This window comes from Acanthopagrus latus, chromosome 12 (assembly GCF_904848185.1).
Source record: "Acanthopagrus latus isolate v.2019 chromosome 12, fAcaLat1.1, whole genome shotgun sequence".
Lineage (NCBI taxonomy): Eukaryota > Metazoa > Chordata > Actinopteri > Spariformes > Sparidae > Acanthopagrus > Acanthopagrus latus.
The window spans coordinates 22,050,968-22,123,056 of record NC_051050.1 but is presented as its reverse complement, the minus strand read 5'-3'; the positions used below and the strand labels follow the sequence as shown (position 1 = coordinate 22,123,056).

Sequence of the window (72,089 nt, the reverse complement as noted above, 5' to 3'; positions counted from 1 at the left end):
CCAAGATTCTTGTTTTTTTTGTTTTTTTTTTTAAATTTCCCCACACATCTAAGGTGACGTGATGTAAAAGGTGCTTCATGTTAATTACCGAGCATGTGGCTTTAAAGGTTGGCCAAGAAGAGGGAGACCTCTATCCTCAAAGCCAGCTGGAACGTTGGAGTCAGATCAAACGCCGACTGGTTGCAGACGGTGGAGACATGGCCTCAGTTGCCAGCTTTAAGTCATTCCCAAACACATGAACACATGCAGAAATGTGATAGTGTGTATTATGTGCATCCATATTTGTGTACTCCCCTCAGCAGAAATGCGAGCATTCGACAGCTCGGAGAATATCCTAGAGTGATTTGGAGATATAAAATTCACTTTCATCAGAGATGGGGTGTTGTGCTCGCGATCTTGGAGACGTCGGTGTGTTTGCAGACACATGTGTAATGTTGTTTTGGTGGGTTTGTGAGCTGGAGGGCTGCAGCCTTGTTTCCACAGTCTACAGCTTTTGATCTAGATCCAAGGTTGTGTGTGTGTGTCTCACTGTTGGCCATGAGGATGAAGGTCTCTTATGGCCCCGAACCCTTTAATTCATGGACACACACACACACACACACACACACACACACACACACACACACACACACACACACCCCGCACTTGCTTGCTAACAGATTCTACACTGAGCTGTTGATTGAAACTTTTACATTTTAGCTTTGCCATACAGTACGTGACTAGTGCGAGCTGGATGATAGCAGCCAAGTCAGACAGAGAATAAATCATGCGGGTTCAGCAGCAAGTTCTATCTGAATACTTTTGAATTAAGTTCCAGGTCCTCAGAACCTCGTGACAATCGATATTTCTCGCCCTTGCTGAAGGAGCAAAAGTAGAAATGGGAAAAGCGATACGTGGGAGTTGTGTGGCGTCAGGGGACAGACTTAGAAAAGACAAAGAGATCCTGAAATCTGAAGAGGATGGAGCTGGATAAAAAGAAAAAAAAACACTTCTGGATTGTGTAAAGTGTTTCATTCAACTGTTCTTGGAACTTGGAAAAAGGACCTCGGTAGAGGAAAAGTGCAGTAACAGTCATCCAAGTCAGAAAACTGGGGATAGATCCAATCAAACTGGCAACTAATGTTTTGGTATTTGGTGACCAGAATTCAATGTCAAAACACTGGTGACATCTGATACTTTAGTTTGACATCATGGTGGTAAACAACCAAAATTCAAAATCTCTCCAATGTTGGAGGTTTATGTCAACTGAGCGATGGGTTTTCATGGATATCTGATTTAGAATTCCAACCAAATTCTAATCCAGTGCTGGACATTGATGTCAAGCAGATGTTCAGTTTTGACATCAACTGTCAGCTGTGCTTCATTAAATGATTCCTTGCGTATCTAATCCATGTTTGTTCGCTCACTACCTTTCAGTTCCTCTCTTTCGCGTCTCATGTCTCGTTGCTGCGTCGGGTCCTTGTGTCATCCCTGTTTGTACTTTTTACTTTTGAGTTCTTGATTTAATTTCCAACCTTTTTGTTTTTGAAGCTCGCTGTTTGTTACTTCGGTCTGCCAGCCTGGGTTGTTCCATTTGTGCTAATCTGTTAAATCAGCTGCTGCTTGTGAAGTTCACAGACTTTGCCTCGCATGCATCCGTTTGCTGTGGGCGTCCATGTTTTCCCGAACAGATGCAATGAGAGTGGAAGTCAGGAATATCGACTTGAAACTATCGACCTCCGTTTTGCAATGGTTTGCAGCGTTAGTCTCACCCTCCTCCTCCTCCTCCTCATCCTCCTGGTGAACTGGACGGAGTAGATGTGCTCATGATGATGATGATGATGATGATGATGATGATGATGAGGTACATCCATATACAACACATCCATCATCTGTTTACACCACAAGCATTCATGGATTACAGCTTCAATAATACAACACTGGATTCCAGTACACTCACTTCCTTGTAATGATGGTATCACAACAAAAACACAAAGTATTACAAGGAAGCGCTGAATAATACATTACATTTTCCTTCTGAAGAAAATACGACCCAGAGTGACGAGGCGACAAGAGCCCTCCACAAGAGCTGATTAAAGATTACAGACTTGAAGTTCAAAAATAAGAATGAGTACGTTCTAGGAGTTTTATGTGATATTTCTCCACAAATCTCAAGCAAAGGTCAAAACTAGAGTTGAATCAATTCTTCCACGTACAAGTACATGCTCGTGTTACCAAAGCCTGATAAATCCTCTGTTGTTTTCCCAGAGCACATCAGCGAGGCTCAAAGGGCGACGTGTTCTTTTGTAACAGGGAACATTAAATTACAACAACAGTTGATTTTGAGTCGATCCTACAAACATCGTCTGCTGATGCTGTAAAACCACTGAGGTAAAAGATTTAAGACTGCTTTGAGCACACGCAAGAATTATTTCTGTCTGATTCTGAGCATGCCGAGGCGTCCATCCAACTGACAGGTGAGGCATAACAAGACGCCGGCTAAACAGCATGATCGTTGCACTTCAGTCCACATTCCTCCAAACCTGCTGGTGCTGACGGGGATATGAAGTCAACTTTTGGACGAGGCTGCAACTCTGCCAGTCGAAGTTCACCGATATTGAGCTCCGCACGAAGCCAAGATACGAATTCTCTTTCTCACAGCACACAAATGTTTTATTTGCCCCTTCGCTCGCTCAAGATTGGAGGTTGGCTGGCTCTCTAAAATGTCCTTAGCTTCTGACATCAGAGCCCTGCAGCTTCTCTAAACTCGGGGAACTGTCTGTAATACACCGACTGTGGACAAGAACCTCATACAACCCTTCTACAAAAAACATGACTTACCCCTTAAAGCAGCGGTCTCCAACCCTTTTTGCACCTCCGACCGTCATTTGCAGTCTCCAGCAGTTCTCCACTCGCCGTCACCACAGCTGCAGTTCAGCCACTGTATCAGCTAACTTGATGACAGATGTCCATCTCCCTACATGTAGCTTCCTTTTTCTTGGCAGTCGTACGCTCTTCTTCTGTCTCATCATTGGGCCTTCTCCCTAGCTCTCCGAAGACGTTTGCTTTCCACTCATTTCAGCTAGCTTGAAGGATCTTTTGGGGTAGAACGTGACTGAAACAGGTACGTCTCAAGTGCTCCAAGATGAACAGACAGATGTTAATAAAAGAGGATCAGTTTTTCAAAAAATAAAACAAACTTTCAGAGTGTGATTGTCAATACAATGGTCCGTTGGTTGGGGACCACTGCCTTTAAGGACAATTTTCCATGCAGGATGAAATACATCGCACACTTCTTTCAGCCCAGCCGCCCCGGGGTCTCGTCTAAAAACACACATTTTTGTAGTATAAAAGTCAGGTAATAAACATGTAACATAAATACGATATGATGCATTTTGCCGATGCGGTTAGTAGCCTATGACGTGCGCAATTTGAACATATTTGTGGTCGCTGCCAACTTTTTTCTCCTGGCAGCTGCTTCTTCCACCAGTGCCAGGCCTCTAATTGCTACCTGGACTCTTCGCACTGTAACACAGCTTGTTTATCGGCGGCTGATACGGAGCGGACAACAAGGTGACCCTGCCGAGACAGCTCTTTACCTCCCCGTCTTCGGGGACTTCATGGCCGTAATGCCACAGAGCAGGCCTAATGTAACGACCAGAGAAAGAGAGGGATGGTGTTACCTCACAATTTCCAGCAGCTCTTATTTGTTGCGAATTGAACCAAGGCCAGCTGCGAGAGGGAGGAGGTAATTTAAGCACCTGTGGTGGATTGAAGACCTCTTGTTTCTCCTCCATCACCCCCTCGTCTTATTGCTCTCTTTCCCCTGCAGCGGTTGTTCCCGCCTGCCTTCCTCCTGCAACAATTCCCCGTCTGTCTCATGAGCTGAAATGATATGTACCCTCATATACAGCGGAGCATAAGTAAATAGAAACTCAGTCTCGATGTGGGGAAACGCCGGAGCGTGCACCAGACAAATCTTGCCGTCGTCGTCCGCGGGGAGAAAGGGGGAATAGGAAATGTTTGAGATAACATCCTTAGCCTTTCGCTGACTGGATTTAATCTGGAGCCCAAAACTTTGCTTTCTGCCTCACCGTCTGCGTGTCAGACGCGAGAGAGAGAGAGAGAGAGAGAGGAGGAAAGTGCGAGCGGCTGTGAGAGGCTTAAGTGACTGACACGGGCAGAGTGCTGCAGAGTGCTCACACTTTGAGGGTGATATTGAGAATGTGGGAGTATGAAAGCAAGATTAAAAAAAGGCGATGGGACTACGAGAGAGGGAAGCTGACCGAGGAAGAAAGAGCGAGAAATAATTAGGCCGAGTCTTTTTGTGTATGAGCCCTCCTCGCTGTGTCCGCGTTGTGTGCATGTACGTTCGTGCTCGAGCATGTACGGCATATATTTGAGTGCTCGGGTCTGCATCTGTGAGTTAATGTCCCCGCATGCCTAAGTGAGCCTGCCCATGATTAATGATGAAAGCAATTCTGCATTTACGGAGCATCTTCTTTTAGAATATAATATCCCAGAAGATGGAGGAGGTGTTCTCTCTCCCGCTGTGCATGAATCCTGTTAAAGAAAAAAAAGGAGCCTTAAAACACGGATTACAGCTTTAAACAGCTTTATGGGCCCGTACACAAAAGAAAAAGGGAGGTAATGGAGATTATATTGCGCCAACACGCGCCAGAAAATAAGAGTTTTATTGCATTTCATAAGCATGTGCTCTAAAAAGCCCCCCCGCCCCTTTTGTGCATGCATTATTCAGATTTGTCCATGAGTTAGAGAAATAAATGATTAGGTCCATGCGTCATCTCATGCCAGACAGCACCCATCTGTGCCTCGACGGGTAATGTTAGCGAGTGTAGGCCGGAGTGTCTGTGCTGTATTTGTGCAGGAGGGGAAGAAAGGAAGAGCAAAAAGAAAGAAAAAAAAGGGGGGGGAAGGCAACAGGGAGCATACTGCCAGCGAGCGTGCACAGCTTGAGTGTATTTTTACAGGCTTCCCGTAACAGTGAAGACAGTCTAGATGCTGCTGGGTGCAAGGCGTGTCATTAAAAGTTTCGCAGCCGCAGTGGATGGCTGTCAGAGCCCATGCCAATTAGTGCCACTTTAGGTGTCAGTCTGGTAGGCAGGAGAGACGAGAAGGCGAGGAGGCTGAGAGGAGCACCAGGAGCACCCTGCTGACTGAGGCTTCCTGCTCGGCTGAGCGTCCTACAAAACATCGGCTCGGCTTGATACAAACAGAAGCAGGAGGCTCGGTCTCGTCCATGATTTTTATGAATAAACGCTGCATCCATACATCCGAGCCGGAGGGGGGGAGAGAGCACCCCCGTGACGTCACCCCTAAACAATCCATTGCCCTGCAGCGATGAATCGCAGCTGTTTTCCCTCCTTTTAAGCGTTCAGTAAAAAGCATTACTAACAAGAACGACATCGAGAGTCAAGACAAACACACAAGTGCTGCGCTTCTGATCTACTGGCCCATATTACTGCAGCTTTGACAGCCTTTTTCAATTTCCTTGCCCCGTTAAAGGCACCCTGTGGAGTTTTTGACCTCTAGTTGTGCCGCACAGTGGTGTTCAGATGAGCCGGTGCCGTTATTATCTGCAGTGTGCACAAGGACGCGTGCACACACACACGTCACGAGAGTGGTGGTGATGCACTGTAAAAACCCATTTCTGCAGTAAACTGTTGTTGGTTATGTGCCGTAAAAAAAGGCAGCAATACACCCATAAAAGAAGAGAGGGAGAGCACACAGAGTGGGTTTTAAAATATTCAGGAGAAGGCTTTGGTAATGTTTTATTACACCTTCAGGGTGAGGTAAATGTGTTGGAACTGAGAAACAAGTGTAATCAAAACTTTCTTTGTTTACAATAAAACTCCTAACGGTACATTTGAATCTGTCTCAACCCGTTAAAAGGATGGATGAGTGTCACACACAGGATTATACCAGTAATAAAAGCAAAAGGGTAATAACTCAGCTTTTTACTATGTGTCGTATACTTAGCTACCAGTGTGGACCCAACCGGGGAAATTGTGCCGACAAACTAAAACGCCAAACCATCGATCCAAAAACCAACACGTCTGCTTTTTAGTCAAAACACAACTAAACACCAAATAAGTGAATCATTTGCAACCAAACGGACCCGGCACAGTTAACCCTCATCGCCCCAACATATTAAAATACATGGACTTCTGACTGTTGACCTGTAAAAACAGGCCGTTATAATTATTCTATGCATGCACGTTACAGTTTATATGCATGTTTTTGTAAAATATCCACATTTAGAAGTGTTTCAGTGTTGCATCCCTCCTCTGATGACATGTGACGACCAAATGAAACCAAAGTCCAGCAGTGAAGTCGCTGCAGCTCCTCTAATATCGGAAGACCAATATGGCGTCCACAGAAGACGTCATGTGATAAGGTACGAGGGTTGAAGGTCCTATTTCATTTCCTTGTAACTGTTCTGAAAGGCAAACGGAGTAAAGGGTAAAACTTGGAAATGGAATTGGGCCAAATGTTTTTTTGCTGTCGTTTCATTCTGGTAATTTTCTGCCGGTTTGAGGGTGATTGTGAGTTTATTTCAATTAATTTTATGTTGGGGTCATTCAACACTTTTTAATTTGGCCTTTCAGTACAAAAAAGAAGACAGAGACCCTGTTCTCAGTGTGATCCCCTGTCAAAATAAAAAGGGTGAAGATATGTAATTGAAATTTGTACATAATGTAAAAGGAATGGCGCTTACATAGAGATGTGAACGCCACACGCCATAGAGAGTTAAATAATATAACTTGGCTCACACTGCGCTTAATGGCATGTGACAGGAGGAGCAAAAATGTGCCACCTTCCTGTCTGCGTTTCGTGGGCGAAGGACACATTTACGAAGTCGAATTTCCAGCGTTGGCCAGTTTTCCTCAGTCCCATGATGCTCGTTGCTGCTCACTGCAAGACACGTGAGCAGTTAGGGTCATTGAGAGAGCAGATAAGGAAATCTGTGTCTGTCTGCCTCAAAAATGACTGACAGGATACCCCAGGAGCCCGACACACTGCTGTTTAAAAAAAAAAAAAAAAAAAAAAATCACGGATCAGAAAACAATGATGTGAAGTTATTAAGAGCAAATTGATTGCCAGAGGCAGAAAATATTGGATGACAGAATAAAGCGCTTGTGAGATATGACAAAAGTTTCCCTCAGACGTCGAAAAATGCAATTTGTTAGGCTATTAAAAAAAACAAAATAACAAAGTATAACACAGAATATAATAAAAAAAAAAAAGGGCTGATTGAAAAGCTGGTTTATACTGCAGTTCAGCATAATAACTCGGTATGTGGGTTCGACGGCTAAAGTGCCAAATAGTGCAACAAACTCAGGTTTCATGGTGTTTTTCTTTTCTTTTTTTTTTTTCTTCCTTGTGGAAACTGTGCAGAACTAAAGTTTGACTGGGGTCAGAGAGACTTGAGGGGCAAACAGTGTCGAACAGTGCAGGCAGACAACAGAACGAGCTGGAGGGCATTTCAGAGTCAAGCCACAATATTGACACTAGTCGAGAGCTAACTGTGTGCTGACATCCATTATGTATGCCTTACCTATTCATATTCTGGGGTTGGGTGGGGGGGGGTGGCACTTATTCCACTCGGCACTGAGCTAAAGGAAAGAAAACACCACACAGACTATGACAGTTTTCTTAATCTTTCAAGGGTCTGAAACTGATAATATGTTTTGTTTCTGTATTCCTGAAACATTAACAAGAACAGGTATAGGCTTTGTTGTACTCAAAAGAATCTCAAGCTTGTGTCCAAGTAGTAAAATCAATATGTTTTAATCAGCAGCCAAGGGTCAGAACCCCGTTAATCAGCCAATAAAGCGAGCTCAACCAGGCGGGGTGCGGGCCAAAGCAGTGAACACGGCAGTCGACAGAATGAATATTAAGAACTGCCCGAGGTCGCAACACGCTGTGCCTGAATCCAGCTTCACAGAGCCGCTACTGTGGCTGTAAACGAGTTGATCGAGCATTTAAAAGTTTTGTTTTTGTTTTGTTGTGTCAGAGATGTATCATTTCAGACAATGGGAATGATTTCTAACAAACGACATATTTAAAATCTCACATCTTACATACGAAAAGGAGAAGACAGCGGAGGTGGTTTTTGTTGCAGCGGCACAATAACAACATGTGAGAAAATCTTTTAAAAAGCTGTAGCTAGTGTGTGTGATTGTATCTACCGCATCGATAATCTTGGCTGGAGTATTTTAGAGGAGTGTTTGGGAAAAAACAAATTCACTGAAACTCGCAAAGATCATGCATCCACAGACGCCATCACAGAACAATGAATCAATTATAACCAGGTTTCTCCGAGGCTATTGACGGAGGACTGATGAAAGGTTACAAAACCCAAAGACACTACTGGAATCAATGTGGCGTTGTTTTTGTTCCAATTATGCCGAGCCTTCTGGAGGTGTCACGCAGATTTGTCCACAGGCTGTGATAGTTAATTTGTCCCGTACACTTTGTGATATGAGAAGAGACACACTGAAACTGCGAGTGGTCCCATTAATTAAACTGCTTTCCAGCTGTCGTAAGAAAAGTTTATTTCTTCAATATTCGGCGAGAGTGGAGCAAAGCTGAAAACGAAAAGGTGCCCTTCTGTTACTTTGTATTTCATCTTTTTGTCAATTATGTCATTCGCACCTCCACAGATTTTGATTTGTAATGTGGTTTTCATACATTTCCTCAGTGACACATCTGCTGTCAAAGTCAGTACGATTCATCCTCTGAGGAGCATGACGTTTATTACAAATCTTCAAGGCAATCCATCATATAACTTGAGATATTTCGGGCTGGATCGAGGTGGTAGACAGACTGACAGAGCAGCGTTCTTATGCATGGCTGAAGGTTGTGGTCCCCAGATGATGAACCATACAGCTCCTCGGGCGAGTGCTCCACCATGAGGTTCACATTTGTGGTTTGAAATGTAGGAAGCGCTGGCTCTGATGACCCCCTCAGTTTCCCTCTAGCAACATCTAGAAGACACATTGGTGCAAAATTGTGTATTCATGGTTCCCAGATGATAAATCCTACAGACAGGTGAGTCTGAATTTTCACGAGATTCACATTTATTGTTCTGAGTGAAGTATCTCAACAAAGATTGAATAGATTGCTATGAACTGTTGTACTACACGTCCTGGTCCCCAGAGGATGAATCAAACTGACTTATGTGAAACTCTGCCAACAGGTGCAGCCCTGATGTTCACATTTACTGTTTTAGCCATGAAATCCTTACATACACTCAGGTCCCTGTCAGGATGTAATGAAGTGTAATAACTTTATTTATGTCTAAATGTCTGCAAAACTGACAACGTTCTTGTCAAACTTGAATGATGAACAACGCTTCATATTTACCAGATGATGAATCAAACAGACCTTGCCGATCAAATCAGTGGGACAGCCTCAGCTTTTATCGTGCTAATTAGCTAAATTTAACATGCAGAATGTGAACGTGGTTAATAGTTTTCCTGCTTATCGACAGCCAGTAGCATCGTAATTGCGAGTTAAAGTGCAGCCTCACAGAGCCGTAGCGGGGCTGCAGACCCTCAGTGCTGCTCATTCATTCTGAAGATCTTTTAAAAACTTCTGCAGCTGCTCAAAGTTTAGTTGTGAGAAGCGCATGAGTTTTGAACTTTTGAAGATTTAAGGTCAAGTTGCCTGAGGAACATTACCTCACTGTTAGTTTCACCTGTTTTTTTTTTCCTTTTTTTTGGACATAATATGAAGTTGAACAGCTACTTCTGCCTGTGCAGCAGCAGCCCTGCAAAACTTGCAGCATGTAAGCAGACGGTATATCGATTTCAAACATTAACACTTGTGATGACTTACAGTCAAGAAAAAACATCTTGTACAATTTCAGCGCGTCTGATTTTCACGATCTGTCCTAATTCTGCATTAATACTGGTTACACTTCAGAAACTAAATTACATATATTTGTATATAGATAACAACCTTGTGATGAATAATAAATATATCTTCCGAGCAATCATCATTAGAAGCTCTTTTCTCGTTTAATAAAGCAATTACTTTATGTCAGCAGAGTCACTCAGGGAAACCCTTGGACCTCTATTTAAAAACTAAATGACACTGAATTATACATTACCACAAGTTCATTACCATAAATATTGCCGAAAGTAATTATCTCCCGGCTGCTCAAGATGGAATTTAGTTTTTCAAAACGTTCTTTTTTTTTTTTTTTTTTTTTCTCCATATAAGCTCCGTTCATTATTTGTAAATTTGAAAATTACCAGGGTGTAAACATGAAGTGGAAATTGACAACATCTTTCATCCGACCACAGTGAACCAGCTTCTTATATCCATCTTCGTAAATCCGACATCAGTACATGAGCTCTGATGCATGTATCCCCTGTGAGTGCTCGTGTAGAAGACTTTTAGATGCCAAATGAAATCAGCTATGCAGAGTTTAGAGTGAGTACAATATATTGGACGCACTGTCGATGCTGTGCATAAGATGTGCTTGCAGATGACGCTGATTTACTGAGCGTTGTGCATAAATCAGTGGGATCGCCCCCTCATTTGCTTTAAAGGCGATAAAGTTCAAGTGTTGAATATGCAAGAATGATTTAATGACTATGAAATCATTTTTAATGACGATGAAAAGGGAGTCTCTGAAGTTTGTCATTTTATTTTAATGGGTTTTTTTTTTTTTTTAGCTTTGTTAGCTTGTTGGCTACATGGCCTCAATTAGGAAAAGACTGAATCACTTCCAGACGTTGTGCAAAGCTAATATACAGAAAAAATTATTGGATTAAGTAGTTTATTATATTATTCACTTTGTTTTCAGGAGTTACCCTGTGTGACGCCACCAGTTGGGTTTTGGCATCACGTCCTTCACCAGCTTGGATTTTTGAGGCTGAACTGATCATTTTTGGACAAAAAGGGTGTCGCCGGGGAAGATGTCCTGATTGTATCTGCTGGTTGCAATTTGTCAGTCACAAGGAATCTGGTGTCTGCTTTATCGCCTGCGACTATAATTCACAAATAAACATCAAGCTGCGTTGAAGAATACTTGATACTATAAAATGAGACCATAAACTCATCAAGAAACTGTTTACTGTGGTTATAAATCCAGTGAAAAGTGGTGTAATATTCTCATAAGCTTATATACACAATTAGATTTAGTCGCCCCCTGCTGGTCGTTAAAAAAGGATACAGGCACTTTTACGCGTCTACACTCTGTCCATATGTTTTACACTAAATGGTCTGTATGGTAAATAGCAAGTAGGATGTTAGCTTAGCTTAGCATTAATAGTCATCTTACCCTGCAGCATGTCTTCAACTTAAATGCACACTAGTTTAATCCACAAAAAACAAATGGAGGTTATGTGTTGGACTCTTCCTGGAGGTCTCGTGGTGACAGCAGATCCCTGCTAATGAACAATAGTTGAGGAAAAGCTAAGTCGAGGTAACTGTCCTCTGGCTCTAGCTTCACATTTAGCACACAAGAGTGATATTGATTTCTCTATGCAACCCTCAGCAAGAAAACTAAAATTTATAAAACATATTTCACAAAAGAAGAAGAACAAGGCACTTTTAAAGTTAGCAGGAGTCTTGAGATTGTGTAGTGCCATTTAGACATATTGGCACTGGAGACATGAAAACCAATTATATCAAAACTAGTTCACAGTGTTATTGAGGCAGTTTGCTGAAGGCTATGATAGGCGAGGGTGCCACTTCTATTGGAGTGAACTTTATTACAGGGCAAGAATATCTGCAGCTGGAGGGAACGACGATGAAACAAGAGCTGAGAGGGCGTCAGGGTCAAGTTTGACATTTTCCACTTCAAAACCAAACGTTTTCTGGCCGATGATCAAACTCATCATCGGGGATTGACGAACATATTTACTTTTGCATATGTTACGGCGGAGCAGATTGTAATGAGTGCCATTTGTACGCACCGTTATTTCCCCTTTGTCAATGTCACAGCGATGAATAACACCTGTTAATGCAGACAAACGTGGCATCTGCTTCGATAGAAAATAGATCTCAGGGTTGATGTTTAAAACCCACAACTTCTCTCTCTCTCGAGTCCTGACTCCATGCAGAAATAGTTTAATTACTGCTTTTATTGTTGCGGCTGACTTTGCAGACATGGGAGGCAAACTCAGCTTGCACCATCTATTGTCAGATAAAGAAATGAAATGATTAAAAAAAAAAAAAAAAAAAGATAAAAAAACAAAACAAAAATCATGCATTTGATTCACTGTGACGGAATGAAATGTGCACCAGGAGGAGGGATTAAGCTGATCCCTACCAACAAGAAAATGTAATGATCACAGGCATGAAAATCAAACACAGAACAGAAATCCCTGCTTTTCCCTAAGGCAAATAACACACACACACACACACACACACTACAGGCTGCAACCACTACGGCCCATAATGCACCTGAAGTGAGATGTGCTGCACTGTAAGAGGAACAGCGCCCTGTCAAAAGAGGCCATTTTGCTGCTGCCTTCTGGTCGTCTTTGCAGTTTCAGCTCATCCTCCCCCAGACACAGTAGCCTTAATAACCTCTTAGATGCTATGTAACAGCTCCTCCCCTGAGAAATGGCTGCCAGTCCGACAGTCCGTGTGTGTGTGTGTGTGTGTGTGTGTGTGTGTGTGTGTGAGAGAGAGGGGAAAGGCCAGGGAATGTGTTTAGAGCAGAGATGCACATATCAGTACAGTGTTTTTTATTTCCACTGGATTACTTTCTTCAATTTATATATTCTACAGCATCCATCCAGATATCCGTCCATCCACACTCACGGTATCCAATTCACTGCAACATGCAAAAAAACAAAAATCTAATTACCAAATGATAGTTATTGTAAGTCGTTCCCCATCTTTAGATACACATTGATCATAATGATACAAAGATGCCGTACTCCAACTAATGCATGTACTTCACCACCGCTTCAAAGAGAGGCGCTTCACACCTCCTGCAGCCTCTCAATAATGGACCAGGGCCCCTTAAGTGATCTCTAATGGAAGCTCTTATGGGAGGAGGCACTCATTCATATTCCATATTTCATCCTGCAATACCACCACTGCTGCAAATGGGTCAAAGGAAAATGCCATCGCACACGGGCTTTTTGACTCTCCAGGGAATTGCCGTGGCCCAGAGGGGATGAGGCTGCTGGTAATCCAGATTATATTGGGTCCCCTTCTAACCTCTCCCCCCCCAACTTTTTTTTTTTTCCCTTCCCCTAATCTGTATTAATCCAAAACAAGCGGCGTGTGGCGTAAAGAACATGCCAGGGCATATGTGATAGTGTTGACAAATATAGTTTTACGCATCATGCCCAGACAGGCTGAGGGAGGGAAAAAAAAAAAAAAAAAATCTGAATAGTTTGACATTTGGAAATATGTTTCAATCGTACCTCATGTTCATTCATAGCCGGTCGCTCTGCCAACTCGAATCCATTCATCTGGGTGACTCAAAAAGCGCTCTACAATTTGTGTATTATGCAAATGCCTCTCCGCGCAACCTCCACTGTAATTTCTGATGAAATTAATCAACACTGTTAGGGTGTAGTTAGGAAAAGGGGAGCTCATTGAGAATTATGACACGCTGGAATGAGGGATCAGGCAGAGGAGAAGGAGAGAGAGAGCATGCCTTGCTAATTAGCCACCTGCAAACAGGCACACAACCCGCGAACGCTCGCACGATGTTGTGACTTGTTTTCCTCCATTAGCCGGCGAGCGGAACACGGCTCAAAACCTAATGCTCCGTAATAGACAAAACCACAGTGGCTGTTAGGCCAACATGAACGCCGTCGCCGATGTCACCGGAATACAAAAATATCAGAAAAGGGGAGACAGAGAGTGCATCAAATATTGATGCGCTTTACAACAACATCTGCTGTGCGCCATTTATGAAATATTGAGGGGCACACGCAGAGATCGGGGAGACACGCGGTGGTTTGTCATGATCTGGGAGCTCCGTATTCTTACAGTATATGTGCTGAGCTGTGGAGCCGAGCATGAAGGCAGAGTCACTGGAAGAAGGGAGGAAGAAAAAAGGTGGAGGGAGGTGAGGGTGCAGAAAAAAAAGAAAAAAGAAATCCTCTTATAAATGTCTGGTGTGAGAGAGGAGCGGCCACAGACACATTAACAGTGAACTCTCAGGGGTAATTTAGGCCAAGAGTGGTGGCATTTCATCTGCACTTTTTATGTGGACTTGGCTAATGACAGCGCGACAACAGCGAAGGCCGGTACACCGAACAATCCCCAGATATTTCTGTTGTTTTACAGCCTGCCAAAAAAGCCTGCTAAATGGTTGTGCTACAAGAGACGAGAGAGGATCATGGGATAGCACTTCCAGTGAAAGCTTTTCTCACCCCCCCAACGACAACAACAACCCCTCATCTGATTCAAATGAGCATTTACTGGCATGAGTGTTTCAGCTAAGATAATGCCAAAGCTAAATTACATATAACTGAATGATGAGATTTTAAATCCATCCGTCCTGCTTTTCTTCAATGGGGACAAAAAAAAAAAGGTGCTGCTGATATTAATTTCAGGGTTTAAATGTCTCTGCAGTAGTCGCGGCTGTTTACCGACTCTGGTGCCGACTGGCAGCGGTACGAACATGATCCCCAGATGCAAATTGGACGTTGGCGCGTGAATAGTTCTTCCATCTGTCTCAGGTGAGCAGCACTCAAATATCATTCAGTCAGCATCAAATGTGATGAGAGACTGAAGTCAAAGATTTAATACTCCCTGTAACTTTGTCACCGACCTCCACGTGATCTCGATCTGCGCTGCCTCTTCGATTTCGACCTCTTCGTTTAATGTTTCTATTGTTCCCTGCTGTCCGGCCAGTCGTGGCATCAAACATGAAAAATCTGTCCTCAAGTAAAAGTACTGAAGTAAAAGAGAAAACTATCATTTGAGAAACCTTCTCAAGTAACTTTAAATTAAAAATGAATTGGTTTAAAATGTATTGAAAGTACAAAAACTTGCTTGTCATACTTCTATGTAAAGCCTGCCAGTTTAAAAGCCCTTCAGACTACTAGCTAATGTCGTTAGCAAACATAGCTAACTTTATCTGACTGAAAAAAAAAAAGGGTGCCCGGATTTGGCCAAGGACAGTCGCTGCAAGCTGCCTTTTATTCTGGGTCCTCATCGCGTATTGTGGTCAGGATATAGTTGTAAGGAAGGTATTAAAGGCAAATGTAGCGAGGTATAAAAATGATTGATAAGACTGAAGATTTGGCCGGGGACGGTTGCTGGGAAGCTGCCTAATGTTCTGGGTTTTGCTCGGTCATCGTTGCATCGTTGAACAGAGACAGCTGGTGGAGGTTCTCCTCCCAGCCTACGCTCAGTCGGTACATTCAGAGCAGGATGGTTGTGATGAAGGTATGATTACTATCCTCAGACTCCATCCTTCTGTTTTCATTCACCTGTCCCCCCCCTCCTGCACAACCACCCTCCGCTCCCATCGTTCCATCTCTCTCCTCTGTCCGTTTTCTAGGGCCCGCTAATTCAAAAGACCAAGCGGCACCTCATATCTGCGATCAGTCGGGTTTAACCAAACTCCCTTAGCCCTGTCGACACATCCCAAGTTCAAAGAAGACAAAAGGAAGAGTGGCTGTGGGAAGAGTCGCCCCCCCCCCCCCCCCCCCCTTCCCCTCAACTCCCATAAATCTTTTAATCACGACACTGACAGATTTTTTTTCTCTCTTCTATCTCCCTTGATATGCCAGTATTTTCTGTTCTTCTTCTCTTTCTTCTCATGTATTTAACATCCCCCCCTCACTCCCTCGTTCTCCCTTCCTCCCCTCTCCTCACGGCAGTCTCACCAAATAGCCGATTCTTCTTCTCCTCTCTCTCTTTTTGACAGCACTCTCCCTTTCCTCTCCCTCCCCCTTTCCCTCCCCCACCCCGTTGTCTGCCTACTGTAGAGCCTTAATGAGTACACTGGCAAGGTCTGTAAATTATTCAATAACTGGGAGAAGAATCTCTGATTCCCCCCTCCCCTCGCCCCCCCTTGTTATTCCAAAAATAGACTCTTGTGTTGGGAGTGAATCATTCACAGCTATTAGAAATAGAGATGCTCATTGTTCCGCCCTGATCCAGAGGTGCGCAGCAGATTTGACACAGCAATGTGAAATATTGGGATAATTATGATCCTATTGCTTTCCATTTGCTGACACTCCTGTGCAATGTGACAATGTACTGTGCCAATAAACCCTAAAAATACCATCGCATAGGAAACCATAAAAATGACGACTGTATATGCCTTTCGTACCAAAATCTCAACATCAGGATTGCCTGATCAGTGGTGAAGGTCAGTTTCCACGTCAAAAGCGCTCTACAGCTAATGATTTACACAAAACGCTTTTCCATGTGACCTTTAACGGCACTTTTAATGCAATTTTTGCCCTCTGGCAGCATCGATCCAGATCATATTTTCAGCTTCAGGCATGGCAGTGTCAGTCAAGCCGTCATCCCAGACTCATATCTCAACAATCATTAAACGGACTGTAATCACATTTGTCACAGACATTCATGGTCCCCAGAGGATGAATCCCATTAACTTTGGTAGTCACCTTACTTCTTCCTGTAGCACCACCAGCGCATCGACATTTTGCTTTTCATTGAAATGTCTCAACAACTACTACAACACCTGGTGCAGATGGTGTCCAGAGGAGGACGCATAAGGACTCTGGTGATCCCCTGACAGAATATTGAAAAGAACAAAAAAACACTTTAGCTAATTAGCCAAATTAATCAGAAAATGTAAGCCTAACAGCACTGAAGACTGAAGGTCCCCCATCACTTCGCCCTGCCCCTCTGTTTTGGGTAATACAATTAGTTTTAGGGCCCTTTGAAATGGAGGGATTTCAGAGGCACACAAGGAAAAGTAGATTTTTGAGTCTCGTTTCCAGCTCATCAAGAACTGATGCTTTGGGATGGCGGCCAACCCGTCCTACCACCCCAAAGTGTCGGAGTCAATCAACATTTCTTTGTTGATGACACTGCTTTTTGAATATCAGTGCAGGCCGGCAGGGTCGAGGAGCCTGGACTGCTATCGTTAGCCTAAAAAGCACCACTAGTTACCAGGTAATGAACGAGGGCACCGCCTTGATGACTTGATTGACTGAAATTGGGTGAAACTGACTGAAATGTCTTTATAATAATATGGGATTTGCCAGTAATGCAAGAGAAATCCTCACAGCTGAAGACAACACATTGGAAATACCTGGTTGTATCTGTTCTCCACCGCTACCCCTCATCACTCTGCTGTGAAGGGGGCACCTGAGACCAGGGTGGAGGGTTTAAAATTGGATATTGGGCCTTAGACTTTTAAAGTTTAATGTCCTATAATGAGAGTTTATTTGTGGTAGAGCAAAAGCACAGACGCATTAAAAGCACATCAAATAAACAATGTTCCAAGCTCTTACGTAGCCGCCATAATAAATGTCAGGCAGCCAGTTCAAGGTGCATCAATAACCGTATACTTGTATAATTGTCATAAAATCAATAGGATGTATACGGCATATCCTTAATGCCTCCATGTGTTCTGCTTAAGTACAGCCGCACAGAGCTGCTAGCAGGACTGTAGACTCTTTAAAGACTCTTTGTTTAAAAAACAGAAAGCCAGCCTGGCAAGAAGACTCTGGTGCAAGACGGTGTTGAGTTGCATCATGGGAAATTTAAGACATCAAGGGTTTTGGAGCTCCACTCAAGGAAAACAGTGTCAGGACATTTTGTCCTCTGCCACATCGATTTGAACCGCACACTGTGTATTTTGAAAATAAGGAAAGTACAGGCAGACAATGTGAAAGTGCCCCAAATCTGTATTCTCTTAGTGGGGCTGCTTTACTGGTTACAAACAGAAGTCTGATTGTACGTAAGCTTATGAAAAAATGACCCTACTTCCCGCTTGATTTGCCACCTCATTTGTCAGTTTTCCAATGGGTTTATGGTCTCAAATGCTAGTTTGATGTCTCCTTTAATACAATTTGATGTCCATATTGTAAGGAACAGTCCCATTTAAAGTGAAATAGATGAGGAAACAGTGTACGCATTAGGATGTAGCTAACTTGCAATTTACAAGTTGTTACCACCGCGGGTGCTTAATTAAATCAGGATATATTTCCCCAGATTCACTTGATTGTGACTTTTTGCAATATGATTCTTTAATTCAACTTAACAACAAGAAACAAACCTGCCTTAAGCGGTTTAATAATCATATTTCAAAATGTTTTTGTTTTTTTTTCCTGGATGATCATTGTTTGACAAGTGGGAACAGGATACATATATATTTTTTTTCCCGGAGATGTAAGATACATGTCTCCCTACATAATGAGTTACAAGCTCTCTTAAAAGCTCTGTAACATAAGCTGGGCTGAATCTATTTATTACTCTGAAGGTAATCAATAAAAACGCTTTAAACCCGATGGGCAGCCAGAGTGAAGCAGAGAAACGTGGGAGAGATCCAATCCCTTCATTTAGTTATAGATAAAAGCTGCTGCAGAAAGTTGCGATGAGCCTCGCGGTCTAATCAAGGAGGCAAAAATAATTACCAGAGGATGCAACAAACATGTGACAGACTTCGCCGTCCTCTAATCTGCATATATGATAATGCCTGTATATATAATAAATAAGATAAATGCCTGTTTTAACATTGAAAATACACCGTTTATAGTAAGAAGCCTGCAGCTATAAACACCTGGACTTGATTTATGCCCCACTGCATCGGCTAATTAACTGTTATTCCAATTTAAAAACGTTTAAAGATGCATCAAACTGTGTCAGACCATCCTGCAAAACTACACCTTTGAATGCCTCTGGAGGACGGGAGGAGGAAGGAGGACAGTGGTTTACTGTGATTTTAAAGACTTTTGGCTTTTGGTGCATACCTCTTGAAAAAAACATCTTGGTGAACTCGACTCACTGACCGTGTTTAGCAGATAAAACAGATTTAAACAAAGAGGCTGAATCACATTTACATGTAAACACTGCAGCTGCTGTCCTGTGAAGGTAATAGAGGTGAAACCCGAAGGCCTAATCCTCAACGGTGCGGCACAGTCCACCAGTCCAGGTCCACCTGCAATTTGGACACGGATAATTGGACTCTTTGGAGGGTTCCCGTCTTGTAGTGCTTTAAAAATTGCATTCACATAACAAAGTCAGAATTATTTTGTGGCTGTCCAAGTCTGCTAATTGGGATTCTACCTGAAGCTTGTCTCGTTTCCGACTATATTCATCCATCACTCCACTCCGGACCGGCAAATCCTATTATCTTTTCGTTTCTCTACACAATTCCACGGCCACAACATATTTGATTATCTTTATATATTTTCAATTTCATGCTCAATGAAACCGTAGTGGGTTCACGTTCGTAGCTCAAACTACACGTAATTCACCGTAAAGCCAGGAGGTGTCGGAATAATCAAAAAAAAAACAAAAAACACGTGTCCAACTGGGAAAATTTGATGTGCCCTGAAGATTGAGAAATTACGGTACACGAGTTGCTGAGTTGACACCATATGAAGCTGAAGCATGGTGGATGAGAGTCAACACTGGGTGAAGGGCAACATTCATATTTGTGGAATATATTTGTATTAATTTCCAAGATCCGTTTCCTTTGCGTGAATGCTCGAAGTGATTAAAAAGCCAGATAACATTTTGGCATACATGTTGCAACCACATTTCGACCTGATAAACATAAACGCACCAAAGTCGGAAGAGCAGCTTCCAAACGTGGGAAGTGGGATCATCCGAGGAGCACGTGAATGCAGCATGATGTCACTGACGAACACTAACATTCCTGTCACCATCTCAGAATAACAGTCAACAAAAAGTGAAGCTGCAGCAGCCCGAAAAGTTTGGTTTGCGTGAGCAGTAACCTAAAGTTGGAGATTTAAGAAAAAAAAAAGAATAAAAAAGGTGCCATTTGTAAGAAAAGTTGATTTTTGAGTCTCATTCTCAACTCGTCTAAAAGTGCTGCTTTGGGGTGTCAACCGAGTTTGGAAGAAGACTAAACTTTCCTTACAAATAGGTGCAGAAATTGATTTTTTTTATTGGTGTATAAATCACCTCAAACCAAGAACTGTTGTTTGTCTACACTCAAGAAGAAGCTGTTTATATCCACAGAGGGATCAGGTCCTCCTCCATGGAGTGTTTCAGCGCCATGTTTCGACAGTAACCCAAACCCAACCCATCAGAACACAGGTTCCAGAGAGGGACTTATATGTTTTCAGATGCCACCATAGGAGAAGGTGAGACAAGACAACAATGAGGCTGGTATTACAGTTTATAGTAATCCATAATGCTGGATTATGTATATGAATCCCCTCAAATTGAATTCATGACATTATCAATCTGACTTCAAATTGTGTAGGATTTAGTGGCATCTAACGTTGAGGTTGCGGATGATAACCGACTGAATACCCGTTCCACCACGACCGCCACGTAGGAGACCCTTTTTTGGCTTTTTGGTAACACAATAACGCAAATGGTCCTTTCTTGAGCCGGTGTTTTGTTAAGTGTCTCTTCAGGGCTACTGTAGAAACATGGCGGAGCTGCCAACATGTACGCATTTTTCGTACTTGGTACGCATTTTGACCCTTAAATACGCTTGTACGCATCGCTGCTTTCTTGGCACTAATTTTGCTGCATCTCGCAGTTCGCCGGTTTCAGTTTCTATGGAAGTTTAATCTATGAAGTTGTCTCTGCCGCTAAGCCACAACCATCTGCGTGTTGTAAAATTTCTTCTCAGAACATGGTGGACTCCACAGAAGAGGTCTCAACACCTCTGTAGAAACAAGAGACTGATTGTAAGACAACAAAAAACACAACAATTCTTAGTTTCAGGCAATTGTAGACAAAGGAAAACAAGTAAATTTCGCACACCGGGCCCTTTAACTGCAACCTTTATTTTACCGTAATGCCGTCATGCCTGTTAGAAAATCTTGTGATATGAGAAAAAAAAAAGAATAGAATAGAATCACCACACTACTGTGAGATAGAAATGATCGCCGGAAACCATGGTATTAAAGAATCACCAAGGGAATTGACATTTGTATGGGCTCAGCATTATCATCTCAAGCATCCACCATGACTGCACACACACACACACACACACACACACACACACACACACACACACACACACCTCCCCCGGATCCAACACTCCATCATATGAGGTGTCAGAAGAGGATCAAGAGATGATGAAACAGCTTCATGTGCTGTATAAGACACCGTGCTTTTGATCAGATTCCCTTCCCCCACCTCGTCTCCCTCCCTCCCGCTGCTTCTCTCCTATTTCCCAGCTGATGTGGGGAGGAAATGTGCCTTCTTGAAAAATGAAACAGAACAAACAAATGAGATTGGGTGTGTTGACCTCACTTTGTAATGCCCCATAAAACACGACTACCGATGCGGGGCACGGTGTGTTCAAGTAGATACACTCACACAGAGTAGCGTGTCTGCTGCTGGTGTGTTTGGTTTGTTGGAGTAGAAAAAAAAAAAAAAAAAAAGGGCATGTTTTGTTTCGAGAGAGAGAGAGGTAAGAAAAGAACTTCACAATTCATTTTTTTCCTGCAGATGAAAATGTACGACCTGATTAATTAGTGGATATGGCGAGAGCACAGAGGGGAGGAGACGAAGACAGAGAGGTGGGAGGGAGGGAGCCGACAAAGACGACAGATGATCTGTGGATGTGTGCAGAAGGCGAAGGGATTGTCGGTACAATCCCTTCGTTCTGCATGTGTGTGTTTGCACATCGGGAAGCTGACATGTACATCAGTGTCTGATCAGAGTGTTGTGCATCCATGTTTGCCCTGGAAACATCACACAACCTCATACAAGAAACATAAATACTATAATAATAATAAATAATAATAATAATAATAATAATAATAATAATCTGTTGTTCACTGTTAGTAGTATTAGTTTCAGAGATACGTCCATCTGCATTTTTTATTGTGTTGCATCTATGTCAGTTTCTGCATGAAAAATATATGTTAAACAAGTATATTTTATATTCTTTGCTCATGTGGATGTATGTGATCTGCAGCTTGTTATCGTCAGTCGAAGACGTATCCAGGTTTTGCCAGAAATAATCGTTAAAGTGCGACATTTTCTTGTGTTGCTATGGCGGTTGCTATGGATTCCATCGCTGAAACCACGTAGCTCACATGTTTGAATCATCGTCCCTGCGTTGTGCCGATGACGCGGGTCTCATTTGGTTTTCCAACAGGCTGGCACGTGTTTTCTGTTGATGATATCCTCGTCTATAAAAATCACCATGGCAATTCAACAGAAGCTTAGATTGATGTCACATTGATGCTTTGGGTTAGTGAGAAGGGCCGACCACCTCCTAACAACCAAGTTAGGAAGGAGACAATGACTCAGAATCTGATATATAAAGCCAGAAACTAATGCTAGATTGTGTTGTATTTTGGGTTCGAGAATCTTTTAAAAAACTATCTTGAAAATCCATTTTTATACTAAAAATGTGACGCAAACCTACATAAAAACACTATTTTGATGCAAAGTTTGGGGTATTTGTCATTAAAGATGTCTTTTTTTCTTCTTTTTAATCTGTGCTGTTCTCGCTGTTTTGACGATGGCAGGCTCTTGAGGGAAATAAGTCATTCTTCCGTGCACGAATCACAATTTGGTAAAACTGTTGAGGGTTGTGGAGTTGTTGGCGCATGTTTGCTTGACCACTGTTAATTTTTCCACTCTTAATCATACCAAATAGATTTCTCTCCCCGAAAACTTTGTTGCATATTTATTGCGTATTAACTTCAAAATGAATTTCAGTTGGATTTAATAAATTATCCTTCAAAATGTTTTTTCTTTTAACGATAATTGCTTATTTAATACACTGTATATTTAATAGATCGTATTAAAATACTTGTGATGTGAAGCCACGTTTACAGGGGCTTCAAGTCCGGACAGCAGGGCCTGAATGTGATCAGCGGCGGGTTTCCTACGAAGATAAAAGTCGTTCAGGTTGTTGCTTTATGGATTCACAATCTGTTTCAGTGGGGATTTGTGCTTCGCCGTGACCACCCACTTTGATCCGCTTCACCCTTCTAACTGCAACAAATCTGACATTTATTACCCCCGCCCCCCCATCTTTGATTAATATCACTGTAAAACAGAGTGCACAGCGCCGCTCTGCTCCGAGCCGCGGTCTCCCAGATGAGACAGACAGACAGACAGACAATCAGTACAACCTGAACCATTTCCAGGATTGTGTTTTTCTCTGTGCAAAGAGACAGAGATGTCCTATTTCCGGACAGAAAACATGACCTTGTCTCGCCATCGCTCTTTGTTTGTCAGCTGCTTTGTGTATACATCATCATGTCGTTCCAGGTCCCTGATTCAGAGATCCATATACCCCCGGTTGCTGCAGCTGACAGCGATATCACTCCACAGAGAGTAAAGACCAGAGAGGCTTGATTTCTGTCTTTCTGAAGATCACTTGTGGAAACACTTCCTTTAGTAAGAAGGTTGGAAAAATTTTCTTTTGCATCCGCTGCTCTGCTTCACAACTGGAACATTTCATCCCATGCTATCGTGTGAGAAATCTCATAATAAATGGGCAATTTAGACTATCCAAAGCTCTTTGTTGTGGATTTGCATACTAGAGAAGCGCTGGCGTCTGTTAATGGGAAGATGAAATGTAGAATCCAGGATTTCCTTGTTGCTGATAAAAAGAGAGGACGAAATGAACAAGAAGAAATGAGGCCAAGAGAAGAATTTGTGATTGTTCTACTTTGCATAAGCCCGATTGTGGTGGGAAAAAAAAAAAAAGTGTTCATTCTGCTTTGTTAGCCTTTGACTGGTGCCAAGAGGAAAAACAGATATGAGAATAATGCATGAGTGTCTGAGGAGCCAACAAAGTCACACAGCGAGCACCTGTGTTTAGTAAAAGTTGTCCATTTAAAACAGTTTCTGCAGGTGGAGTGGACGTGAGTTGCCTTATCTTGACTTGTGGAAGAAACCTGTTTCAATTAAAGGCAGCGGCTGCTTTCTGACATGTTGCTGAGACTCCACTGAGTGTGTTGCATTTGGATTAGAGCCTGATCTAGATGAGGCCATAAAAAGGTGCTGCCAATTTCCTGCCCAGGGTCGTCTAAGGTTTCGGTGGAAACACTGCCTTCAAGCTGTGTTGCACATTAATGTGCTTTTTTCCCCCTTTGAGATAAGGCCATTTCCCCGGGTCTCGGATAGAGTGTAAAAGGAAGGGAAAATAGTACTGTAGATCACTGATTCCAGGTGCTGGGATGAAAGAAGGGAAAATACGGAGCTAAAAAAAAAAAAAAAGAATCTACCCACGGTCTGGTGCCCATGAAAATCTAAACCCATCGCTCTTCTGGAATTAAATTTGCGGCATAGCATTCGTGGAAAGTGGGAGCTAATCGAGAAGCAGCCAAACGTTCGAGCACATCCCAGTCAGCTCATTTCCTGTGCGAGTCCTCCTGTGAGTTGTCTCGGTTTTCACACATCAATCTGCAGATCTTCTCGCTCACTCGTGCTCATCGTTCGACTGTTACATAAAATGATTTTGAAATTTTAAAAAAAAGGGGGGGAAAAAAAAAAAAATCAAATCTCCAAAATAATTGCACAGTTTGAATGTGATGCTTCTGTACAGCTGAATCCTTGGATATTGTATTCTGAGGAACTATGTGGCACTGATTTCCACTTAATGTCAAAGAAAAGTCAATCTGTAGAAGAGGATACAAAACATACTTAAAACTTAAAACGTACGTAAAACAGTTGATTTTTTTATTCACCAGCACATGAATGTATGTATGGGAGAGTTACTGATTTGGCTAGATTAGGGGGGTTCCCAACACGGACCAGGTACGAACCTTCATTTTTCTGATGGACCATGTTGGAGCACTTGCATTCCCGTGACCATGCAACTGTTTTTTTTGTTTGTTTTGTAGCTTTTGTCACATTTTAGATTGATTTTGGCTTTTATCTTTACTGTCTGTGGACCTTCCCCCCCCCACAGTTCCGCTACAAAAAACCAAAAGAGAACAACAACAACAACAACAACAACAACAACAAACAAACAAAAAAAACAAGTTGCCTTTGACCCTCGCATGACATAACAGATATAAAAGTATTCATTGTCATATCTAGACATTTACAGATATGGGATCAGTTTCTAGAACATTTTATTGTTTAATGGAAACAACTTCCCTTCTAATATGTAATAAATCAGTTGGCATTTCCAGGAAAATAAATAAGACATAATTACATCAGCCCCTCTAGTTCCTGTTGGGCTTTCTCGGCCCAAGACCCGGTACCACGGCTTGGTGGTTGGGAACCTCTCGGCTTGATAATCTGATTCCTTTTAAGCACTGCAGCTTGTGAGTTTTCAGTCTTTACACCTGTGAGTATGTGTGCATCATCTTCAGTGGCACCAAACTGTACCTAAAGGACACTTGGTGTTTTCTTAATGTCACAACATTCCTCTGCTGTACAACATTTGTATGTGACTGCCTGAAGAAGCAAACAAAACAAGTACGGGGGGGGATCCTTGCTGCTCCCTTGTTCAGAAGGCCCATTAATCCAATTGGACTGAAAGGCCATTTGTCCGACAGCCTGTTATCCCCAAAACAAAAGTCGACTGCTGAGAAGGCCAAAAATACTGTTTCTCACTGGGTTTCTTTTTCTGCTCCTCATATCATGTGTCAAGTTGGGTTAGGGTATGTTTTCTGGTGTAACGGCAAGATTCAGCACCATGGACAGGGCAGGCAGTCACTGAAGAAAAGAAAAGGCAAATGCACTCTTGTTCCAATGGGACATTTTTTTTGACTTTGCTGGGGTTTGAGACAGAATAGTGGGTAAATGTGTGCTTCACCGATCCAATCACTGACACATGTGGCGGTACTGGAAGGATGATACCACAAAAACAGCCCCAAGCCACAAAAATATGAACAAGAAATGCATATATTTGGGGGAAATGCCAGTGTTGTAATACTTCAAAAATGGTGAGAAAATGCATATTAAGGAGAGAAACAAAACTGAAATACACTTCTTTGACCACTTCTCAACTCCACAATGAAATGAAATAGGAGAAACTGAAGGTATATAGACAGGCTTCAATATAAGACCAACAACAGAAGCAAACCTGCAGGCGCCAGGCTATTCAACACTCCAATGAGCACTGCCCTGCTGCAGGTGACCTAGTAGAATGGTGACTTTTGATGCTCAGAACTCCCCTCAACTAAAAATAACAAGGGGAGAAAATCTCAACAGGGCCTGAACAGAGCAGAGTTCCTGGCTGACAGTCTGTGTGGATGAGGGCTGCAGAGTGCCAAGGACAGAATCAGAATGAGGATCAGTCCGACGTGGGTGCTGTCTCCCCCCCCCCCCAACCTCTCTTAGGCCCTCACAAAATTGCATCGTCACACCCTGATTGGCTGGGAGGGGAATGCCCCAAGCTGCTGTCACTTATTAATTAGGGAGCCGGTCTCCACACAGGTGATCTGAATCCACTGCAATCAATCCGGAGGGAGTCTCAAGTTCTCACCCCACTCTAAACCCTGTTCTTCTTCCTCCCACCATTACAGATGTCTGTGTGTACTTCTGTCTCAGAAATGTTCCTTCTGCTCCGTGAAAGGGAACCACAGGGTAACGATGAAGCCTTGCCTTCTTCAAGATCTGCTCCCCACCCCGAGTCTCAGTTCCACTCAACCGCCTTTCAAAACCCCCTCAAACACGACCCTCATCCTCTTTATCTCAAATCTTAAAGCCATTCCAAACAAAAGTGCTCCAGTAAAAGTAAAAAAGAAAACTTTTCATCTGTAAAGTGGTCTCTTAACTTTCTTCAGTTAACCTTGGGTTCTATTAACCATGACTGTGACTGCCCCACGATTTGAAACAAGTAATTCTTGCAAACCTCAACCGCAGCTGTGCGAGATCAGAAAATTGTTTTATTTTTGCAGCGAAGCTCTGTTACGGCTTTGAAAGGCATATTTTGAAATATGACTCTATCCTGCTGACACAGGCGAGAGATCTGAAAAGTCTTCTATGTGGCGTTCTGAAGGACAGTTGTAAACAAAGCATCTTTTATTTTATCTGAAGGACTTGTTGTCCTACCTGATGTGAACGTGGCACAAATGACTTAGTCCAGTGCGAAGGAGGTGGTGTTGGTGTGCTCGTCGTCAACCTTGTTTTCAAGACCACTTTCTGAATTTCTTGCCTCAGAATTGTCTGTATCTTTTCTTGGCTGAATCGTGAATCATCTGTTTCAAACTTAATGATGAACTCTATTGGCCAGAAAAACACAGAAAACCTGATGCTTGCTCAGATAAACTTTTGTTGTGTTGATGGTAAAACATGAAAAAGTAGTGTTGAATTAAGACTGTTATTTCAACTGCTTTGTGTTCTCTTCTCTGTATGTATTTGATCATCGAAAACAAAGTCGAATTGATCTCTGCAACGCTTTTCCATTATTTGATTGAGACGTGATCCGCTTGGTAATAAAATAACTGAGTGGAGAGGAAAATTAGTCAACTGCGGGTGTTTTTAAATGGATGTGGATCCTTCAGATGAATCTTAGGAGCACTTGCTTCGGTCTTGATACACTCTGGGCTTGGTCATGACTTGGTCTCAGTTTAACCTTAACCTGGGAGGATTGTGCACAGACACACTAGTAATTAGCCGCTGATGCGACACACCTTGGAGGTGGCAGGAGAGCCACCATGGAGATTTGCTGTTCAGGACTGTGACAAGTTGGAACTGTGCCACCAACTGTCTTTATCTAAAGATGAACGGGCTGGGCAAAGACAAGAAGACGCCTACGAGCCAATGGCCAGAGTTAGTGTTGCATGGGTGATATGGTCTTGTTCCCCCCCTGAGGCTAGGAAAAGAGAATGCAATGCACTCACCCAGGAGAAACATGGAGGACATCAAGTCAAACAAGTAGCAAGTTTAATGGTAGCTTGAGGTGCATGTCTGTCCTTTTTTTTTTTTATTAAAAAGATCCAACTTGTTTGCCGCGGCACTGCAGTTGGTGGCACTAACTGTTTCGCTTCACTTAACACTGTCGCTTTCAAAGAAGAACAGAAAGACAGAGGGGTTTCAACCTTGAGTTTTTTTTTCTGAACAAAAAAAATAAATAATTGATTCTCTGTGCTACCCAGCTAATTAAAAGCATCCCACCACCCTGTTGCTGTCCTTCCCCTGCTTTTCATACAGGGGAGGTCGAGAGCGGTGGCAGCGAGCAGCGGGGGGTGTCCCTTAACTCGCCTTAATTAAACAAGGATAAAAGTGCACCAACAGAGCGGGAGGGTGGGAGAGGGAGGTAAAAAAGCAGCTCATGTCTTCATTTGAGGGTGAATGGAAAGAAAGGGTCTGTTTTTGTTGTGTTTTCTTCGAGCTGCGTAAGGTTCCTGACAAAAAGTACAATGTCGTTACGGAGTCGACATATTGGATGTAATTGGAGGCCCCTGTGTGACGTAGCGTTTGTTTAGCTGGTGGCGTCTGCGTCGCTTCATCCCATAAAGACCATAAGCAATCAGATGGCGAGGGAGCTGGAAATCCTCCCCACATAATCTCAAGCCAAGAACCACAAGCTGAAAATCATTTCAGACCAATGGGACGTTTGGGATTAACTAAACACAAAGGACTGTTTTCTCTTCTCCTGTCTTCCAGCCATATTCTGGCTTTGTACGAGCCAGCCATGGAGGAGCCGACTGCCAGATCAGTCGGCGCAGGCCAACGGAGCCACAACTCAGTCGCTCGCCCCAGTGAATTGTGGGGCAACACGAGTCCCTCCTGGTGATTTCTGGGATTTCTGCCTGACAAAAGACGGGCTCCCAGTGGGTCACAGGGTGGCGTTAACGGCTCCACGGCAGCAATAAAGAGACGCTCCGTCTTTTACAGTCGGCTACATCTGCAGTAATATTGCACATTTACATCTGCCGACACTCTGCCGTAAACGTTTATATTCTGTTTACCGTTTTAACAACTTATCACTTGTGTTACTTACTTCATCCTGAGCTTGTCACCTTAATGCATCTCCTCTTATGATGCAGCGGTGTTTACAAACGCTCACAGAAGCAACAGAGTCAAGGTTAATTCACAGGACGGTTTTTATAGAAATGGCCTTTCGCTTCCGTTTGGCTGCTTTAATCGTTATCGCCACTGGACAGCTCAGAAATGACTATTAAACTGCGCTCAGTCGTTCAGGAAATTAATTAAAGGCAAAGCCTCGTCTCTGAGGGAGTGTACCTGGCACTCAGAAGACCAGCACGCCGGAGCTGCTGTTCAACAATACAAAGGAACAGCTTTGCCGTGTGTAGCGCTCACTCAAATGCGGCTGCGAGCCCATTCATTTGTTGTAAGTCACACGCCGAATTACGCAGGCTTTTCTGTAATGGACTCAGATGAAATGCCAGCGCAGACAATCGGGTTTAAGATAAAAAGTTTAAAAAAAAATCTCCTTCAGCATTTCTCAAAAAGCAAACAAGCATCAGCCAGGGAATCAGTCCAAACAGATCCAGGTAAGGGTTCAGGCACAGAGTCATTAATCTGTGGAACAAGCAAAGGTCAGGGAGGTAGAAAACAAACGCTGGAAGAAAAGCACAAACAAAGGCGATCCAGCCGCGTGAGAGTGGAGATGGGTGGTAGATTATATATACTGCTGGGCTGATTAAAAGAATGCAAAGCAGGTGAGTATGTGGGCGAGAGAGAGAGAGAGAGAGAGAGAGAGAGAGAGAGAGAGAGCGGCTGAATCTCAAAAGACAAGGAGAGTTTTGGCCCTGACCGCATATACGGAGGTATTTGTTATAACAAGTCTTTTTCTATGCATTTTGACCTTTTGTACACAAGTCAACAGCGATTCCAGTCACTGAAATCAGTTGCAACTTTGGAAAACTACTTCGAGGGTGAAGATAAAAAAATAGACCCACATGAAAAGTGTCACTCGGTTAAAACATGTCAAAGGCTGAAAATCACCAGGTAACATATAACCTATTTACCTGATCCCTCCACAACTTCTCCAGTCTTTTGTTTCCTCTGTTCCATCTTGTTTCCGATGTGCTGCTGCTGGTTTCAGAATCAGAATGAGCAAATATCTACAAAAATCAATAAAGCTGATGAGGCAAAACATTAAATATATCGTCTGTGTACCATTTTTAATCGAGCGTCTGCTTTATTTATGATTGTTGCGTCTGCAGCAGGTCGTATCATCATTTGTGTGATCTAGTTTCGAGACTAATGAACGATGACTGTGCAGACGCCTCTATTTTTTATCACCTCTCAATAGAGCAAATTACACATCTTCATCACCGACTGCATTAATTACAGACCAAGTTTGGAGGCCAAACTTCAAATCCTAAAAAGTGAACTGTTCAGCAGCCTGTTCCAACACTTTACCGTGAACGCTTGTCATCCCTTTTTTTGCAAATGAGCCACGTTGACACCGAGTGTCGCGGGCTGACATGACATAAGGAAACATCCTAACAGGATAACAAAATGTTTTTCGTGAAGCTGCTAAAAGGGAGATAACAACGCTGTTGTTGTTTCCAGCAGCGTGGTACATCTTTTCCTGGTTCATGAAAGAAAAGAGAGCAGAAAAAGAAAACATTTCCTGAATAATGGGACACACTCAGGGTGCAAAATAACTTTCTGATAGAATTTTGCAATCTGCTTTACCGCTGAAATAGGATTTGGGTTAAACCAAAATGCAGAGAGGAGTCATTTAAGTGTAAACTAATAGGATGTATAGAAAAACAGCAATTTCATTCTGAAGGAGCGGAGGGCTGAGGTCGTTACACTTCCATTAAAAGTTGGTTGTTTTGCCGAGATGCACTGAAGAAAATGTTTCGCCAGGAACTAAATGTGACCGGACTTGCACACCGGACACTTTTATTGTGACAGTTCCTGTGGAAATGTCAACTTCTTCAACAAGAATTTATATCCGCAGCTCGCAGACTTTCCCAACCTTAAACATATGCGAGCAGATCCATCTTTCTGTCAGCGCCAGTGCCGTTTATTGTTGCATCTTACGCTCGTGTATGTTTCCCTTCACGAGTGAGAAACATTGAGGAGGAGACGGAGCTGCATCTGAATGGAGTTTTAGTTCAACTTCAAAATAAAAGGCTTGGCAATTTACATGCATTTACATTTAACTGCCTACAAGACAGATCACTGTTGTTCCGGAACAACCCGGCCCGAGTCTCCCCCTCTCTTTATTTACAAGCCAGAAACATATTTTTTCATAATGTAAAATTAAATTTACACCTGTTCTGCAGCAGGATGAAAGCATGCTGACTTGCTGAGCCCTCTGCTGCAGAAGTGCAGTGCACTCTGCTGTGGCTGGCAGAGGTCCGCCTGCAGCCCCGGGGCTAATGAAGCCTTTGCTTGCCTCCCCACATTTTGCACATCTTTCAATTTGGGGCGAGTGATCATTCCAACCGGTCTGATACCTCCGGCCAATCCTAATTCTCTTTTTCTTATTTGTATGCATATGTTCCTTTCCTAAGTGGTCTTCTATCTCCTGCTTTCTTGGATGAATAGAGGCTTAACAAATTTAGGCACTTCCTTGCAGCACGACGCCTTGTGTAACAAAGTCAGAGCTGGAAATGAAATCTTGAGCCGAAAAAAGGATTTATCACCTTCTGAAGGATGAACATGAGTGTTTATTGTGGGCTTCTACCTGACAATAAAAAAAAAAAAAAAAACACTCACCAGCATCTCTTGCTAAGAGAACACTTGAGGCTTTAATTAGAACGGTCCCGCTGCTGTGTGTTCACAGCACGAGACAAAGTGATGACATACGACTGAGAATAATAAATCGATACCAATGAAAAATGGTGTCAGTCTCACGTTAATAACACACTTTACATTGGTAAATAAGTGCTGGTGAACACGATCACGGTGATGATGAAACACTTTATTGAATTTATACCGAAGCCAAAGGGGGATGATCAAATGATGTTTTCCAGACGGCTGTGGGCCTCACTCAGCGTTTCAGAGACGATATTGAATGAAATAAAATTGAGAGAAATGACATTTGATGCTTTATTTTCTGGAGCATGGCCTTGACAGTCTAGTCACACTCCAGCGAGCTGACCGAGACTTCAGAGTTTTTTGTTTTTTTTTCTACCGTGTGCAGACGTCTTTAGTGGAAAACCCTCCATTTACTGTGTGAGGACGAGCCGTGGTTTGAGGTTTGGCAACACATGATAAACTCAGCGTTCCCTGTGCCCTCTGCAACCTTTTTATTACTGTTGCTTTGCTTGACAGCTTTCAGGTTTTCTCTCTGCGTTCATATGAGGTTCACAATTATAACAGTGGCAGATTTACCAATCAGAACTGTTGACCCAGGCCATGCAGTGGCTTCTGTGTCGCACTAAATATGGACATATAACTGCTGTTCAAAGCTTAGTTTTTTTCTACAATTTAAGTCCACTTACATGCAAGAGTGGGTCTGAGCTTCACCACAACCTCGGATTATGGGAGGCCATATCTCACAAACTGCTGTCTAAAAGCAATTTATGAAACTGATGGTTACAGACCGAGGCAGGCTGAAGCAGGTTTGTCACTTCGAGGTCCAAGTTGTTGATTGTGCCGACAGATTTTATCAGCTGCAGCTAACTAGAAAATGTGGCTAACATTAGCTCACTGAATTCCTCGAAACCCCTGCTGATGAGCTTAAATACTTGTTACTCCTGCTATCCCGCTAAATAACACTAACTACTATAGGCAGTGAGCTAGTTAGCTGAACATGCTAGTTATTATAGTTAACATTGCAGTAGGATAAACTGTTCAATCCATTCTTTAGACTGCATGTATTGTTTGGATTTGAAAACTTAAGAAACAGAGACACCATCTCCAAAGTCTTGAAGGGTTGACACTTGCATCACTTCTGTGATTGGTTGTTACATCCTCACTTGATTAGACAGAGTAGGCTTATGAGTTAACACTTAGAATCAGGCTTTAGAAGCTTTATTATGTCTTGTTTATTTGTTTTTGTGGTGGTATTCCAGGGGACTGTGACCTGTAGTTTCCCCAGTAAACACACCAACTTCTTCGGCTGATGCTGTAGTTTTAGCGGATAAATTCTGAGCTTTTATACTTAAAGTTTCTGGCACATTTGTGAGTGAAAAACCAACAGTATGTAATTTTCTGGAGAAAGACAGATCCTCAAGTCTGATCCCCTGTGTCTTTGTTTGTTTTTGACAACCCGGGGATGAGACTCAACAACATGTTCCCCCAGAAAGCTGCGTGTTTTTGCATTAAAGCTATGGGATGCATATGCCCAGCTCTGAGCTTGATAGAGGCTCCCAAATGCAGGCGGATGGATGACTTCGGAGGGTTTGCGGGAGCTGATGGCAAGTCAAGACGGCAGTTATGGATGATATACAGGGGGCTAAATAGAATGCCAAGCCAGAGAGGAGTTATAGACTTGCAGGCAGCTGCTCCAGACGCAGTAGCTGGATATAAGTCTGAGGTCAGACAGCATCTGATGCAAATGTAATATGCAAATCTACCCAGTCACTGAGGACTGGTCGCAGCAGTGTAATCGCTTAATATCCAAAGCTGTAAAACAGAAACAGCAGAGTTAAGAAAAAGGGTGTTGGAGTATAAAAAGGTAACCGTTGTAGTCAGACCTTTTGTAAGTTCTGTGTAAAAAAAAAAATAGTTTTCCTAAACCAGGTGTCCTTTAGCTTAAATAATTGGAGTACTTCTACAGCACTTTTACATCCTCTCTAATAAGCTATTCAGTTACTATAAATCATAAAAGTAGATGTCCTTTAAAGGGCAACAGGTCGCCTTATTAGCTGCCTGGGAATTGTACCGCTGAATAAGAATGAGGGGTACCATGACTAGCCTGTCAGAGAGGCCACTGAGGAGCATGGGGAGCGGCACGGCGGCGGCGGAGGCGGCGGTGGCGGTGGTGGTGGCGGTGGGCCGGTGGGGGGGCAGAACAGGGCACAGAGATGTAAATGGAGAAAAAGACTAGATGATGAGAGAAAGCGAGACGGCGGCTGTGTAGTGGTAATATGTGTGGGAAAAAAAGTAGGAAGGGGAGGGCGAGAGAACAGGTGAGAGAGGCGGGCGAGAAAGTGAGAGACAGTGTGTGGGACAGAGCGAGAGAGAGAGAGAGAGAGAGAGACATCCTGGAGTAAACGATTGGAGCTGTGCTCCCCTGTTGTATGCACCAGATGGTGTTCATTGATTATTCATTGCATGCGATGGATGTCACTGTCACCGCACACGGCTCTGCTCCATTCTGCTCTCTGCCTCAGTGCACCTGGGGGCAGAGATGGGGGTGGGGAGAGCTGCTCTATAGGGCTGCGTTAAGCAGTATGTGGATGTTCGTGGTTCGGAAAGTGCACACACACACACACACACACACACACACACACACACACAGGCAGGCACTGACACACATACACAGACAGAAGTACATGTGGACGTCCCAATTTATGCATGTGCATTTGCACAGATGTATGTATGGGGATCAGCGGGATTTAGTCTGGAATGTGAAATTGGTTTAGGATTAGTCCATCGGTCAATGCCGATTGGTGTGCAGGCATCAGTAGATAAGTATCGGCCTCGACCGCTCTGTGTAATTTCAGCTTGATGTATGGTGCATTGTGTGTTGTCGTGTTGGAATAAGGATTGATTCTTGTCGTGATTTGGAGGCTAATCTGAGATTTATTCCCTGACTTTTTAGTGATTTATAGATGACAGCCGTCATGAAACATGCACACAAACGAATGCCAGAGAGTTCACTCGCTCGCACCCGGCCGACTCTCTCCCATAGATCTTGGCCGAGCTGCTTCGCTCTGTCTCTCGGTGATGGAATTCACGATTGCTCTGTCACTCCCAATTTGCATTCTTGATGACTGAGGCCGAGACGGCGAGAGATAAAAAATGCAGCGGGGAGTCGGCGACGGAGGCGAGCAGCGCGATTAAGATCCAACGGGGGATGAGAAAAGTGCAACGTGAGGTGTTTATGTGCGTGGTGCAACCTTTAGACTGTACATGTGATTGAGGTGGAGAGGTTGAGCACATAATTATCCGTTGATGGTGCAAAGGGGGAAAATTGCCTGGAGGTATTGATCCGGTTACATCTAATGCAGTTCTCACTGCTCCTGCTGAGACTTGAGGTGTCAGGTGTAACAGAGTAATCAGGCTGCACTGACAGGACTCCTGCACAGCAGCGGCTGAGTGAAATGGATGGACACGGCGTTGAATTAGTTTCCAAATTGCTGGTGTTTCACAATAGCTAGGCAGTCCTTGTGAGCGGGCCCTAACGGTATTAAAGTAATTGTGATATTGACATCTTACGTCGCAGGACAGTCGCAAATCAGACCTGAAATACTGCACTGCTGTAAACGAGTCTCCCCGCAGGTGAGGAGTCTCCGCAGCTCCATTCGAGGACTTTCATCAGACGCAGGTGGTGATTTAAAAAATATGTTATTCTCTGCAACAAGAGGATTGGAGATTGTTCTTTGTCAACGCTCACTGTTTAATTTCAGTCACCCACATCATTTTGATTTCGTCCCTTGGTTCGGTTCCAGGTGAACAGCCGACGCTGAATAATTCATCGCTCTGTCGCAGCCTGTCCTCAAATCATCTGGAAGCAGGGATTAGAAATGCCTATACTGAATCAGAGCCCATGAGTCACCACTCGCAGGCTACTCCACCGGATCACACCTCGCCGGAGACTAATTTAAAGTCACTGAAGATCCTAATCTCAAACTTTCAGTCACTGCTCACAGATTTTGTCATAGAAGAGCTCGTCTGAACGACTCACCTTATCTACTTACACGAGCCGCTGACACTCGCACGCAGTGCAAACTAACAAATGACATTCCCTCAGAAGAAAGAAGGAAAAAACACCTTTTGTTAAGCCGATACAACATCTCCAGGCTGGATGTAAAAATCTAACCAAAACAAGCACTTAGCACAAACAACACCTCGCCCCATGTGGGGACCATATATTATTGAAAATCAGTGGCGGACATGTGACTGGCTAACAGGCTGGAGCTTGTTGCTCTTTGCTTCCCTGTGATGATTGGCCAGTGTCCCTGATGAGAATACTGGCACGACTCAAACACGAACAAGAGTGTGAAATCTCCCGTGTGCACAGATGGCATCCATTTTGTCACCACAGCTTGTTAGTAATACGTACCCACACGCGAATAGACGCGCATGTGCAAGGACACACCATCACGCACGCGCGCAAATAAGGTTCTGACCCTCGGCAGGAGACCTCCCATATTGTCCGAGGCGGGAACGCTCTATGCGGCACAACTGTCGTCGCTGCATGCGGCCACTTAAGTGTGAAAGTAAGTGTACTGCACGCTTGACGGAGCACAGTTATGGCCAGTTGCACAGCAGAATGCATGAGCACAACACATCGTATACACAAATTATGCACCCGTAAACACACAAACACACAGGCTTTCTGACCGAGGTATAGAAACGGTGGAAAATATGAACGGGGGCTTTGCTCATTAGTCCTCAGTAAGCCCACAGGCAGTCGGTTCAAAGCAAACTCTTTTCCACGTCTGGAGGTATTAGATCCATAAAACCCGACGTGTAAATGTGGAGCGTCTGTTCATGTGCTGAGCGTTTTATTAGCAGAGTGTAATTTTAACAGGTCAGAACTTAAAGCTTCGCGAGTGCACTTTTTGATCAGTTGCACTTGAAGAAGAACTTTCCAGAAGTGAGCGCTGTCAACCTCACCTTCCTGGAAAATGATGAGAAATTCAATTCACTAATCTGCATTAGAAAATCTGTTTGGCTGCACTGCTTGTTATTATTTTATAGACGTAATGAGGAAAATATTCTCAACATATTTGTAAAAAAGTTCACATTTTTCGCTCCTGGCATCTTTGGCAGGATTAGCATTTCCATGGCTATCAAAAGGCAACTAAAAACACAGTTATGATTAATATTTTATAATAACAAGGGAACGAATGAACCCCAAAATTTCGCACTTTGCTCTGCAAAGTTCCCTTTGGCTCAATTGCGGTTTTCAGCTCATTATTTTGTTTTTTCCACAACCTTTTGTGTTTTGGTTTAGTCTCGCCGCTCTCATCTGTCATTTTCACTTGCAGCAGGCGTCTGTTTTAGTAATAATAAAAAGAAAAGCATACACCTGACTCATTTGTACACTACCTGCCCTGCATCAAACAGCAATCAATGCTAGCAACTAGCTAGACTTGTATCTCCACAGCAGTCTTTTTTTTAAACCAATCACGGTAGCCTTGGGCGGCACTAAAGCCACAATACGGCGATGGTGCCGGTGCAAACTAGTATCAGGGTTTTTGCAGGTAGGAAGACCAAACTGGCATTAAAATCTAATAATAAGAATGTTTCCTGATAGACAGCCAATGACGAGTGAATCAAAGATCCAGATATCTCCCTCCGGAGGTGGTGGAGACCATAACAGAGCTTAAAAGGTGAGTGACTATTGAATTAATATTTGTCACGTGGCCCAAAACACAGAACCAAATTAGCATTAAAAGTTGAATTCATACAGATTTTGAGTCTCGTTTCCCAGCTCGTCAAGCACTGACGTTTCGGGGTGGCGGCCGACCTGACCTACGATCCCAAAGAGTCGATATTTGATAACAGTTTGTCTCAACTGTGTCGGCATGTGGGCAAAAAGCCAGTTAATGTTGTGTTTTAATATTGAAAAGGTCGTTGACACTGACCTTAAAGATAAAATGCTGAGCTCCAGTGGTCTAAACCTAACAATTTAAGTGTAGACCACGTGTGAAGTTACCTTTTGGTTCGTTGACTGAAGTTTTAAAGCCTCGACTTTGGTTTAATGGCCGTTGCCTTCCTTGGTTTTGGAGCCAGAGGCCATATTTGGAAGGTCGAGCTCGCTGACAGGTTACTGTGGCAGGAAGGTGTCAATCACAGGGTAGCCACGCCCCCAAGTGCACCAGGAAGATAATTTACAGAATGACCATCATGCTGAGTTGAAGAAGATTTGAAATTAGAGTTTGAGAACATAAACTCATCAGGAAAGTGTTTACTGATGTAAGAAAATCAAATGAGAAATTGGGTAATTTTCTCGTAGACTAACCCCTAACCTGCCAGACCACGTGTAAAAAAAAAAAAAAAAGATGCTTGATAAAGTAATTCTCCTTCTTCCTCTTCTTCTGCCAAAATAAACTAGTAAATGTATTATGCAGGAAACCAAAACTGCAATTTATTCCGTGCACAGTAAGACTGAGTTTGGCAGTGTCTACAAGTGGTAGACACAGCTGTGTGTGTTTTTCTTGCCGGCAGTCTTGTGAGATCAGCATATAAAAAAAATAAATAAATAATAATAAAAAATGCTAATTGCGGAGACATTTTGTTGCGGAGCAGGTGTTTGAATTGCTGACAAGGACACAATTGTAAATGAAACCAGTGCACTGAGGATCACAAAGGGGACGTCTGACTTCCTTTTTACTTCGCCTTTTTATTATGGCATAATTAAAATGAATTGTCTTTATTGCTGTTGTTTTTCTCTCTCGGTCCTATTCTTTATGATTCTATTGATTTATTATTGGCTGTTATTCCAACCCACGCTGGGCTTGTAACAGTTTTAGCACGGCGACGGCTCTGAGCTACAATGAAAACTTGAACCTGGGGCTTTATTTCTGTTTTGCCTTCCCTCCCTCCTTCTCCAGCGTGATGAATCTGAATGGAACATTTTCGTAAAAAGGAACAGAATAAAAAACGGGAGTGCGGTGGAGAAACTGTCGGTATGTGTCATCTTGCATTAAATTTGAAAGCGCTCACAGTAATTGCTGGAGTGTGGGGCAGGTCCTGGGCTGTGGAAATGTTATTACTGCTTTGGTTCTCTTGACAGTTAGGGATTAATCAGGTTTTTATATCTCCAATGAAACTTTAACCATTTGGTGGACTGCGAGAAATCAAAAGGGAACCTAAACCGAGCGCGGCTGAAACTTCTGGTTCCAAACGACAGAAAAGAAACAGAACTGTACTTTTCTTAAGAATAATCAAAGCCAAAAGCTGTGGAATGTTTTGATATCGCAGGAGAATCATTGAAATGAAATTGCACCTCGGTTCGATCGAGCACTTGAAAACAACATTTAAATTCAAATCACAGGCACCTGGTTTAAAGTCTGAGCCTTCATGAAAACATGCTGCTGTTTGCACACGTGTGTTTCTCTCATCAGAGTGAAGAAGTAACCAATCAGATCAGAGTAATTAATTCAACGCAGAGCACTGAGACAGTTAAGATTCAACAAAACAGGCTCTGCTCTTTGAGGAACTGTCAGGATATCAGAGAAGCGACAAGAGGTGGAACTAATTACCACCTTAACAAACACACACACACATAAATAAGTGCCTACATATGTGTGTTTACATGGGAAGGTGTCGCAACTGTCAGGTTAAGTCAACCAGGCAGCTGAAGAACAAGCCACTAACTGTGGAGCGTGACTGAAGCAGCTGATAATGATCGACCGGTTAAAGGTCCAGAGTGAGGCAACCAACTGAATACTCCTCATCTCATCCTTCGCTATTAAATGTGCAGATTGTAGAGGGCACTCTCGAGATGTCAGTGTTTGGTTCATCCATTCTTGGAAACTATGTCATGGTGCAGCATGAGCGCAAAGCTGAGAACGGAAGAACGCAAACACGGTTCAATACATGGGACCTTAATTCACAAGACATGTATGTTGGTGAACAGAGAGAGAGATAAACAATTGATTGATCTAAAACATCATTTTCCAAGTGAATAAAGTCATAAAACTAATGAAATACAACAACGTGAAAATAGGTAATTATTAAAGGTCCAGTGCAAAGAACTGAGTGGTTAGACTGCAACTTGCAACCGACTGAACAGCCCCTCTGAGCCACTGTAGAAACATGGCAGACTCAGTGGAAGATATATCTGTAGATGGAAGGTCTTGTTCCAAACATTTCTTGGTTTGAGATTACACGCCTGTCAAAACATAATCATGAATAATATAATATAATAATGAATATCACATTTAATTTCTGCTCCTACACGCTGGACCTTTAATGCAACTTCAGTGCTCTGCTTCATGTCGTCAGGCAAAAATCCTATTGGGTTTATTTCTGATCACTGTCACTCTCGCTGTTTTCGAGTGTGCGTTATTGTGATTTCTGCGACGTTTCCCCCTGACACATTACATAACTTTTCATGGATTTGTAGCAACTTCTCTCACTTCTTAGGCGCCAAGACAGCCGCACAAATGAGTCATATCGACTTGAATATCAATTAGGTGGCTTGTGTCAGTTTTAATAGCGTGGCAGTGACAGTTTTCAAGGCTACGTAGCGTTCAAATGTACAAAGAGGCCACGGAGACGCAGCCCGATTGCCAGTTGCAGAGGTAAATTATGCAATGTAGCGCGGGGGGGAAAAAAAATTGACATTCCTGACTTTGTGGCATCAAATTTTGTGCAGCAATGCAAACTGCAGTGCTGTGCAACATTTCTGCAAGCCTCTTGTTGGCACATACGCACTAGCTTTCTATCACTGATAAGTGGTTCTGTCCTTGGGGGGAATGATGCACCTTACAGCTGGCCGGAGCAAGGTCAAACCTCTCCCCGCGTCCGTCCTCTACTCCCAGAAGTGCTGCTGCGGTAGCCGTGGCATTTAGAGGGCAAGGTACGCACAAGACAATTAGCCTCCAGCACCTATTTTAGTCTGGAGTAAACAAGACATCGGCGCAGATATGAAAAGGAAGAGAGCCGACATGCAAAATGATGAAATGAAATGCAACTGTCAGGTTCACGGACGCGTGAGTGTTGGTGTTGGAGGGGGGTTGGTGGTGGTTTGGGGGAAACTGGGGACCAGAGGGAGAGCTGCTCTGTCTCTTGATGCGCCAATCACTGCTTAAAGATGCAAATATATTCAGCCGCTGACTGACAGCTCGCCGTGTCGTACGCAGCGAGACCTTCCGCCAAACATGTTTCTCTCTCTGTGTTTTTTTTCTGTCTGTCTCGAACCCTTTCTGGGGAGCAAAGCAGCTTGTGTTGGCCAAGCACTCGGAGTGAAAATAGAAGCAATCATTTATTCATCGATTGAAACATCAGAAGACTAAGAGGCAGTGAGGGAGCGGCAGCAACAAAGAGCGGGAAAGATAGACTTGCTGCGGGGATAAAGGAGGGAGGAGGAGGGGGAAAGCGTGGTGGTAGTGGAGGAGGCGGGAGTGAAATTGAGTGCGGAACAAAGACGGGGAGACGATTGTTGACTGAACAAAAAAGGGGGACAGTTTGCCTTCATAAGACGACATCACAACAGACAAATAAGAGACAGTCAGGCGATGGGGAAGAAGCAGAGAGGGGTTATTCCAGTTCTAACACTGCCAGACGGTGACGGATGTAATTCGAAAAGAGAGGCTTTGCAACCGATGGAAACCTTTGATCGAGTCATCATCTAGTCACGGCGGCAGAAGTCAGAAGTTTCGTTTTCTTCTTAAAAAGCTCAAAGCGAGCCTATGTAGCTTTCTAAACATAGCCACTGTAATACGGGTCACACCGGGCTGCAGCAGCAAACCTCCAGAGTGTAGTTAGCTGAGCAACAGTGCATTTTGTCGCTTATGAAAAGGGTTCCCACACTTTCTTCAAGCATAAGATTCAAGGACTGATAAAGGACTTTCCAGGCCAAACTGTCCCAAATTCATGCACCTAAATAGTTTGAGACACGGACACAGACAACAGTTAATAAATCTTCAAAGAATTTCTCTCTTCTCTCTCGGACTTGTGGATTGAACTCTTTTCAACGTCATGGTTTTGAGACCATTAAGAGTTCCAGTTCTCACTCTCAAGTCAGGGTCATTATGCAAAGTTATTTTTCAATAAGCATCTGTTAAGCAGTGAGGGAAGTCCAACAAATTACAGGCGCAACCGGCGGACTGCAGGCAGAATAAACAAACCTGGAGCACCGGCTCAAAATGCCGCGCAGCGCCAAGTTCAGGTGGGAGAGATTTACACATGGAGCTCAGCGAGTGTTCGATCAGTAACACTGTCGTCATGCATGTTCATTCACAAGTCTCTCTCTCTCTCTCTCTCTTCCCCAACTTCTCAATCAGCTGACTGTGGGCGTTTACTCCTTCAGTTGAACCAACCAGATCAAATGTTGTCAAACTTTAAATCTGCTCCCCTTCCTGCTGTTGCAACCCACCTTTCTCATCTGATGTGCACACCTCAGTAAAGATATATATTCATTCAGGTCGATGTCTCTCCTGATTGAAATGCCGTCACGAGAGCAACTCCCCTCATCTGTGACGGGCTACATTAGCTAAACAACGGTAGAGGGACCTGAGCTTTGTTTCCAGCAAAAGAAAAAGGCTTTAGTCATCGATATGAGAGCATTTTGGACACACAAAGAACAAAAGTTGCTTTTAAAAAGGTCCAACACTTCAGATTTACTCTTATACTATTTATCGTTTTGTATTATTTCTCTTTTGAAAGACAATAAATGCCAATGAAGTCATTATTTTGGGGATTAGACACAATAAAACCTCTATCTAAATGTGATTTTAACCATTCACAGTGTTGTGAAATAAATTAATGCAGCATAATCATGAAACAGGGATTTTCCCTCGGATTACAATCAGAATCTATAATTGTTGCATCCCTACGCGTGGGAACCCCCGTATGAGTTTAACTTTTCATCCGTGAGATAATTTCTTCATTAAAAAAGTTGCACAGCCTCGTTTTAAGCCGAGAGGCGACAGGGCCTGTGCATGCTAAATACTCTCCCACAGCTCTGCACAAGAACACAGCGTCCCCTCCGTGCAATCTTAATGAAGGATGACCCAAAAGGCAGGAAATAAGAGCATTAGTTCCGACAGTGGTGCACTAAGTGTGCCGCCACACGGCAGCTCGCGGCTTTTGTTTCAAGGCAACAATCCGAAGCCTCAGATTTCTCTGTTTTATTGACACGAATCATTAACTATCTCATCTCAGATACAACACATGTCCAGCAAAGCGCAAAAAGAGTGAAAAGCTTTTGTCCTCGGCGAGGGTATACATTTAAACAGCATTATCCTTCACTAGCAGTGTGGGGAAACATGAGACAGGATTATCCTCTAAAAGAAAACTCTCCCTACTACAGGCGCATGATGTGAATCGCTGATAAGAGGACCAGGTTCCCAGGATACAATACTTGGTACATTCTGTTATTATTAATTTTTTTCTTTCTTTTTTTTTTTTTTTTTCCCTTTTCTTCAGAGAGAGATGTGAGCTCGATAGATTCCTCCCACACAGTCCAAATAAACAAATACAGATAGGCAAAACCGGTGCCAACAAGTTACAGTGATACGAGAACATTTTGGAAAAAAAAAAAAAAAAGAAAGAAAGAAAATGATTGCAAAGAAGTACAAATAAAACAAAACAAGAAAAACTAAATACGAAGAAGCAGGAAAGAAAGTAGAATTTGTAAATCCTCGAATCCCAAAGGTTTTCCACCATACACCCTCCCTCCTCCCTCCCTCCATTCTGTTTTTTGTTTTTTCTTTAAATAGTATCATACAGCAAAAAGACATTCAGAAGAGCAGACCGGAGTGATAGAAAACACTCATGCAAAGAAAGCCTTTTTCACACATAGTCACTAACACAGGAAAATCATCTCAAACAACAGCGCTGTCAACAGTCAGTGCCTTCAGGTCTTTTAGTGGATGTTCTTATTGTTGTTTGCTGTTTCTCTACAGACTTTTGATTTGCTACTGTACTTGATAAAAATGACAGACTTCACTGCAACCCATTAGGCTATCAAGTCTTCCGACCAGACTGACCTCCCACCTTCCTGTCTGTCCATGGGACCTGGGGGTCCCGGCAGTTTATTACCAACAGTCTTTTCATTTTTTTTGTTTGTTTTTTTTTGTTTTTTCCCCAGGACCCCCATCGACCAAAAGAAAAGTTCAGCTGGGAGGATTTCTGCAGAAGAACCGGAGCCACAGGGATGAGCTTAGGTTGATATTCCATTATATATAAAAAAAAAAAAAAGGCGTGACTTTTTCTTATTCTTTTTCTTTTTTTTTTTTGGCATCTGTTCTTATTCTTTTAAATCTTATATATAAGTCTACTTTTACAATCATTTTTCTATGCGGCAAACAATTAAAGAGTTTCATTCCAAAATAAAATACCCTCGAACCAAAAAACCAAAACAATGGCAGCTATCAAAATAAAGTTACTACTATGGGTAACTATTAAAGTCAGAAGTCTTGGTTAGACTTTGTATTTACAAAACAGTTCAGTTCGTCTAACAATCATCTGTGATTTTGTGATATGAACTTTTTTAAATAAAGCTTTTTTTTTTTTTTCCTGTAACAAATATATCACATTTTGGAATGAAACCCTTCAATTTTGGTATTTTTTTTTTTTTTCAGTCTCATGTTTATGCACATTCAATCCACTTTGCATTCACGGTTGATGCAGTCAGTCTCTCCGTAGAAGTTATTTCATATTATAAATAGAATGGTCTTGCCATAAGAGTCTTTTTTCTTTCGCAGATATATTTTTGTATATAGGGAGATCTCTACACAGACAATATGTATTTATGTATGTAATCCATTTTCCGGCAGTTACAGTTCTTCGGAGCGGATCACGTGGAACAGCGTGACATTGTAGAGGACCTGGTGGCCATTGTTCCAGGCATAGAGAGCTCGGTCACGCGGGTTGTAGTCCAGCATGGAGATATGTGAGTACTTATTCTGGAAGGCAATGTCGATGTACTCGTAAGTAGAGGAGTTGGTGGAGTAGGCGTAGTAGACCTTGGTGCCTCCTGAGTAGCCGTTGGTGACGTAGAGCGTGCCGCAGATCATAAAAGACTCGCCGGCGCTCCTTTTAGGATGGTTGGTGGTCCAGCTCTTGATGATCTGCAGCGTGTTGGGGTTCAGCTTGCTGAGGACAATATTCCCGGCGTTCTGGTTGGTGGCGTAGACGGCCCACAGGCCTCCCTCGTCCACCATCAGGTCAATGTCGGAATGGCCACCCCAGGCGTAGTGATACGCGTTATTGAAGCCGGCGTAGTCGAGCTGCCGGGACTTGCTGATTGAAGAGGTGCGGAAGTCGAACTTGATGATGACGTGGCTCTGGAATTTGTTGAAGTAGATCGAGCCGTTGTAGACAACCTGACCGGTTCCGGACCACGGGTGGGGCAGCCGGTGGGACGTGAAGTTGTCCGACGTCATGAAGTCCTGCATCGACCTGTACTCCCGCACGAAGCGATTGTTGTGGTAGCCGTCCATGTACCAGACCTGAAGACCATGACAAGAGGGAGAAAAGAAGAATTAGGATCAAACACCGCAGCACTTTGGAGCTGGACTAGAAGTACCGCCCTGAGGTTGTCTGCCTCTGCGCACAAAAAGGTTTTCACGATGGACACCAAATCAAACAGTGATCCGAGGACCAGCTGTGTTTGGACGCAACGCTCAATGGTGTCCACCATAGTTGTTTCTAGTAACAATGGGATATTGGAGACGTAGGCCGTGACTCTGCGATGGCCCTCATCCCCCTGCAAAAAACAAATTGGGTCTTAAAGGCACTTGGGGGATAAAACAGGAAAGTGACCTTCACCATTGACCGCCAAACTCTAATCAGTCCAACCTTGAGTTTAAGTGGACGTTTGTGCCAATTTTGAAAATAATCCCTCAAGATGAAAATGGGATGACATGAAGTCACAGTGACCTTAACCTCCGACCACCAAAATTGTGTCAGTTTATCCTGATGTTTAGTGGATATTTGTGCCAGATTTAAACAAATACCCTTGTTCCGTTTTCTTGAGAGATCGCGATTAAAAGAATGGGACAGACGGACAAAAAACTCAAAATCATAACAACTCTATACCCAGAAAAAACCCCCAATCATTATCATTTGTCAGCTTGACTGAAGTAACAGAATATTCTATGCAGATCACACACAGAATAAATCACATCACAACGTCAACAGGCATCCCAATTAAGTTCGCGCTGAGACTTCCTCCAGGACCAGACGAAGCCGAGATTCGGCAGCTTCTGAAGACAAACAGTAAGGATGACAGCCGCGGGGTGGCATGAGCCGGGCCCCGCGGGGATGATGCCCATCATCCCAGATAAAAGGCCTGTATCCGCTACTTCGGCCCTACTTCCTGCTGGCCCCTGCGGAGCCGGACAGAGAGCTCTTATTCCGGATCTGCTAGACGCTCAAACACTCCCTTATTCTCAGTGGGGCTGAGACACCTGAAGCCCTTCCTCTACCTGCTTCCATGTGCTGCTGTGATTGACTTAAGAAATGATTCGTATCACGGAAGCGTGTCTCCGGGACTTCAGAAAAAAAAACCACAATGTCAGGAAACCGAAAGATGAAAAGCAGCGGAGCGGACCTGTCTGCTCCTGTCAATTACACTCATTCTTCTTTTTTCTGCCCTTTGATAACGCAGCACATCTTTCATGTTTTCTGCTCAAAATGTATCAGTTTCTACCAAAAAAAGTCAGCCTTTACGGTATGCTAAATGTAGCCTTAGTCAGCAGTACGCTTCACCCTTGCTGCTGAGGATCTTTTAAAATACACACATTAAACCGCCTGTGTTGTCAGGACAATTAGCCTTCAGGAGGCAAACTGCAAGTTTGCACAGCGGCTGAACTGCTTCCTCTCAAGTTTTTTTTTATTCCTTTCCCTCCCTGACATTGAAAGTTCTGGCTCTTATAAAAAGTGTCTTAAAAATCCGGCGCACACAGACAATCTTCATGCTTAGCAGACAAATAAAGTTTCTTCATTTCCAGCTCCCTGTCTCACTTATCCGCCGGGCAGCTTCCCTCTTTTCAAACCGTATAGATTTATCTCCGTCCTTTCATTTTAATGTGTTTTAGTAATGAAAGCAGACCCATTTATTGAGCCAACAGAAGCCCCTCTCCGCAAAGGGAAATTCGATGCAATCATCTGATAAAAGGACGGACCAATTAACACAGACGGTTATTAAATTTCACGGCGGGAGATGACCTTCACCTATGATCAAGGACGATTATTGCTTCAGAGTCGTGTTGTATATCTTCCATCAAAAGTTTACAGCCAGTGTGCTTGTATTCATTTTCATCGCCCACTGTGTCCATATCAAATATTGTTGGGCTGCAGCTGACAGTTATTTTCATTAAGGATTAATCTACCAATCATCACCATGACGATGGCAGTCGATCAAGTTGCTCCTGTTGCTTGATCAACAGTTTAAGACCCAATCGTATTCAGTTTATTATAAAACTGGAGAAGAGAATCAGAGAAAATTAAGAAAGGAAAAGGTGAAACTGGAGCATTGTTGCTTTAACTTTTCCTTTAATCAATTATTCATTCATTTGTAAGAATTTTGATTTTATTATTTCGCAAACATAACAGTGATCAAAGTGTGTAAAACAACACTCTGACAGCGCTGAGCTTAAGAAAAAAACAAAACAGATTCACTGCTTTCATTTGATCGTTGAGTCAATCAGGAGACTGAAAGCAGCGCCAAACATGGAGGATGATTGACAGTACAACAGATTCTGATGCTGCTGTTTTGGATTTTTAAATACAAATTTAATTAAAGCCTGAAATAAGCTCAGTGGAAACACTTAAACCATATACACATAATTACTGACTGTCATCCCAAAAATCACCCCAAAAATGCAATATTTGCTATCCAAACCTAAATCAGTGGATATCTCTTGGCGACTTCTTGCAACACTGACAATACAAACACATATTTTAACATTTTGTAGTGCTAATACGATACCTACACCTTACTTTCCAACAAAACCTTTAATTTGTTCAGCAAAGGAAACCAAACCTAAAAAGGTAAATGCTGCCTGTCTCACCTGACAACGATTTAGCCTGAACAGGTCGATCGTGAGTGACTCCAAAAAACAACGTATCTGACTGATCACAACACACCGATCTGTGCTCGTTGAACTAAACCATCCATCCCCGACCTCCTCACTATGCCGACTGTGATACTCTTTACACTACTTCATCTGACTTGCTGCCATAACAATTACTACAGCCCTTGGAGGTCGCCGCCAAATGTGGGTCGTAATAAGCTGCTTTCACAGTCGACTTATATGATTGGGGTTTTTTTTTCTGATGACGACCAGCTGGCACAACGGATATCCGCATAATGGATATCTCAGGGAAAGACTTCCTCTTTGGTGCTCTTTTGCTCTCCACACAGACCGCATGAAGGAAATGTGATGATCAATCTTCCCTCTCGCCCTCAGATTCTGCATTCATATGCAGATATATGTTTATAAAGACTATCCAGACAAAATCAGAAGTAAACCAAGAGTCACAGTCCCCCTTTTGTACCCACTCAGATATCAGCCATCTAGATTTGCCTGAGCTTCTAGACCCGTCAATTTATCCTGATCCACAACAGCAAAAGTTAATGTGGGTCGAAACCTGCTCTCTACCCAAGTTTTGTTAAAATCTGTTCTGCAGTTTTTGTGAATTCCATCTGACAAACCAATCAATCAACCAACCAACCAAAAAACAGGCATGCATGAAGATATAAACTCCCTTGCAAAAGTGAAAAAAAAAAACAACAACACATTCAACATAGTATCAGGAGATGATTCCCACACTGTGTGACTGTGTGCACATACCCTTGTATCTCCCTCAGGCGCCAGAGGGTCAGTCATCCAGGAGCCGAACCTGGATCCGGACGTCTTGATGGTGATGGGGTCGCTGATGCCCGTCAGTTTGCCGCATGCTGGAAGGAAAGGAGCGAGATTGGGGAAAATCTAGAACAACGCCCAGCTGGATGTTCAGGCTCAACTCAAAACCCATTACTCCCATTTTACTTCCAGTCCAAACGCCTGAAGGATGATGCAGTTGATGGCCAGCTTTTTGCTGCTACTCCTCTCCCTTTCCCCTATCGCAGGATGTTCTGTGCAGGAGGCGCTTATTATTCCGTTCACACATGCTAATGCCTGTTTTTACTCTGTGTGAGAAGTGTGTGAGAAAGTGAGAGGGCGATGGGAAATAGGAGAGCGAGAGCCTCTGTGTATTCCGCTCTTGTGTGCGCCGCTTGTAAGCTGCTGCAGTGTTAATTAGTGTTGATTGAGGTGTTGCTGCGGATTTGACAAAAGTATCGCTGGGCTCCGCGGCCCTCGTGACTGAGTGCTGGTCGGAGTAATGTATCCTTTCTAATGAGCACGAGGCAGAAATGAGAGACGCGATTTCACCCAGTAACGGTACTTACTCAACATCACATCCGTTTGTTGAGACAGTGGCCGTTTTTTTTTTTCAGGGGAGGGGATGTTTTCGGCGACACAAAGGTTAATTAGATGATTTTGATGAGTTAATTTTATCTCGCTGATCTAATGAGTTGCTCTGAAATGCTAATTTAAAGAGTGCGACTGTGACGATGGCTCATTTTAAGTTTTCATTAGCATCCTTCTCTGTGAATTGTTGCATCCATTAAGCCCCTCACTGTAACACTCAGCATCCCTCTTTATTTATAGTGGAGGCCTCTGATGCTTTATTGTTTTGGGTTTTTTTTTTTTTTTTTGCTTTCCATAAAGGGTCACTCCACCAGTTTTTCAAGTGTGCTTACAGGTCTTGGGGAGAACTACTGCCAAATGTGAAAAAACGTAGTATAAAGCCTTTTTTGGCTCAGGAGGAAGCTGTAATCTGGTGAATTGCCTCCAGTGATGTCACTCAGTTGCTGTTGCTGAACCAGATATATCGCCTTATTTAATCTATTCATTCTTCCTCCATTGCCTACATTACCCACAATACCACTAAACCACTTAGTTTTCACCAAGACCTGGAAACACACTTTAAGGTGATAAATTGGTGGAGTTGCCCTTTAAGTGTTTTAACATAAAAGATCTTGAACCGCAGGAAACGCTGCTCCTGAAACACCTCGTCAGTCATCTCGCCTTGAATTCCGTGACTTTGTGACATCACACTACATCACAGAGTCACACATTTGCATATTTTACGTCTAAATTCAGCACAGCTGCTCTGTTGTTGTTGTTGATGGTGCTGGCTCAGGCATGTGTGAGCTGACCAATCATAGATGGCTGTGTATTCAGGAGGCGGGGCCTTAAAGAGACATGAGCGTCTCAGTCAGAGCTGCAGCAGTGGACAGAATGAGAAACTAATGTGTTTCTTGAGCATTAAAGCATTTAAACCTTCTTTGGTGGTGAACAGAAATAAAAGCATGAACCTGAAAATGAGCATAATGTTTCCATTAACCCCTCTTGCCCTTCATTATTTGAAATACACATTTCTTTGTAGTCTCCGTCTTCTCATCCGGCAGAATCTCTTCCACTTACATAATAAAAACTGTGGCTTTGCGTTCGTGTTTATGTGCAACATATGTCGTGTCCTGTGAGTGTGTGTGGGCATCACACCTCAGCGGCGGCTGAGAGACAAACACATGGTCACATGAGCAGCTTCTACTATCGCCAGTGGGGGTTGAGTCCCTTACGTAACCCACAGTGGGATTAAAGAGCACAGTAATACACTGGCCATTCAGTTATTTATTTCTTTTCTCTAATCACGCCTCTATCTTTAGATGACACTACTCCCCGCAGGCTGCTGGGGAGCCCGCTGATGGATCTGCATTCTGGAGATGCACACGGGGTCTAATCCCTTTCTGGCCTGAATTTTTGCCTGGGCCGAATCAGAGGGCAAAGCAAATGGAAAAACCTAATGGGGACTGGAGCTGATATAACAAAAAAAATACCATCAGCCTTTACCCTGGGATGGGAGGATTTGGATATAGAATGAACATTAAAGATAAATATTCCTCCTCCTCTTCCTCAGGAATTCAAGTAATTTCATCATGGATCTTGTTTTGGTAGTTTTGGCTATGAGTTACTATTGGTTTACTTAAGTAATTAGTGAGATTCAAGGTTGCTGCAATAATGTCATGACTGAACTATTGACTGTAGGACTCTAAGTAACTTCTTCTGATTGATTTAAAGGTCGAGCTTTGAATTGTTTTCTGGATTGATAGATTTATGACATCTTTAAATGTCTCATTTTGTCCCCAAACACATTCAGCTTACTCTGAAGAGTTTACAATTAAAGGATAAATTCACCCAAAAAGGCAAATTCAGTCATTATCGTCACCAATAGATGAAGCCCTGACATCCCAAATTCATTTAAAAAGACAATTATATCCTTTTCTCAGGTTGATATCGTCACTTCACCCAACTGAAGCGAGTCAAGGGCGTAGATAACCTCACCCGGCCTTTTGGGGTGAGTAGAAAATGACTGCATTTTCAATTTTTGGGTGAACTTATCCTTTAAACCATTTACTCTTTTGTAAGTATGGGAGCGCAGGAACAACAGAGATACGTTTAGGTTGTTTGTATGGAGGGAAATATTGATTCTGTGGTGTGTGAACCTTACTATAACGTTATGCCTTGTAACTCTACAGATGAAATGCAAGGTGAGAACGACGCGTGCCGATCGGGCAGCAGAGGAGGGTTTTTATGTGCTGGTATGACTCTCCTGCTCCATTCATCAGTATTTCAGTGTGTAGAGGCCGGATTTGCCTGCAGCTCCTTGTGCCTGCACATTGCTGGGGCACGACACAGGGTGATTTATTTATTTGATTATTGCCCAGCAAGCTGGCATGTCCCCTTGATCGATGGCCATTGTGTCCCAGCAGCCGCCGGGCTGTTAGTCTCTCCGGCACAAAACAGCTTGAAGGACAGCTCTGCGGGGACCCTAGTTACTCTCTTTCACTTTCCCTGGCCGCCTTCACTTTATCACTCCTTCTCCTTCCCTCTCACCGCCTTCTATCAATTCCCCACGTCGCTCCGTCTATTACTCAATACTCACATTTCTCCTGCCCTCTCTATTTTTCCTCTCTTCTCTCCCCCTCCTCCTCCTCCTCCTCCTCCCGTTGTTGATCTGCCGATGCAAATTTGGCAAGTGACCTTCGCGAGTTTAATCTCAATATCGGGAGTGTTTTCTGGAGTGTGTTGGTGTGTGCACCGTGCATGAGTGCCTCGGCGATCGTGTGAGGATGAAAGGAGTCGCCACCCTCTGTTCCGCCCGAGCCAGTCCCTCGCCGGGTGACCTCGGGCTTTATCTCGTCTGATCACACACACACACACACACACACACACACACACACACACACACTGGAGCGCCTCCCGCAGTTCCCCCTGCTCTCCTATCGGGCCGCGGATGTGAGGCGCGACCGTGTGCACTGAGCTGAGAGTGAAAACACAAGACAGGCCTCCCCGCTCCAGTCCGGTCGGTGGCGAGAGCAGAGGTGTACGGTAAACAAATGAACCGTGTGCGCACAAACAAAGAGGAATAATGACGGGAGAAGTAACTGAGGGAGCTGAGCTTGAGGTGCGCATCTTGATCTTTTTCTTTTTAGCAATCTAAACCCCCATCTCTCTCTCTCTCTCTCTCTCTGCGTTTCTCAGACGACTTTTTCCAAAAAGAACAGTGGCCATTGTGACCAAAAAGCCTTTTTTTTCCCCCCTCTTGTCATCTTGCGCTGTGAATAATTTCAAACAGGGACACAATATACCCGTGATGCCTGTAAGTGTCTCTTGCTCTTGCATCTTAGTCACTGTGGTGTGGGTGTGCATCTATTAGCGCTGTGGGCTGTGACAGAGGTGTGAAGAGACGGAGGCAAAAAGCAAAGATAAGGCTGTGGTGGGAAGTTATCTGTGAGCTCTCTCTCTCTCTCTCTCTGTATGCCATCCCTCAGTGTGAGTTTAAACCATGTTAATCACCTCATTATGTATGTAAACCTCCCAATCATTACATCACAGGAAGTTTCCATAGACTCATTCAGAATTCCACATTAAAAAACACATTTGTGTCATCGCTGGGCCTTCAGGACTGCTGCCAAGGATTATTTTTAGTATCTATTAATCTCTTGGTAGTTTTTTTTGTACATTAAAATCTCATAAAACACTGAAAAAGGTCTTTAAATTCTTCCGTTTTGTGTGATAAACAACCCAAAATATTAACTTGAGACTGTAATAAAATAGAGAAAAGCACCAGATGCTCAAATTTGAGGGGCTGGAACCCAGAAAACGTTTGTCTTGTTGATCAGTAAATGACTTAAACTGATTTATGCAAACGATTTTCTGTCACTCGTCCAGCAGTTTCAGCATTAGTCCCCTGCTAAAGTTATCATTATCAACTCATAGTTTGATTAATGATTCGTTCTGTAAAATGATCTTGATCTCGATGAACCCTTTTAAAATCACATCCTTTAAATCTGAGTGTGCTTGAACCCAGAAAATGTTTGGCTTCTGGATTGATGGATGACTGTTTCTTGTCCGATTAACAGCCCGAACTCAAGAAGCGTTCAACAGACGCTGATACAAAACTAGGAGGAAAGTAGCAAATCTCCAAAAATTTGAGAGGCTGGAACTCAGAAAATTGATTTACAAAATCTATTAAAGTGATTTATCAGCCAAAAAGCAAACTGATTTTCTGTCCAACACCAACAGTTAGATGATGGGTCTTGTAGGACTGCCACTAATCATTACTTTCATTATCAATTCATGTTTTGAGGGGTGATTTATCAGATAAAATCTCTTGGTTTTTGGTTTAATAAAAATCTTTCTTTTCCTTAAAATCTTTGTTTTATCTGACAGACGGTCCAAAACCCCAAATTATCAAAGTACAACAGAGAGAAGCAACACATTCCCAAATTTGACTGGCTGGGACTCAGAAAGTGTTTCGCTTTTAGGCAGACAAATGACTTTAATTGATTTATAAAATCGATTTTCTGTCACTTGATCAATGTTTTGAGCACTTGTGCTGAAAAGGTGCTATTGAAGGACTGCCATTGATGACTAATTCCATTATTGATTTATCTTGGAAAAAAGTAATCAAATTGTCTTTTCCAATAAACCTCGAGTCTGCCCAACTTTGTGCATCCTCAAATTTGAGGGTCTGGAAACCAGAAAATTGTTCAGCTTTGATTGAGAAATTAAGTTTTTTCTGTCTATCGACTAATAGTTTTCGGACTAGCGCCTCCATTTTTTTTTACAGATATAGAAATCACCAGGATGCATGCACAGCCCTTGATATCGGTTTATCTTAACAACATTGTGCAGACGACTGTTAGAAGGCGAGCATGTTTAAAATAGAAACCATGGGGTGTGTTATCAGACGTGTGTGATGTGCACCGGACTGGTCGAGTGTCGCAGCTGCACATGATGTTCCTGTGATGTTCTGAGTCATGTGAATATGCCTGAACATCTCTCCTCTGGTCAGTCACAGCATACTGGGTGTTTGGTGCATGCATGTGTTTGCAGTAAAAAAAAAAAAAAAAAAAAGTGTGTGCCAACAACTTTCTGTGCCTACCTAATTTTTGCATGCATGCTCGGAGTCTCTCCTCAAGATTTGACACTCTGTTGTGGAGCTCCTCGTAGTCATAGGCCCCCATCTCCTCCTGAAGTTCGCTTAGAACTGACGTCAGATTCTGGACCTCCTCCTTAAACTGCAATACCAATTTGGCATCGGCCTTGTACTCCTCCAACACTGGTATCAACGGTCTAAGCTCCTCCATTTTCGCTTTTATGGCCTGAAAGGATTAGAATAAGCTCGGTTGAGTGTCATGCGCGACAAAAAAGGAGACTGTCCATAAAAGAAAAAGAAATAAAAATAAAATAAAACACCTGTCTGAGCCTGGCTACTCTGACTCTAGCCTGCCTCTTCACTGACACGAAGAACCCCCCTGCTTGTGTCCATGTTCAGTGTTTTTTGTGTGTGAACAGCTGTGTGTTTTTTTTTTTTTTTTGGTTTTTCTTTTTGTCCGTGCAGGTGTGTGTCTGAGCAAACAAACCCGGAGCAATATTCTCCACCCCGCCGGACGAGCAGAGCAGGTGGCTCCGTCCACCCGGCAGTGACCAGCCGTTTAAAAAGCAAGCCCTCGGTACACCGACAACAATTGGGAAAGCTCTTTATTGGTCATCATCGTTTAAAATGCAACATCGTATTAAGGGTTACATGCTTTTACATGTCACACACAACAAAGTGTCTCGAATTTTTACGTCTATAGTTTTACGTATAGATTTGTTGAGTAACCAAATATGCATAGACAAAAGCCAAAGGAAAATAAAATGAATAACAGCAATTAATATAATAATTATAAAGATAATAATAATAAAGATAATAATAATAATAATAATAATAATAATAATAATAATAATAATAATAATAATAATAAATGTATTTACGTCTGAAAAAAGCTTTTAGATGGAAAACTTTGACAGCAGTAACATGCAGGAGGAGATCAGTGGTGGGTTGGTCTGGGAGAAGGGTGGGGTTTCTTAGTCTTAATGGTGCTAAAAGGTAAAAATTAACTGTTTGACGCCCAAATGCTCTCAGTACTGTGGCCCAGCTCAGGGGAATCTGGAATTGACCTGCCTCTTCTTCCCTGTGGCTCTCTTTACATGTCTTAAAGTTAGCCCTGCAAGCAAGAAAACGACAGACTGTTGACAGGGGCTGGAGCTTGCTAGCCTATCTAACAGACACACAAACAAACGTACGCACACACTTTAGTATATATATATGTAGATATTCACTTGAGACATGACAAGAAAATTTGCCCGCATGCACTGGATGCAGCGTTGGATGCATGGGGGGGGGGGTTGGCGAGCATGCATAGGAGACAGGATCCCACAGATGTGTTGCGAGAGTGAGATGATGCTAACACTGAAGCTGCAGCAGGTAAGAATGCAGGTGAACGCAAGAACTGAATCTGTGTGAGTGACTGTAAAACAGGGCTGAGCACCAAACCTACATACTTTTTTTGGTCCTATTCGATCTGTGTCAGTAGCACAGAGCTACAGTAACTTCTAAAAGGGGGCATCAGATGCCTCGTGGTGATGTGGCTGTGTCGGTGTGGTCCTGGAACATCATAATAAATGTTGCAGCATCATTTCATGTTATGAAACAGAAACAAGAGCTGCCTCTGGAGCAGGCTGTCATGCATGAGTGGGCTTGGTGCAGGACTCCTACTCCTCACCTATTATTTCCTGTTTATTTTCAGTTTCTGTTGCTGTTCAGTTAGGGTTAGGGAACTAAAAAAACCTTGATTTAGGGAACTAAAAGACTTGGGCTCAGACAACAAAAAGACTTGATTAGGTTTAGGAAAATGGTTTGGGTTAAAATATGAGATCTCTTATTATTTCCCTTTTATGGTGGGTTTTCTGTTGCTGTTGGGTTAGGTTTAGGGAACAAAATACAAAGTTTTAGGAAACTAAAATATGAAGGTTAAATGACTTAATACTTAGGTTAAGCAACAAATAGTGTTTGGTATAGGACACTGAGATACAAAGGTTTAAGGAACTAATTTATGTTGGTTTAAGCAACAAAAATACAAATGATTTGGAAAATAAAAAAACAATGTTTAGGGAACTAAAACACTTAAGTTTAGGGAACTAATACACTTCAGTTCAGGGAAATAGATACTTAAGTTTAAGCAACAAAAACACAAATGCAGGGAACTACAATTCTTTGGTTTAGGGAACTAGAATACTTGATTAGGTTTTGGAAAACATGGTGTGGTTTTAAATAGACCCTTTCACAACTTTATATGGTTTTTATGGTCTTTCACTATTTACTGAGACATTAACCTTCATATTAACTGGTGAATTTGTTATTTACAGGCTTTGTTAGATAGGAAAAAAAGATGTGTAGAGAAAAAAGTAGAGAAAGTAGTTGCGAAATCTTGGTATATTAGCACTTTTTTCTGAACATACCCTCCTCTACCTGCAAAATATTGATCCAAAAGAGCTTTTATCGTTCTGTCTCTTCCATCAGGATGGATCAAAGATGTGGGTCCCAAATATCTTAGTGTGTGACTAAACATAAACATTTCATCGTAACGAGTTTATTCTGATGAACAACAGCGTTTTATTAAATCTCGTAAAGTTGATTTAGGAGACCATCAAAGGTTTATTAGAACTGAGCTGGTGTGAAATAAGGATATGAATTCTTGCAGTTTATGGATCCAATCATTTAAACGCTCTGATTCTGCATGCATTATGGGTTTCTGGCTACGTGGCATGGTTTTTAGGAGAACACATCTCAACTGTGGGAACACACAAACACAAAATGGACAAGGCTGCGTAGGATGGGCTACTGAGCAGCGGTGACAGAATGGCGGTCGAGTCGGTGGCTCTGTACCTTGTATTGCTTGGCGATGTTCTGCTTGTGGTTCTCCTCCACCTGCCTGAACTTGGTCTCCAGGCCACGGAGCTGCACCTCCATCTTCTCCACGTACTGCAGGTCCCTCTGGGTTCGCTGGTCCAGCACCTGGATGGACTGGGTCATGTTCTGGACCTGAACACGTGACACATGGGGACAACACTGTGATTTGAGGGACGAACCACGTCTCGTATTTCTAACGGTCTAATTAGAGTGAGGAGTGTGAGAGGAGAAAAAAAACGCAACAGATTTTCAATATGTTGCTTTGGCTTACTTCTCGCAGTGATTCACTAACTCTGACATCAGGCCAACTAGTCAGGGGCCTGAGACACATGGTGGAAGTGTAGAATGCATACTGTTAAGACATTTGTTTTCTACGAGACCGTTGTGCTCTGTAACTCCATAAACCTGGCACGTTTTCCGTGTATTCATTAGAGCTCCGTTGATATCTGTGTTGTCTTTTCCCGTATACGTGACACAGCGAGCTACTTTCTCCATCTATAGATTAAAAATATCATAACACACAATTGTTTTAATATTCCTTTCGGGACCAGTCTCTCGTTATTGAGCCGGGTTGCATCATTAAATGTGTTTCTCTGTGTATGTTGCTGTACAACACGAGCAGAGAGGGAGTGTACAGCGGCCTCCCAGGATGCCTTTTTCGGTTTCCAGGGAGCTCATTAGCGCATGATTCCTATTCTTGTCCAACAGGCTGAGAGGTGATTGGAAGACCGCAAACGTGGGCGAGCCTACATGTGTGTCCTCGCCTTTGTAAGTAAAAGGAGTGAGGGAGGTCGCTGTGCTCGTGACATGGCAATCGACTATCCGAGTCTCGTGTTGCTGACGAGCTAAGCGGCGTTTACCTTCTCTAACAGCTGCCTCAGTTGTTTGGTGCGGGCGTCCCGTGAACACATGGACTGCTGGGGCGCCACCACGGTGCAGACACACCTCCCCTCACTATCCTGGGCTGAACTGTACACCTGCCACGATTCCTCTGGGTTTGCTGGCAACACCTGAGGACGAAAAGGGGGAGAGAGAGAGAAAACAAGGGTGGGGGGAGGAGGCAGGTGAGCAGGCGATGCTGGAGGAGGAGGAGGAGGAAAAACAGCTCAGACAGGGGAAAAAAAAAAAAGGAGGACGCTCATGACGTGTGCTGTGCATGTTCTACCGCTACACACCGCCAAGCTCCACCCTTTTTGCACCATCATACAGAGTATTTCCGCGGCCACACAAAGAGAGGAGGCAGCCAATGAAGGCAGCTGGAGCTACTCCCATTATTCAGCGGGTTGGGCGTGTAGAGCAGTGACGTGTGTGACGTAAGAAAGAGGTGGCAGAGCGAGAGAGAACTCCAGTTTCTAAAATGTTTTTTTTTTTTTTTTTTAAATCACTACTGATTTATTCAATTAGTGTGGAGTGACTTTCCCAAAACGCCCCGAAAAAAAGGTGAAACCACAGCTCCTGTCAGTCAGCTGCTTTCCCACCAAAGGATGTGCTGACAGCGGGACAAAGAGAAATCACTATTGAGCAGCTGCCTCGACACCTCAGCGTTTCCTCCGCGCCGCTCGTTCATTACTACCACACATCACTGACAGAAATGATCAGATAGAACCTCAGAGGACCTGCAGAAACAACGCCTGCACACTCCCCCAGATATCAAGGAAGAAGCACAGCGCGATGAGGAGTAAATATCAGTCAATCCTTTTCTTTTACTATTCTGCCTTCAACATCCATTGTTCTAAATTCCAGAGCAAACATCCACTTGACAAGAGCGCTCGCAATGTGATCCTGGCACCGAGACAGCTCCTGCAGCCAGCAGCCTGCCGGGGGAAACAAAGAAACGCTTCATCTTGACTCTATAACAGCATCTTGGCTTTGAGCGCCTCTTGCTCATTCACACACACGCGCACACACACACACACACACCGGTGAAAGGAAGAATGAGGGACTCCCGCTGATTCAGAAAAGGGGGGCAAAAAGGAGAGAGAGGGGGAGAAAATAAAAAAACAACACTCCCGTGGCATTTGTTGGTGTCGATCGGCTAATTTTTGGGCACCACGGATTTCTCATTTATGTCGATACCAGGAGAAAAGAGGCGACCAATAACTTTCCACTTAGTGCAGGAGACTCATATCGACAGAGGCAGCAGCCCCGGTGGCAGCTGGAGCAACATCAAAACGCGGAGGGGGGGGGAGATGAGGAAGATGCCTCTCCAAGTCTTTTTCTTTTTTTTCTCTCACTTTTTCATGCGTCCTGCAAAGCGCATCACAGGATTTCTCCTCTAATTCACCAACTCAGAAAGCGCGCATACTGCCTGAGATGGACTGTCATCTAATTGCAGCAGTTGATTCATTCATTCATTCATTCAGGAGGTCGATAGGTAGGGAGGGAGGGGAGAGGACAAAAAAAGGCGCAGGATTTTTTTTTTTTGCGAAACTTGCGCACTTACTCCGGTGCTCCGATCTGGATACCCTCCCTGTGCCGCCGTGAGCTTGGTGGTATTGAGCCCGACCAGAGAGGGGAGGGTCTGCGACATCCAGTTGGTGATCATCGCCATGGTGCTGAGCACGACGCCGATCTTCAGCAAAGGCACCGACATCTTTTCAAGCGCTTCGCTTTTTTAGGAAGGGGGGGAGGACTCTTTCACTCAAAAAGCCGTCTTCATTCTACAGACTCCGGGGAGAAACAAGGCAGGCGAGTCGTGGTGCCCAGCGCGGCTGCTTGCTGCTTCACCCGGGACTCCGGATCGGATGCTCTTTTTTTGGACATCTCCAAATCGAAGTGTGCGGCGGCGGCGAACGAGTCGGACGCGAGAAGAAAATGGGGAAGAGACGACCGAGGAGGTAAAAACTGCAACACTTGATCCGGTTTGCAAAAAAAAGGAGGGGAGCAACAACCGAGAGCGGCTGCTGGATGCGTCCTCTGGATAGCTCCTTGTCCCGCACACTGCTGCCTCTCCGGTTCACCGTTACTATTTCGTTCACGCCCGACGGTCCGCCTCCTGCCTTGGTGCGCTCTGTGATTAAGTGCCACTGACTGCACACACACACACACACACACACAAACGCGCGCACGCGCGCACACACATAAAGGCTGCTCCAAATGGATGAGAGGAGGGAAGGAGGAGGTACTACGGATCTATCTATATCGCCAGACGCAATGATGTCAGCCAGGTTTGGTGAGATCTGGGATCGCGCCTGATTCGCCCAAAGCTGCCCCGACACGGGCTGCGTCCCCCCCGGGGGGGAATGACAATGAGCAGTGCGGCTGAGGTCGGCCGACACTGACGCTGCTGAGGGATTATTTATAGCGGACAGTGACAATTCTGATTATTTCCTCCAGAAGACTCTCAGTCAGAGAGGACCCCGCATGGTAAAGCTGGCCTTTCATTGCTTTTTTTGTTTGTTTTGTTTTAAACTTTTAACAAACCGGTGTTTTGTGTGACCGCACAGCCCCAAACATGTCACGGTGAACGAACACACTCCTGCAGAATGTCGCATTTCAGTGAGGAGAGCAGGGCTCCGGGGCTCCGGGAGGTTGGAGAGGTTGTTGGATCGCTTTGCGCGCTCAGAGAGAGGCGCGCGTTTGATTCGTGTGACTCTGGCGCCATCGTGTAGCTGATTGCGGCGTTGCTACAATCAGAGACCGAAGAGCTCTAAACATGCAAAGATGCACCAGAAAACATCCAAAAACATTTATTTATCGGACGAACAGAAAACTTCATGTATTTTGGAAAAATAAAGCGGATTTTCTTTGGCTCTGCATTGCAAAATCTCATCTTTACGCACGGAAAATGTGGCTACTGAGGCTCAAAACACTGCGTGCACATTAGATAAGTGCAGGTAAATGGTGCATATTGTTGTTTAGAGTCTCTCCAGAGCTCAGGACAGATGAATTATTTGTCGTCTCTCGGTCGTCAGCGGGCTTGTATAGGCTAATGCTGCAGCCTACGGGCTGAATGGCAGCACTGCATCATACATGAGGGCCCCAGAATAGCAGGAGTGTCCACAGCTATTCCTGTGTGCTCCATAATGCATTTTTCTGGTAGATGGAAGGGGAGGGAAGCCTGCACTTACTCACCCTCCACATTTCTCCCCTTTCCTCCTGCTACAGCTCTTCTCTTGTCTCTCTCCATCTCCTCCCTGTGACCTTTGAGGTGAGAGCTCACAGGAGTGATGGCTGCACAGATCGCCCCCTCCCCCCCCGCTGTGCACTGCAGCCAGGAGTCCGGCCCGCAGCCTGGTGTGATGTGATGTTGTGCATGCTTGGCGTCGACACAGCGGTCTCTTATGGCTTTCTAATGGGCGCAGTTAGTTTTTCTAAGCTGCCTCAGGTGGGGTCTGATCAGATTTAGTGTCTGGAGAGGTGAAACAGATGACCTCAAGTCGGTCTGATATAAAAGACGCCGGGATCAGGAGGAAATCCACAGGTGTGTTGATACAGGGTACTGATTCTAACCGAGAAATCAGTCTGTGAGACTTTTTAGGGTGCTTCAGACAGTCCATAGTCAAATCTTAGCACTTTCAAGGTGTATTTTCAAGCTTTTCCAGGACCGTAGGACACAAAACAATGCATTTTTAAAGGAGAAAGTAAAGTATCCTGTGTCTGAAATACACATCTGGCTCAGTTCTGATCAGCTCTCCATCACTAGCTGTTAAAGGAATGGAGGGCAGCGTGATACCGGGTCAGTCTGCTGGTTGCTTTCACTTGCGTTTTTATGCCTTTACCTGAAACTATAACTAATCAGTCAGGTAATGATTCTCAATTATAGTAAAGTAGTTGCAACTTTGAGCACTTGAAAACATCACATTGCAATTCAAGCGTTTTTAAGGATCCCTTTGTAAATTAAAACTCACAATATTTCACTAGACGAGCGCCCCGGCTCTTTGTAGTGGAGGGACTGACGAGAGCTCAAATGTGCGAAAACGACAAATGCAACAGTTGTGTAATGATCAGTTATCCAGTCTGATGTAATAACTGTGTATAAATGAGATTGTGTAAGAGAGGTTTTGATCAGATTACGTGGTGGTTGCCTGCAGTGATGTGTTTTAAACTGTGGGTGTGTGATTGAAGTTATTATATAGGACACAAATTATGATTTGGGGGAGTTCAGAGGTATAAATTTGCCTGCAGGGGATAAACAAGCAGCCACATTACACAACAGAGTGATGACAATAACTATAATGATGATAATAACAAAAGAGACACCTTCAAGCTGCAATATGTTGTCATGGGGAAGAAACTGTGTCTTGTAGATCTTCATTGGCTTATTTTTTTAGGCCTAAACCAACTAAATAAACAAACACAGTCTCACACTGTTTTAATTTGTTTACATGTGGCGGACCCTGCCACCTTTCTAGCTTCAAACAGTGTTCTGGGACCTTATTTTCCTCTGAGAACAGCTTGTTTAGTTATTAGCTACGGAAAAGACAAATATCTCCGAGTTTGTATCATGACTTCATTTATATTGTAAATATCGCAATTCTCGGTTTGAACTTCTTCTCCTGTAATGACTGTGTGACAAACAGCCAGAAAAACGACCAAAATACAAACAAAATAGAACATTTTTACGCTTAACGAAAGTCGTATTTCTGACTGGGCTGTTGCTGTATTGCATTAAAGCGAACAGGTGTTTATATCGTAGCAGAACCACGTTGACACCCTCAGTATCCAGTGTAGTAACTGCTCATAAAGTGGCAAAAAAAAGAAAAAAGAAAAAAGAAAATCACATTTCCAGCATGCGGGTGAACTACATAATGCTCCGTATCTCCACCTACTCCTCTTCTGCTCACTTTCTCTCGCTCTCTCTCTCTCTCCCTCCTCTTGCTTCATCACTCAACCAGCCATACTGAATAATAAATAGCCTCAACCCCCGGCTGCCAATCACACCACGCATATTGCAATTCAGCTCCACTCCGTCCTCAGTTTCTCACATGAAACCAAATTGATTTTTTTGGGGACAAAAGACCTAAAAACAGTTTGTGTGTTTCAAAATGTTCCCCTGCTGAAGCTTCTGTGGAGGGAGATTTTTAGCTGCTGCATGTGAATTGGATGATTTAAATGTAAAACTCTAGATTCTTGAAACTAAAAAACCAAACCACGTGCAGGTGTTTTACAGTAATTATTGAGCTTTGGTATGTAGGTTGCCTGGTGTCAAAGGGGAGGCGAACAGCGGCGCCATCTGCTCTGTCAGGTGTCTGGGATGCTTGAGGATGTGGGCCTGGAGCCATGGGGGAGCCGCTAGGTGAGGACCAGATGCTGCCTCCGCCGCCTGCTTGCTATTCTTCTCCGTGTTAACGCCAGGCAGGAGCCAAATCCTTCAGTGGAGATGGAGGTGGGGTGGGGTGGGGGAGGATAGGGGTGAAGGAACGCGGGCACAATTGAAGAGGAGAGCGTGCCACTAATCAGGTGTCGCCCTGCTCCCGCGGCCAGATGTTAAGAAAAGCTGCCCCGCGCCGTCTGGGGCCGTGCGACACTTCAGAAGCACGGTGGTTAATGCGGTCATTAAGAGAGCAACTCGTTTTGTGGAGCATCAGAGAGATCAAGGCCTGCCACGCTGCACGGATGGCTTTTTTTTTTTCCTCGAACTCTCTCGTGAGTTATCTGGCAATAAAAAGCACCTTTAGATAGATACACCTCTCACTTTTTTTATATATTTATATATATCTAGCTTCAAACAAGACGAGCTGCGCAGAGGCCTTCTCCCATCCTACGTTGACATGTAGGTTTCTATTAGCAGGGGCCGAATAAATGGAGGCCTGTCAGTGTGTCTTCTGCTTCTGTTCTCCAGGAAGGGCGCAGACAGGCAGGGGCTGCGCGTGGACTAATATCGACTTACCTTCAAACCGATGACACGCGCACTCTCAGGGCATCAGAGAGAGACACACACAGACTGTCACTGTAACACCGGGCCCTGACCCGCACCATGCGAGGACCTGAACCCACTGTCATGACACCCAAAACGAAACACACGCTCCCCCCCTTTTTTTTTTTCGTCCCCCTACATCTGATGGCTTCCATCAATCAGCAGCAAACAGCGACAGTGTCAGCATTTTTCTCCGTCTCCCATTTATTGATTCATTAGCTCAAAATCCTAATAACTGCGTGTAAAAAAAATCTAATTCCAACATGAACATCCAAACCGAGCTGTTGCTCCATGAATAAAAAGCGTCTCCCGTCCCCCCACGGCTTGCAAGCGCGCTGACGCTCCTCATAAATTTTTGCGGAAATCAATCGCCGGCACATTTCTGCCAAAGCAATATTACATCAATATTGTTCTAACACGTTGGTTATCAGGGCCAGCAGCAGCAGCAGCAGCAGCAGCAGCAACCTACTTCCAGCACGTTTTATTGGGTTTGTCACACAGAGTAGTGGAGTGTATTGCAGATACACTGTGAGCAGAGATTAATCTATTGATAGTACCTCAGTGGCATGTTTGATTTTTTTCTTCTTTTCTTTTCAGTGTCCAATTATCAACCACAATTGGATTCGCGTGACAGTGACGCCCCCCCACTTAAAACATGACTCAAGGACGGCCAATTAAATCACCAAATTCTTCATTCCAGTGGTGGCGGCGGTGGAGGGAGGGCCTGGGAAATAAATACACTCTCCCCTTTCTTTCACTTCCTCTCTCACTCTCTCTCTCTTTCTCTCTCTCTCTCTCTCTCCAGTGTTGGTGGGAATTTATAATGTCAACAGTTTAATGCAACAGTAACTATTATACGTATTGCTGCAAATGGCCCCCTCGGAGAGCAGGGAAGTAATTACTAGTTCCAGTAAAAAAGAATCACACACAAGCATTTTATTGACCGGTGATTTTTTTTGTGTGTGTGTGTGTTTTGTTTACCACTCGTGAGACTGGGTGGCTTTGGCACTGTTGGACTGAATGTTCTTTACCCCCCTCCAACACCACCACCACCCTCTCCTCTCACACACACACACACACACACACACACACACACACACACAGACACAGAGGAGGCAACAAGCAAGTCACACTGTGGTCATTGAGCATGCTCAAAAACAACCCCCTTTTTTTTTTCCTTGACACACTGCGTTGTGATGGTGGGAGAGCCGTGATTTAAAAGCAGAATTCATCAATGGCCTTTTTTTTTTTCTCTCTCTTCTCCTACAGAGAGCTGCTGCAGGGCATCACTGTGCATTAAGAAAAGAAACACACACACACACACACACACACACACACACACAGCAGCGGCGGCTGATTAATCTGACCATTTGCTAATGAGGAAATTGACAGATCATGCAATACATCCCCCCCCTTCCTCCCTCCTCCCTCCTCTCCATCACCTCCATCACCACCACCAGCACCAGCAGCAGCAGCACCAGCACCACCTCTATATCTGGCCCGGTCTGTTCTCTCTGCTGGATCTATCCGCGCCCGTCCAAAAGCAGCACAATGTATTCACATCATGTAATCCCACCCGGTAATCTGTTTAAGCAGGGGTGGTAGAGGGGGCTAATTCACCGGGGCTCTTTGATGCGAGGTAACCGAGGTAATCTCTCAGCGACATCTCTCAAGCCAATTACATTTCTATTGTTCTTATTATTACTAATAATAACAATAATACAGGAGGAGGAGGAGGAGGTGGTGGTGGTGGTTGTGGAAAATGGCGTTTAAAATAGGAGACCTACTTGGGTGAGTTCAGTGCCCATGAAGATGAGGAGAATCAGAGTGAGGAGCTTGCTCGCAGGCTGCATCTCTTGCCTCCGGTGTGTGTGGACCAGCGGTCTCACATGCAGATCGAGTCCCCCTGTTTTGTTTGGTTTTTTTTTTTTGTTTGTTTGTTTTTTTGTTTGTTTTTCTTTTTTCTGCGTTTCCTCCCGCACAGCAGTCCTTTCTCTTTTTTCTTCCTCCACGGGCTCTCTCTGTTTTTCAGCGTTGCAACTCGATTTCACCTCTTGGCTCCTTGTTTTTAAATAATAATAATAAAAAAAAAATAATGGAGGAAGAAAAAAAAAAAAAAAAAAAAAGAAGACTACTACGATGTGATCCCCTCTCAGTAACCCAGCGGCAGCGAGCTCGGCTTCACCACGGTCTCGTCTCTGAGCATTATTCAGTTCATATCGGGGAGCCTTATCTTCGGTGCCTCTCCCCGTCGGTCTGCCTTCCGTGGCCGCACTTTTTTTTCTTTATTTTTTTATTTCTCGCTGCGACGGACTGAGCTGAACATCGAGGCTGGCGGAGAAACACCGTCGTTACAACGCGGGCTATAAGCCTTCACTCCGATATTGCCAAAAGTTTACCTCCCCGCCTCGAGCTGCCGTATAAGCTCTCGATGAAAAAATGAGAGTGACGGCGCTGTACATGGTGCTGAAAGCGGAAGTTGCATCGCCGAGAGAGGGAGATTTAAACGGGCAGGCGTTCAGGGGAGGGAGGATTGTCCTCTCCGACGTGAGAGAGGAACTGCTGCCCCACCAGCTTCATCTTTTTGGCTACTTAAAAAAACAATTCAACGAAATAATTTCATCATAAACGGGAGAGGTTTTTGCCGCATCAGTAGGCGGGAACGTTTAAAGACGTTTGTTTACATTAACGTCCGGTTAGAGCCGATAAGCTTACTGCAATTTTTTTTTCCCCACGATGTTATTACAAACTATACACATCTAATTAATCTTAAATACATGTTAGATGCATTTGTATCTCATTAGTGACGACACTTTCCCCGAATAGAGGAGTTATGTCTCCAAACTAACGTCAATCAACCGACAGGTTTCTAACCGGAAGTGGATGTTGTTGCTAGGCTAACCCGGAAGTTAGCATCGCCCCGGTTACCTCGACAAAAGGCCTGTGAGATTTTTTTAAACTGTATTTTGTATAAGTGCCCAAAAGAACAGAGTGGTGTAGCGATGGTGTGTTTTTATATGCTAACAAGGAAATTAGCTTCGGCCTGGTTTCTTGCACAAAAACATATATAAATTGGCTTTTTGAAAACCCCTCTGAAAATAATCTATCTGGCAGTTTATGATAGTCCCACATTCTGTTCAGCAAGATAGTCTTTACTGCACTTTTACACTACTTGTGTCACCACTTACGTTTTATGAATCTTATCTTATTTAAGATAAGCAAAAGCAGAAAAAGCCTCAGACTCCTACTGGAGACACTCTCTGGGATTTAGGACTACAAACTACACCAATCTATAGCCAGCAGTGAAAAGTTAATGTTCTAGCACTATTAACAGAGCCCCAAAGAAGAGCACCAGGAAGCTGAGCCATTTTGGCTTCATGGGCCACTGAGCAGCTTTCATATGAATGAACCGTGCTCCGTCTCCAAGGCTGTGTCCAGGTTTTAATGTAATGTCCTTGAGCTAATTGTATTTTTTGAAGTGAATTTTGTTTTATTGCCAAAAATAAGCTCTGTGGCAAACACAAGTTGAAGATAGCCAACTTCAAAATGTCTTAGCCTGGGGCTAACAGCTCCCCGAGGCTGGGGCTAAGTGCAGTGTGAAAAGCACTTTAGAATATTTATTTGCAACTGAAGTCCCCTTTAAAGATGGATAGAGAGTAGATGATTGTCTGTGCTCGTCATAATGATGTCTGATGTCCCAGACAAGTTCTATAGTCTCATATAGCCACTTGTCAGCAACCACCTTTTTTTTAGGATACGTAAACACCTTTTTAATCAAACATGGGGTATTTACTAATTACTACTTTTTCTATTTTATGTGCTACAACAAAACCTGAAAATCTCTCAAGCTTGTGGTCACCACAGACCTAATTTGTGGCATTCAGGTTTAAAGAAAACTACTGAAAAAAAAACATTGACTTCAAAAGAAAGGAACAAGGAATGCAAAAATACTAACTTGTTTCCTGGTTTTAGCGCACACTCTTGCAGCACTTAATGGTGACCTTAAGCCAGGGGTGCACAAACCTTTTCCATCAGACGATGAAAAGCAAACTAGCATTGTTTGTATGTATTGTTACGATGCAAAATGACACTAGGATCACAAGTTACCATAACTGACCACCATCCTGCCATGCTCAGGTTTTGAAAATAAGTAGCCTGATAATGTCACTAACCTAACGGGCCCCACTCGGAGGAATCCTGCTCTACATGAGCTCAGTGCCTTCACTGCAACTTAAGAATACTCGTGAAAATACACAAGACAATTAAGAAAACATCTTCACTAGTTGGGCAACAGATGTTCAATTTTCAAAGTACAAAGTAAGAAAACACAATCAACTGCAAGTTGTACAGAGGAAAAAGGAAATTGTTGCCAGTCACATGCTCAATCTTCACATGCTGGCTCATGAATTACAGCATGTAAAAAAAAAGCTGCAACAATTAACCATCAATATGTTCTTTCTTTATCTTACTGCAGATGCTCTACATGCCTAAAGAATGATTTCATATGTGTGATTAGTGTCTAAAAACATGTATCTAAAAGAAAATCTTCAATCCAACCATCATTCATGGCAGAGCTCGCCTATGTGATTATCAAGGATCGACTCAAAAAAAGAAAAGGGCACAAGCTGCATGTGGAAATCATGATGCAGAAAGGCTGAGATTAAAGTTGTTTTCTTATGTGATTCAGGTTTTAAATATATATAACAACAACACCTCTGTAATAAACACACCCAGGGAGCTGTTTAAACATTTAGAGGCACACAGGAGGCATGCAGGGCGCCCATTAGTGTACTGCTGCACACTTTTTTGCAGGTCGGACCACCTTTCGTCAACCATAAGTGCATCCAAGAGGGCACTTTCACAGTGTCAATAGACAAGTCTTTAGCTTTAACTTATCGTTATGACATAAATGTTGATTGTGCAATATAATGGCTACAGAATAATCACGGCATCAGGTTTTAGATTGCCTCGCTGCTGCTGCAATATTGTCTGCCACCGTGGATGAAGTCTCCTGGGAAAAATGAAGTCTGGCTGGTGATCCAGTCAGACTGACCACCTGGCACCATCTCTATCTGCTATCACATCTTCATTATAGACTAAATCAATGAATAAACTCCCATTTTTAATCCTCTGCCGCTGGTAGTCACAACTCTCAGGACTGATGCAGTTGTCTTTGCAACAACAGTCTTGCATTAATAATTTTACGAGGAGTACAAAAGTATTTGCAGCAAAATGTACTTCAAGCAATTCATTATTTAAGCAGTTAGCCATGTGTTTGTGATCGTTAAAGTAACTTTATGTGGCAAACAAATATTATGCAGTGAAGATAATATTAATAATAAGTAGAAGTAAAAAAAGTGTGCAAATGTGAAAATACTCGCCTATGTCACCTTTAATTCAGGTGTCAGAACTGGGCCCAGCGATGAGGATTTTTACTTTGCCTGATTACACCTTTTCAGAACCATGTGCAGAGTTTGATTGACATCTCCCTGACCCACCTGCGAGGGCGGTACAAATCACATCACAGCCATCTCTCTTACTGAGGAATCTGGTGGCCTCTTGTCGTTCTCGTTTTTACCGCGTCTTCCGCAGCTTCGACACAAGCAAAAAGGTCTCATCAGCCATAAGTGAGAACGCCTGTGGGCGTGTTCGGAGCTTTTCATTTTAAGTTTTGGGGTTAAGCGGAAAGAAGTGCATGCACATTCCTTGTCCCCCTCAGTGTAGGTGTCAGTTTATCAGTGTGCTTTACGCCTCTGGCTATGTGGAATCCTACTTTTATACTTGGGCGCTCTGTTTCTGTGTGGGCAGTGCGGTACTTATGCCATTGTGAATGTCAACAATAGGCTCTTAATTGGGTAGCCGTGTGGTTCTGAAGCTGTTCTCCTCCTGCCTGCCTGTGACCGCCTGAACCGCATTATGTACTAACGGCTCGGCGGCCTTTAGACAGACAGCTGGAATAGATTCTCTTATGGTGGCGCTCAGATACATGCAGCACCTCTGCAATGGCATCAGGGTGAGTTCATATCTCCATCTCATTTGTCTGTTTCACAGATTTTGGCTGCTCCGTGCACCTGAACGAAGCGTTACAAGGTCAGACTGAGAGGAGGTTTAAGTTCTAACAGAAGGATAATGATGTTCGGTACTGCGAGTTAAAGGGCAAGGCACCTGCTTCCTGTGCCTATGATTGAAGTTAAAGCTTCAGATTGTTACTTTGAAAATGTGCAGACTGGAGGCTGTTCCATCTACGTGACAACCACCTACTCCCATTTTATTATATTCTTACAATAAAGAATACTTAAGATAATGTTGTTGTGTCACTTGCTTACACTACTAATTATCTTGAGAACCTTAAGTCACCTGTAAAGGTGCACCATGTAACTTTTCAAAAATAGTTTTGACGTGATGACATCTATGTATCATGTTGCAAAGCATGTTTAGCATGCTAACCAGCTAGCCCCAGTCCATCCTGGTCCAAATCTCCTGTGTTAGCTGTGTAAACCAGCAACATTACATTAACACCTGGACACAGCTTTGGCGGCAGAGTCCAATTCATACAAATGAAAGCTGCTCAGCAGTGCATGAAGCCAGAAAAAGCTTCCTGGGTATAAAATTAGCTCGATCTTCCATGTTGTGGGGCCCCTAGAGCATTCACACTAGAGCCTTCCACCAACAGAGCTGGCTAACTTCCAATTTAGCGCCAGCCTAACTTGACCAGAGATTAATTAATTTAATCTTGAGTCATTTTGCAGGGAGTTGTGATGCTCCAAATGTATCCACACTTTTACAGCTGCTTCTTTCACAATGTAAAACCTTTTTTGGAGCCCAAATGCATCACATGATGTTGTAATTACAACATGCAATGCTCATTTTAGTCGTCACCTGTGTCTGGGTTCAGGAAACTCAGTGTCTTGGCGTCTTGGCTTCTTGCTGCGAGGGTGTGTCTTGTGCCGCCATCTGCCTGCCGCCTTTTGCACGTCTTCTTTCAGCTTGGACATACAGCATAAGACGAGGGCTAGTGTTCTCCATAACTGACTCACATACAATACATTTATCTAAACATAATTCTATTAAAATGTATTGTATTTTTAACCTTGTTACACCCGCTATAGGGACGTGCATGCACGCGCACAAGCATGTGTTTTTTGTGTGCTACCAGCCGTGCCGCTGGCAGCACCACTAACTGAGTTTCAGCTCACTCCATGAGGATTTGATTAAGGGGGCACTGGAATGAGATCGGCGAGTAATGAAAGCGGAACGCTCCGGACAGAGAGAGGAACATTTGCTTGGCGGCAGGAGCCCTTCCCCACGAGGTGGTACACAACCCACGCACTGGGCAGCGGGGGACACATCTCACCAGCCAATATTAAAGTTTGTCCTGGAATCATTAAGCGGATACCACTAAGCACAGCAGATCCTTTAATCAGGGCTGATGAAACGTTCTATTATTAAGAGTTTCAAAAGGAGAACGGGGAAAGGGCGCTGTGCACGTGTTTGTTTGGATGTTTACTCCCGGTCTTGTGTGCGAGAGAAGACACCCAGCCTCCGTTAGATTAATTAATACGCAGTGGTTTCTTGGCATATTTTCACCTCGCAGCACTTGCGAAAAAATAAAAACTCCAATTTCGATGACAGGTTTGATTATTCAGTGTGCACCGCTAGTTAGTGTGAAGCGAGGACAAGATAATGTGTTTCATCCCTTTCTAGTTGACTGCAGAGAGAGGACTGTGATGAGGGCAGCGGTGAACAAGTGATGAATGGAGAAACAATCAAAGATTCCGAATGTCAGCACAGGAAATGGGAGATGATGGAGCACCACTGTGATTTGGAAGAATTCAATGAGAGAGCTTTTTTTTCGAACGGTGCACAGCTTGACGGGGATGTTGATTTAATGTGGCTGCTAGTATGGATATTCCTCCTCAAGATTTATTTCCTGCCCATTGAGCTCCGAAATGCAAATCGCCGGATTGTCTTGTTTGCATGCAGATGTATGTAAAATGTCTTCATTGCAGGTGCATTGGAGGGGGATGAGGAAAATGCTTGTGCAGCGTTAACGCCCGCACACACAAACACAAACACACACTTTCACTCTCTCCAC

General features: G+C 43.5%; 1 protein-coding gene and 1 long non-coding RNA gene across 3 annotated transcripts; both read right to left on the bottom strand.

The window, feature by feature from the left end:
* Positions 1-24,780: 24,780 nt before the first annotated feature.
* LOC119030161 lies at positions 24,781-26,348 on the bottom strand. Its single transcript, XR_005078193.1, has 2 exons — positions 26,135-26,348; positions 24,781-25,764 (listed from the first exon to the last, which is right to left on the bottom strand). It is a non-coding gene; the product is annotated as an uncharacterized LOC119030161 (long non-coding RNA).
* Positions 26,349-42,890: 16,542 nt separating this feature from the next.
* Positions 42,891-66,279, bottom strand: olfm1b (olfactomedin 1b). Of its 2 annotated transcripts, none has more exons than XM_037117870.1 (6): positions 65,782-66,279; positions 57,996-58,145; positions 57,112-57,267; positions 54,283-54,502; positions 48,579-48,685; positions 42,891-45,230 (listed from the first exon to the last, which is right to left on the bottom strand). In XM_037117870.1, exons 1-6 carry the CDS (start codon positions 65,845-65,847, stop codon positions 44,556-44,558), a joined length of 1,374 nt encoding a protein of 457 aa, XP_036973765.1. In that variant the 5' UTR covers positions 65,848-66,279; the 3' UTR covers positions 42,891-44,555. The 2 variants fall into 2 exon arrangements, with proteins under 2 accessions (XP_036973765.1, XP_036973764.1); XM_037117869.1 differs by lacking the exon at positions 65,782-66,279 and adding an exon at positions 59,579-60,249.
* Positions 66,280-72,089: the final 5,810 nt, after the last annotated feature.

Coding starts and splice junctions, on each gene's coding strand:
- olfm1b (XM_037117869.1), bottom strand. CDS start 59,728: ATGTCGGTGCCTTTGCTGAAGATCGGCGTCGTGCTCAGCACCATGGCG. Junction 58,146..59,578: donor ATCCAGATCGGAGCACCGGA/GTAAGTGCGCAA, acceptor TTTCGTCCTCAG/GTGTTGCCAGCAAACCCAGA. Junction 54,503..57,111: donor ACATCGCCAAGCAATACAAG/GTACAGAGCCAC, acceptor TAATCCTTTCAG/GCCATAAAAGCGAAAATGGA.